This window comes from Prionailurus bengalensis, chromosome B4 (genome assembly GCF_016509475.1).
Source record: "Prionailurus bengalensis isolate Pbe53 chromosome B4, Fcat_Pben_1.1_paternal_pri, whole genome shotgun sequence".
Lineage (NCBI taxonomy): Eukaryota > Metazoa > Chordata > Mammalia > Carnivora > Felidae > Prionailurus > Prionailurus bengalensis.
Window position 1 is genome coordinate 27,178,222 of NC_057358.1, and position 72,089 is coordinate 27,250,310.

Below are 72,089 nucleotides of genomic sequence, written 5' to 3' on the forward strand. Positions count from 1 at the left end.
AAATAAAACATTACCATATCTTTGACATGTCCTATATGGAATTTTTTAGTGGTAAAGTTAATATATAGAGACATGCTTACTGTAAAATATTGTATATAATTAGAATTCTATGATGTAAAAATCTGAAGTCTTCTCATGCCAAAAGTACTCTCTAGGCAAAGTAACTCACTCTTTGTAATAAAGGAAGAGAGTTTCATGGTATGTCTGTACCCTAGCTGATATAACCAACAACTGATACTGAAGTTATTTCCATTTTTCTGCTTTTACATTTAATGCTGCGGTGAACCTGATTGTATACATAATATTGCTCACTTGTGCAAGTCTATCTATAGGGTAAATTCCCAGAAATGGAAATGGTGGGTAAAAGTCATGAATGTGTATTTTAAATTTACATAATTTGAGTTGGTTTTCTGATATATCACATTAGAGTGCTTCCACGTCAAAGAACTGTTGCAACAGTCTCTAGAAAATGATAACAAGTCAGCCCTTGAACCCAAATTTAATATGGTAGACTATAACCTAGTTGACCATACTACATACAAAGATGACTTCAGTTCACAAAGGAGATCAGGGAAAGCCCCCTGATGCAGGGCCACTCGTTGGAATTTTCTGGGGCAAGTACTTTACTATTTGGATCAACCGTGAGTCATTCGTTTAACAAACATACTGTCTACTTACATCGTTTCCACAGGGTACAGATTTCTAAGCCCAGTCCCTCCACTTGGGAACTAGATTCCATCCTGCTGAGGACATAGCTCAGCAATTTTCTCTTCTGTCTACCATAGCACCTATGTTCTAGCTCTGCTGGATTGCTTTGATCAGCAAACAAACATGCTATTTCTTCATAACCCACTTCTCTACTCACCTACTCACTCACCTTAGTAGTAAAATCCCTAAAACAATTTTCTGTATTATCAGTTTTGTCTCCTCTCATTTGCATTTGAACCCATTTCAATTGGGTTTTCATTATCCATCTTCCACTAAAACTGCTTTTATCGGGGCGCCTGGGTGGCTCAGTCGGTTGGGCGGCCAACTTCGGCTCAGGTCATGATCTCACGGTCAGTGAGTTCAAGCCCCGTGTCAGGCTCTGTGCTGACAGCTCAGAGCCTGGAGCCTGCTTCAGATTCTGTGTCTCCCTCTCTCTGACCCTCCCCCGTTCATGCTCTGTCTCTCTCTGTCTCAAAAATAAATAAACGTTAAAAAAAAATTTAAAAAAAACAAACAAACTGCTTTTATCAACAATATTAGTGACCTCCATATTTTTTGCAAAATCTTTCTCTATTCTACTTATCACCACTGACATACTCTCTATTTTAATTATATTTGTTTATTGAATGTCTCTCCCTGCTAAAAGATAAGCTTCATAAGAGCAAGGATTTTATCTGTTTTTGTTTTTTTTTTTCACTTTATCTCCAGCATCTAGAACATTGCCCATAGTATTAAATCAATAATATTTGTCCAATAGATATGTAAACATATTTAATTGAGCTTATGCTGTACTTGAAGAAAAACAGATAATAAGTAAAACAAGCATATAAATATATATAGAATGTCAGATGGCAAAATATGCTATCAAAAAAGAGCAGGTTAGGAGGATGGGGAATACCAAGCCATATTTGGGGGGTAAAAGCATTGTTATTTTATAAGGTGATCAAAAAAATTCTTCCCTCATGAGGCAATATTTGAAGAGACACGAAGGAAGTAAAGCAGTAAGGCATATGGGAGAAAAACAACCAAGGAAGAGAATACAGCAAATGCTAATGTCCTGAGGTGCAAACTTTCTTGGAATTTTGAGAAATATCAAGGAGACTAGTATTAGAAAGAGCAGAGTAGATGGGGCAGAGAGTGACAGGAAATGTGCTCTAGAAGAAGTGGAAGGCTGGCTTACAACAGATCTTGTAAGTTTTTAGCTTTTACTCTGGAGTGGGAAGAAGTCCCTGGAGGGTTTTGAAAATATCTACACATTCAATGCAATCCCAGTCAAAATTGCACCAGCATTCTTCTCGAAGCTAGAACAAGCAATCCTAAAATTCATATGGGACCACAAAAGACCCTGAATAGCCAAAGTAATTTTGAAGAAGAAGACCAAAGCAGGAGGCATCACAATCCCAGACTTTAGCCTCTACCACAAAGCTGTAATCATCAAGACAGCATGGTATTGGCACAAAAACAGACACATAGACCAATGGAATAGAATAGAAACCCCAGAACTAGACCCATAAAAGTACGGCCAACTCATCTTTGACAAAGCAGGAAAGAATATCCAATGGAAAAAAGACAGTCTCTTTAACAAATGGTGCTGGGAGAACTGGACAGCAACATGCAGAAGGTTGAAACTAGACCACTTTCTCACACCATTCACAAAAATAAACTCAAAATGGATAAAGGACCTGAATGTGAGACAGGAAACCATCAAAACCCTAGAGGAGAAAACAGGAAAAGACCTCTCTGACCTCAGCTGTAGCAATTTCTTACTTGACATATCCCCAAAGGCAAGGGAATTAAAAGCAAAAATGAACTATCGGGACCTCACTAAGGTAAAAAGGTTCTGCACAGCAAAGGAAACAATGAACAAAACTAAAAGGCAACCAACGGAATGGGAAAAGATATTTGCAAATGACATATTGGACAAAGGGCTAGTATCCAAAATCTATAAAGAGCTCACCAAACTCCACACCCGAAAAACAAATAATCCAGTGAAGAAATGGGCAGAAAACATGAATACACACTTCTCTAAAGAAGATATCCAGATGGCCAACAGGCACATGAAAAGATGCTCAGCGTCGCTCCTCATCAGGGAAATACAAATCAAAACCACACTCAGATATCACCTCACGCGAGTCAGAGTGGCCAAAATGAACAAATCAGGAGACTATAGATGCTGGAGAGGATGTGGAGAAATGGGAACCCTCTTGCACTGTTGGTGGGAATGCAAACTGGTGCAGCCGTTCTGGAAAACAGTGTGGAGGTTCCTCAAAAAATTAAAAATAGACCTACCCTATGACCCAGCAGTAGCACTGCTAGGAATTTACCCAAGGGACACTTGTACCCCAATGTTTATGGCAGCACTCTCAACAATAGCCAAATTATGGAAAGAGCCTAAATGTCCATCAACTGATGAATGGATAAAGAAATTGTGGTTTATATACACAATGGAGTACTACGTGGCAATGAGAAAGAATGAAATATGGCCCTTTGTAGCAATGTGGATGGAACTGGAGAGTGTTATGCTAAGTGAAATAAGCCATACAGAGAAAGACAGATGCCATATGTTTTCACTCTTACATGGATCCTGAGAAACTTAACAGGAACCCATGGGGGAGGGGAAGGAAAAAAAAAAAAAAGAGAGAGGTTAGAGTGGGAGAGAGCCAAAGCATAAGAGACTCTTAAAAACTGAGAACATGGGGCGCCTGGGTGGTGCAGTCGGTTAAGCGTCCGACTTCAGCCAGGTCACGATCTCGCGGTCCGTGGGTTCGAGCCCTGCATCAGGCTCTGGGCTGATGGCTCAGAGTCTGGAGCCTGTTTCCGATTCTGTGTCTCCCTCTCTCTCTGCCCCTCCCCCGTGCATGATCTGTCTCTCTCTGTCCCAAAAATAAATAAACGTTGAAAAAAAAAAAACTGAAAACAAACTGAGGGCTGATGGGGGGTGGGAGGGAGGGGAGGGTGAGTGATGGGTATTGAAGAGGGCAACTCTTGGGATGAGCACTGGGTGTTGTATGGATACCAATTTGACAATAAATTTCATATATTTAAATAAATAGATAAATAAAGTGGAAAAAAATGAAAAGAAGAATGGAATGATCACTACACTGTAGCCAACGGGATGAGAACAGACTGTATGGAGCATGAGAGAGAGGCAAACTGGTTAAGAGGTTAGAGCAAAACTACAGGTAAGCTGAATGCAGCAACATGTAAAAAGAATTACACACCATGACCAGTGGGATTATTAGAGAAATGCAAGATTGGTTTAAAGGCTGAATATTAATTAATGTTATATGCCACATTAAAAGAATGCACTTATCATCTCGATAGATGTAGGAAAAAAACAAAACAATCCAATGTCCTTTCATGATAAAAATGCTTAACAAACAGAAAGGGAAGAGAACTTCTTCAACCTGGTAAAGGGTATTTACAAAACACCCACAACTAACATCATAAACTATACAGGAAGACTGGATGCTTTTCCACTAAGAACAGGAAGAATACAGGATGGTCATTCTCACCACTTCAATTCAACATTTCTCTGGAGGTTCTAGCCAGAGTAATTAAGTAAGAAAATTAAATAAAAGCTTCCAAACCATAAAGGAAGAAATAAAACTGTCTCTCTTTGCAGATTATCTTGTATGTAGAAAAATCTAACACAGCTACAAACAAAACAAAACAAAAACAAAAAACAAAAATTATTAAAGCTGAAACTGAGTCATCAATGCTACTGGATACAATATAAACACACAAAAACCATTGTGTTTCTATACCCTTGCAATGAACAATCTAAAGAAAAATAAGAAAATAATTCCATCTATAGTAGCATCACAAAGTATAAAATACTTAGAAATAAGTACATTTAATAAGTACAAGACTTATACACTGAACACTGGAAAACATTGTTGAAAGAAATTAAAGAAGACCTAAGCAAATGGAAGGCCCTCCCATGTTCACATTTTAGATCTAATGTTGTTAAAGATGACGATACATTTTTGTATCGTAGAAAGTTGATCTACAGATTCAGCACAATTATTCTCAAAATCTCAGCTGCCTTTTTGGAAGCAACTGAGAAGCTGATAATAAAATTTATATGGAAATACAGGGGCTCATAACAGTTTCTAAAGTAATTTTGGAAAAAAAGAACAAGGTTGGAAAACTCACTTCTCAATTTTAAAAAACTTTCTGCAAAGCAACATTGATCAAGACAGGGCGGTACTGATGTAAGGATAAACATATAGATCAATGAAATAGAATTGAGAATCCAGAAATAAGCACAGGTATCTGTGATCATCTGACTTCAACAAATATGCCAATGCCATTTAATGGGCAAAGGTAGAGCCTTTTAAACAAATAGTACTGGGACAAATTGAATATCCACATCCAAAACCATGAAATCAGATGCCCACCTCATACCATATACAAAAATTTACTCAAAATTAATCAAAGACCTAAATGTATGAGCTAAAAATGTTAAAATCTTGGAAGCAAACATAGGGATAAATCTTCACAACCTTGGGGTAGGCAATGTTTCTTAGATATAACACTAAAACACAAGCAACAAAAGAAAAAAAATTAGATTTCATCAAAATCAACTTTTATGTTTCAAAGGACACTATCAAGTAAATGAAGTTAAACCCACAGAATAGGATCAAGTGCTTGCAAATCATACATCTGATAAAGACATATCCAGAATATGTAAAGAACTCTTAAAACAGTAGTAAAATAATTCAGTTAAAAATGGGCAAAGGATCTGAATAAACATTTTTCCAAAGAAAATACACAAATGACCAATAATCATATGAAGAGAGCTCAACATTCATCAAATGCAAATCAAAAGTGGGATACCACTCATACCCATTAGCAAGGCTATTAAAACACACACACACACACACACACACACACAAAAAACCCAGAAGGGCTACCTGGGAGGCTCAGTCAGCTAAGCATCTGACTTTGGCTCAGGTCATGATCTCACGGGTTCATGGGTTTGAGCCCCACATCGGGCTCTGTGCAGACAGCTCAGAGCCTGGAGCCTGCTTCAGATTCTGTGTCTCCCTTGCTCTCTGCCCCTCCCCTGCTCATGCTCTGTCTCTGTCTCTCAAAATGAATACACGTTAAAAAAAAAAAAAAAAAAGAAAATAACAAGTATTGGTAAGAACGTGCAGAAATTGGAAACTTCTTACACTACTAGTGGGAATGAAAATCATGCAGCTGCTTTGGAAAATAGCCTGACATTTCCTCGAAAGATTAAACTCAGAATTACCATACAGCCCAGCACTTCTACTCATAGGTATATGGCCAAGAGAAGTGAAAACATATGTTCATACAAAAACTGATAATGGATGTTCATAGCAGCATTATTTATAATATCCAAAAGACAGAAACAACAGAAATGGGCAACCATATGTGGCATATCCATTGTTAAAAATAAGACAACAGGCCCCAGATAGAGTCACTTGTGTAAGCCTCATGTAACCAAAACAAAACCTAATTACAGTTTCAACTCTCCCAGAAATAGAATCTTAAGCCCATCAATCAGAACTCACCTGATTAGAACCAGTTTATTTGACTGATAAACTGGGACATCCCCTAAAGGAAAGTAACTTTATGCAAACCAGTGTGTTTTTTGCTCACTATTACTTCCTTGTTCCTGCTCTCTTCTGCCTGTGAAAATCTTTCATTTATATTTTCAAGTCTTCCCTTCTGCCTATAAACACCCTTTCTGTCTGCTAGATTGGACGTTGCCTGATTTGAATTTATTTTTGTTCAAACAATCTCTTAAAATTTTTAATATGCCCCAGCTTATCTTTTAACACCATGTGATGGAATATTATTTGGCCATAGAAAGGAAATGAAGTGCTGATAGATGCTACAGCATAGAAGAACCTTGAAAGTATTATGCCAAGTGAAGGAGGCCAGTCACAAAAAACACATATTGCATGATTCTATTTCTATGAAATGTCTAGAAAAGGCAAAAGCATGGAGACAAAAAGTAGATAAGTGGTTATTTAGGGCTGGGGGGAATGTGGGGACTGGGGGAGTGATAGCTAATGGGCACAAGGTTTCTTTTGGAGCTGATGAAAGTGTTCTAAAAATGATTATGCCTATTGTTGCACAACTTTGTGGTATACTCACAACCACCGAATGGGACACCTAAAGTGGTGAATTGTGTAGAATATGAACTAAATCTCAGTAAACTTGTTATAAGAAAAAAGACAAACTTTGCACCAGGTAATCTAGGTTTAACTCCCATCTCTGTCCCGGACTGGCTGTGTAACTTTACAAAATGTTACTTAACTTGCATACGCCTCAGTCTCGCCGTAAATAAACGGCGATAATAATAGTTTCCATCTCACAGGGTTATTGTAAGGGTTGAGAGCCAGTACGTGTAAAGGTCTGATAAAGAAAAAGTGTTATCACTTACTCTACTCTTACTGTATAGATTCCCAAATAAGTGCTCCTTCCCTATGACCTTGACGTCCGGTTCTATTTTCATGACTCTATTTGAAAGAGTAGGTGGTGGGCTCGTTCTACGGGGGGCTCTTCTTTTTAGAGAACCGAGGGAGAGCAAAACCGAAACGAATCTGAAAGCAAAGGCATCTTCAGGCCGGCAACTTTCGCCCAGTTTGACCCTCTAGGCTTCCCGTTCCTTACTCCTCAGCACGCACGCGCAGGAGCCAGGTGCCCTTTTCGTCTTCCTGCCTCTGTTACTTTGACAATGGCGGCTCGCGCTGTGGGCTTGTTGGCCAGTTTACCCCTCTGTGCTCAGAGAAGTCAAGTGCTGCGTCCTATCCACAGGCTTCTCAGTTGCCCAAGAACTGTGGCCGCAGAAATTAAAAGAGAAGAGCAGTCGTCGGGGAGCGTGGAGACAGGTGATGGCGCCGTGTCCTCGGTTTGCTCTGTAGCCGCGACCCACCGCGGGCGAGGGAAGGGGGAAGAGACTGGGATCGCGGGCGAGCGCGTGGCCCGTGGACACGGCCGAGGAGCCTTTGGCAATAGGGTGAGGTTGTGTCCCATCCTCCTCTAATGTCACTAGGGGAATTTAGAGCCACCCGTTGCTCATGGTAGTAGTGGGGTGTGATGTTAATTCGGGGAGGCCTGTGCACAAATAAATCTTTGTGAAGTTCAGGCCACGAGCACAGTTTGCTTATATTTTATACTTTGATAAAATACAGGGATAACAGTGATGCCACATATCGGTCAGTTGCTTCATTCACAAATGTATCTGATTTACAAGCTGTTGGAGGACGGGTGTATTGAAGCATTAATGAGTAACAGTATTCCTCGCTTCCGAATGTAGGATTCTGCCTGTGAAAATTATTGAATTTTGCTTTATTCTTTTGGCCGTTTTAGTAACCTGGTAACGGGTTTGCATTCACTGGAACTGAATGCCGACCCGGAGACGTTCTAAATTTATATGCTTCTTTGCGTATTATTGAAGCCCTGTTGTGACCCCCAAGAGCTGTATCTTCTTTACAATTTTTAAAACAATCTAGCAAAAAATGTTTCATTGTCTCCACTTAGCAGGTGTAGAAAGAGGCTAAAAGAACCCAGCAACTTGGGTAAGGTTACATATCGAGTTAATTTAGATCTCGAGTGAAGTTAATAGGCAAAATGTTTATTTCTACCATTTCTTGGAGCTGTAGTTTTAAGAGAGAAAATTACTTCTGGTAGTAGTTTTATAGTAGGCTGAACAAGTAAAATGTTTCCTCCTAAAATAAATGGTAGGATTTTTCTTCTCCTCAGACTGTAAATAAAGGGTCGTATTGACAGGGAGTGGAAGTGTTACTTAATATGACTTTTCATGGAAATACTGATTGGATTGTTTTTGGTAGAAGCTGTTTCTGTTAAAAATTCTTAAGTAACTGAAAATTTGAGTAAGAATTCTGCCAAAGAAGCTGTTTTAATTTAGCATCTGAATAGTTTAAATTTGGGAGTATTTTCATATGCTCTTTGAGAAAATAGAACTCTGTAAAGTTGGTACGGAAGGAGTTATTACTCGTTTATAGATGAGAAAACAGGCTAGTCCAAGTGGCTAGCTCAAACTTATCCATCTATTAAGTAGCAGTGATAAGGAAAAAACCTGATTCCAAGGCTGTACTCTTCATTTAGTACAGCTTTGTTGTTTTTGTTAGAAAATGTGTTTCATTTTGTATCATATAACTGGCTAAATATACAGGGACTCTTGTGGTGTGCAACAAAATCATCATTTGAATTTCTTTTCCATTTTTAAAAAGAGAAGGAAGTAACTGCACCTTATACTCAGAAGCATAAAATTTTATCATTGGAAGGAACTTGGGAAATATCCAGTTGAGGTTTCCATTTAATGTGAGAACTCATTGGAAAACATTCCCAGTAATGTTTTCTAGTAACAAGGAACACACTATTTCATAAATCAGCTAATTCCATCTTTGGGTTCTAATGGTTTGAAAATGTTGTAATGAGCTAAAATCTACTAATTTCCCATTTCCATGTTAGTTTTGACATAGCTTTCATTTGAGTAGTGGAAAAGAACCCCGATTTTAAGAGTAAGAATATACAGTGTATATAGTGTATTATACTCTTTGGGATGCAGGTGACAGAAGCTAAGTCAAATTAGCTTAAGTAGAAAGGGGAGAATGTACCAACCCATGTAGCCAAACTCCAGAAAGAGCCAACTGCTTTAAGGTCAACTGGGTGGATATGGTCAATGTGCGGTAGTGTTTTCTTCAGCTGTTTTTTGGTGGCCTCCTTACCTCAGATTCTTCCGCATGGAGGCATGACCACCAGCAGCTTCAAGTTTACATGCGTATAGCCTTTTCCAAAGGGAAGAATAAGATAATCTTATACCTAAATTTGAAGAATTCTGAGAAGGAGCTTTTGATTGATCACACCCCCACCTCTTGGACCAAGAGGAGCTTTCCAAAATAGTCTGATAATCTTAGTCTCTCCGAGGGGATGAGGGTCAGTATCCTAGGTAGGATAACAATATTGACAGCCCCCCACAACCTCATAGAGTGGTTTCCTGCCAGCAGGGGTGTGCTATCACTTAAACAAGGGGGACAGAGGCTAGGCAATCAGATAACAGATAGCAATCTAGAAGATGCTATCCAGCTTATTAGATATTTTGTGCAAGGTTTTTTTTTTTTTTTTTTTCTTTTTTACCAGTAATGATACCTGCTCCATCACAAAGCTTATTCTGAGATTTGAAATAGAGCGTATTTGTAGAGGCTTGGAAAACTGAAGTGCTACACGAACAGAGGGTTTGCTGTTAAGAGTTGAAGACAGCATTCGGGTTCTCATTAGTTTTCCTCCAGGCTGCAAATCCCGCTTAGTCTACAGTAATTCTCTGTCAGCTTCTAGACCTTTTACCACTCCTCGCCAGGTGGTCTCTGTTTCATCAGTATCCTTCATATCCATTATGGCCACAGTAGAACATATACTTCGTACGTGGCCTGACCAGTAAATAGTAAAGAAATGCTGTTATCCCTTGAATTTGTGTTTTTAAGAACATTTGTTTCCATGAAGTTTGGAATTTTATAGATGTATATATATCTGTTCATTCCCTGTGTACATCCCAGAGGTGAAGACGTTGCTTTGACTCATTTTGAGCTTTCATCAAATCAAACTTTTGGGCCTCTTTTATGCAACTGCTTCTAGGTTAATTTTCTTCCCCATTATGTCATTGTGTCTTTATTATTTTTTTTTTAATGTGTATTTATTTTGAGAGAGAGAGAGCGAGCGAGCAGGGGAGGGGAAGAGAGAGAGGGAAACAGAGAATCTTGAGCAGGCTCCGCACTGTCTGCACGGAGCCTGGTGTGGGGCTGGAACTCATGAACCTGTGAGATCATGACCTGAGCTGAAGTCAGGAGCCAGGCACTTAACCGACTGAACCACCCAGGTGCCCCGATGTTGTTTTCGATTTTAAGTGCAGGACAGTATTTAGTCTTAGTTTTTTTATTAAGTTTATGCTTACCAGATTATGTCATCAAGACCATTGAAATTGAGTCTGTCATAATATATTAGCACTTACTACTTTATTCGTAGGTTTGATAAACCTTTTGAAGGAATAAATTTAAACTTCCTGAACTTTTTGTCCCCCCTTCACAACTTTGTCCTCATCATTTTTACCTACTGTTGTTCAGGCCAGAGCTGTAAATACTTTAGATTGTACTTCTCCCAGCTTTTTAAGCAGATTTCTTCATCTTTTATCAGACTTCTCTATCAATCTTAAATTCAGTCTCTCCTCTTTCTTAGTGATCAGCTGCAGGGATATACTTGCATAAAAATCAAAGACATTGTATGCAGATGATATTGCGGTATTGTTTGTAATAGTGACAGGAGGTAAACCATCTGAATATCAGTAGAGAATTGGCTAAACTGTGATAAATTAACAAGAATACACAGTTACTTTTATTTATTTTTTTTACACAGTTACTTTTAAAATGAGGTAGACATATACTGATACAGATATCCCCAGTGTATTAAATTTTTAAAGGCATATTATAAAACAATGTGAAATATGATTTTGGTAATTTTGTGTAAAAAATGTTTATCTGTGGAGAAATGCAAATATTTGTATATGCCTTAAAAATGTATGAAAACATAGGTACCAAACTTAATAGTTGAGTGTTATTAGGAGCAGAGAACTAGGGAAGGATTTATACTTAAACTTTATAAAATGTAATAATTTGACTTTACTTTTACAATAAGCATTTAGGCAACAGACTGGACTCCGTAAAAATCAGAGACAAGAATGTGTAAGTGGTAGTTACAAAGGGAAAAGTGGGTGAGGTGGTCTAGGCAGAGCCTTTATCAAAAAAAAAAAAAAGAAGAAGAAGAAGAAGAAGAAGAAGGAAATAGGGACTAATTGGAAGGACTGTCAGTGGACTTGAGATCACAGTTAATAGTAATAGTCCCTGTCCTCAATATCTAGAAGACATATATTCTTCCATATTGTTAAGTTTACAACACCGTGAATTACGTTCTTTCACAGATGTTGAAGTAAGGTAATATGGAGGTGGAGGAGATACCTACCATGGGAAGTCAGAAGTCTTCGCAGACCTATGGGAGGATGAATGGGAGTGTTCGGGGCAGAAAATGAGAAGGTGGGCATTCCAGTCAGAGACAAGAAGATAGTCAAAGTTCACAGTGTGTGGGGTACCTTAAGTGAACACTGCAGAAGGAGGAAATGGTAGAAGGAAATGGTAGACGTTGAAGAGGAGAGATGGGGCAAAATGCCAATAACTATCCCCATGCTGTTGGGTTTAGGCTTGATCTTGAATGCAGTAGGGAAGCTATTGAAAGGTTTGAAGCAGGGCAGTCAAAGAATACGACTTTTTTTAAAAGATTGATTTATAAAGATCACTTTGGCACCAGAGAATGGCTTGAAAAGGAAAAGACCAGCGTGAATAAGACCATTTGAGGAATCTGGCTGTTGTGATACAGGCCTTGAAACAAGAGATTGATGTTAAAGAATTGGCATCCGGAATGGAGATGTGGACCACCCCTATTTAAGAGATGTATTTTCAGCATCTCGTACAGTGAAGGCAGGAATCAAACTCAGCATGTGTTTGATCAGTTAGAAACGTGGGGTATGTCAGGGCTAAGAGTTCTGTGGTGTGCCACTGGAGACTGCCTCCAGGCCTTTGCTAACCAACAGGGTTTAGGGTACAGCGAGCTCTTACTGCATTAACACACATTTCTGTCTTGTCCATGAGAATGTCTTGGAGTTTGCTGAGATCACGGTACAGTGTGTTTGCAGTATTCCTTGATCTATCAGTTTTATAACCTTTTGAAAGGAGTCGAAAAGCATCTGCTGATTTCCATGTTATCAGTTATATTTTCTGTACTATTTAATCTCTTTGGAATTTTTTGTGGGTATTGTTACCAGACTTGGTGGTTTATAATCTCTAGAATCTACCATTCCAGATATTTAAAAGAAACACTTTTAGGCCACCCAACTAGAAGTTAAGTATCTTGGAGGAAAAAATATGTTGCTAAAATTCAGCATTTGGCTTTAATACACTCTTAGAACTCAAATGATTTTCTTTCTCCTTATACTTGGTTGTTGATTCTTCATTTGTGGTCAGTTGATTATTAATATCTAATTCTTGACTGTTACAGCTCTTGTCTTCATTTTCTGTGATGGTAAAGCCCCCAGCCCTAGTTTGGTTTTGAATGAAAAAAGAAATTACCCCCTATTTCTTTAGTAAAATTACCATGAATTCTTAAGGACAGCAGCTGAGTTTTAAATTGGTTGATGTACCTGTTGTACACAACACAAGATAGTTGGTAACGCACTGTTAATTGTTTGAGCTAGATCAAGACCCGTGACAAAGAAAAACAACAGTAACTTACTATAATGCATTAAAGTTATTTTTTAAGTTTATTTATTTATTTTGATAGAAAGAGTGGGGGAGGGGCAGAGAAGAAGAGAGAGGGAATTCCAAGCAGGTTCCACAATGTCTATGCAGAGCCTGACACGGGGCTCGAACCCATGAACCCTGAGATCATGACCTGGGCCGAAATCAAGAGTCTGACTAAGCCATCCAGGTGACCCAATACGTTGAAGTTCTAAACTTCATTCTCATTTACACTCAGGTTTATAATAATTTCTTTTAGGCTTTGGTATGTTACAACCTTGTACAGGTTTTATATGTATGTATTTGGGGTAGTGTTAAATGGGTGATTTTACGTTCCTGATTTGGCTTCTAAAACTTTGTGGATATTTCTCTTTTCAGTGCTCTGCATTGAATATAGTAAATCAAAACTGGGAAAGTGGACAGTATTAGTGATCATTACAGGAGAATGGTAAATGAAAATCGAAAGTAGTATAGCTTCATTCTTTTACAGGTGAAGAAGAAAGAAGATGAGATTTGGATAAAGTGGTTTTAGTCAGCTATAAAATCTGTATATGCCTTATCAAAATATGCTTTACATTTTATATTTGTGTGTTTGTGTTTTTGTGTTGGAAATATTTTGTCTCATTCATAGGCCCTGAAGGCAGGACTCCCAAAAAGACATTCTCTGAGGTGCAGAAAGAAAGACGAGAACAGGCACAGCGAACCGTTTTGATACATTGTCCAAATAAAATCAGTATAAAAAAGTTTCTAAAATATTTATCCCAACATGGACCTATTAATAATCATTTCTTCTACGAGAGCTTTGTAAGTATTTGAAAAACAGTCTGACATTCACGCTTTTGAAAGTTAAACGTTCCATTCATTATTTGCAGTGTGGTAAAGTTAGATTCTCTTTTGATATCTTACATCCCTCTTTAAATTTCTTTAATGATCTTTTTATAGGAGAATAAAAATCCTTATGGTATTATTACTATGGGATTATGTAATTTATAACTGACTGATTCCATTATTTGAATCCTTTAAGTAGTCTCTTACTGATAAAGTCCAAGGGGAGGGGATTTTTGTTTTGCCTTTTAATTTTCTCTTTCATCATTGTTTTCAGCTTCTGTTGACTCTTACCAGTTTATAGTGTTCCTTTTCTTAATCTGCTTGTAATGATTAAAACCAGTGCTTGTGTTAGAAGTATATCATTTGTAAATTTAAAAAATCAATATTTTTTTAGTATTACAATAATTGTTTGGAAATTTGAGCAAAAATCCTATTTAAAATATATCAGTCTGAGATGTGTTCTGTTTTTTCTTACATTTTTGGCATAGGGTCTTTATGCTGTTGTAGAATTTTGTCAAAAAGAAAGTGTAACTTCACTGCAGAATGGAACTCGTACTCCAAGTATGGGCACAGAGGCTGCAATTCCATTCAGATCACGTGTCTTCAATTTAAAGACGAAGAATCCGTCAAACCCGACTTCAGAACAGTCACGTGTACAATGTAGTATTCATGCACCTCCTTCTAGCAAGAAGCTTCTTGAGTTACTTTGTTACGCAGAAAGTGTAAGTTTGTAGGTATACTTCTCCAATATCTAAAAATGTGTGTGTGTGTGTGTGTATGACATTATTTTCTTTATTATAGGTTTTTATAAAATATTCAGACTACAGAATATGTTGAGTGAAAAGTGAAAGCAGTCCTTCCCCACTCTCCTCCCCCACACTCCGCTTGTATGCCTGGCAAGTAACCACAGTCTTACAGAGTTTTCAGCCTTTGGACTATTCAGGTTTTCTTTCTTCAGTCAAAATAATGGCATATAGTTGTACCTGGCATTTTTCTATAAATGTAAAAGTATCTTGGGGCACCTGGGTGGCTCGGTCAGTTGAGTTTCCAACTTCGGCTCAGGTCATGATCTCACAGTTCTTGAGTTCGAGCCCATATTGGGCTCACTGCTGTCAGCTTGTTGGATCTTCTGTCCACATGCCCCCCTGCCCCTGTCCCACTTGTGCTCTCTCAAAAATAAGAAGTATCTCAAAAAAAAAAAAACAAACCCAAAACCTCATTTCTGATTTAATCTATTTTTGCTGCCCTAACATTGTTTATATTAGTTTTGGCTTTATCAGTTCATGTTTTTGATCAAAGGGCTATTTTTTGTTTTGATTTTCTAATTTTAAAAATTTTATTTCTAACCTTACACATTTTCTTTACTCTCTGTTACTTGTTTTTCTTGATTTGAACATGTAGTTCAGTTATTTTCAATATTTTTTCCGAATATGGGCATTTGAAGCTATGATTTTTATTTTAAATACTCCAGTGCACAATTTCAAAAGGTGATGTTTTTAACACCAGTTTTCTGGTGAAGATGCAAGATTACTATTCTGAGGAGTTGAGGGATCTTGGGCTTTGGTTACCTGAAGCATTGCTTATTTCTTGTGTTTCCTGCCTTTAACATTGGTTCTTCTTCCTCCCCAACTTTGTTTAAAATGTCTAGCTTTGTGGTTGTTTTGACCTCTTTCTGGAGCATTTTAACTACTTTCATTTTCCTGAAACAATACTTTATACATATTGCATAAGAAATGTAGTGGTTTTGATTTTTGCTGATGTCATCATTCCTCAGTCCTTTTTTTTTTTGAAATTAATTTAACTATTTAAACCAATAAATCTAAAATATGCATTTCAGCATATAATCACTATACAGTTATTAATGAGATATTTTAGGTTTTTGTTTCAAAAAAATCATCAGATCTGGTGTGTATTTTGCACATACAGCACAACTCAGATCATACCAGCTATCTTGTCTCCATAATTCTCAAAGACATTGTGAGGGATATTTTCTCAGGGTGCGTAAGCTGTGGGCATGAGTGTATTCTATTTAAATATTAAATACCCAGATTCCTTGAGTAGGTTAGAGACTTGGACACATGATCCCCAGGTTATATGCAGACTGGTTGACTAACCATACTCTGGTTGACCATTAGCCGTAGAGACTTAGTAACCATTTGCCGAATAAATGGATCATGGTCTGGGCTAGCAATTGACTCCTAAACTTGTTTCATCAGAATTACCTATAAAACATACCAGAATTTTGCTTACTGGCCCCAACCACAGAGATGCTGACAATTTAGTTGTGGATTGAAGTGCCAACATTTGTATTTTTATTTTCATTTACTTATTTTTTTTTATTTTTCTATGGTTTTACACTTTATTATTATTATCATCATCACTCCTCAGTCCTTTTTTTTTTTTTTTTTTTTCAACGTTTATTTATTTTTGGGACAGAGAGAGACAGAGCATGAACGGGGGAGGGGCAGAGAGAGAGGGAGACCCAGAATCGGAAACAGGCTCCAGGCTCTGAGCCATCAGCCCAGAGCCTGACGCGGGGCTCGAACTCACGGACCGCGAGATCGTGACCTGGCTGAAGTCGGACGCTTAACCGACTGCGCCACCCAGGCGCCCCTCTCCTCAGTCCTTTTTAAAGGATATTTTTAAAACATCTGCTTTTAGGGTGGAAGGAAAAAAGTACATGTTTTTCAGCTCGGTCTCCAGAGCCATCGAATCTCTAGAAGTAAAATGGCAACTATCTTATGTGACCTGTACGTTTTCTGTATGTTGCTGCTTTTGTTTTGGCCAGCTAGATAGATGATCAGCTGAACACTCTGCTGAAGGAATTGCAGTTAACAGAGGAGAACACTAAGCTCCGATACCTCACCTGTTCTCTTATTGAAGATATAGCGGCTGCGTATTTCCTGGACTGTACTGTCAGACCCTTTGGCTCTTCAGTGAACAGTTTTGGGAAATTGGGATGTGACTTGGACATGTTTTTGGATCTGGATGAAATTGGAAAATTCAGCGCCAACAAGGTAATTGTATTGCTTTAGGTCACTAAAAGTAATCTTTGGACTTAATAAAATTATAACTTTATTTCTAAACTTTAATAAACATTGTGGTTAAAGAATATGGTCTATTTGATATTAACTCTTTGGAATTGTAAAGTCTTTCTTCGTATTGGTGTAGCGTAGAATCATTTTTTGTGACTATTCTACACATAATAAAATGATTATTTTTTCCTTGGGTTCTGAAGTTTTTCCATTAGGCCAAGGTTATTCATTGTCTTACTCAAATGATCTGTATCTTAACTAATTTTTTTTAATCTGTGTGATCTAGTTATTGAAATATTTTGAAATCTCATGATGTTTGTTTGGTTTTGTTAATTTCTCCTAGGAATTCTTTTGATTTTTGTTTTGTTCAAAGGCTGTGTTAGCAACGTGTAGGTATATAGGTGTATGATTATTATATCTTCTGACTGGGTTCATTTATCATTAAATTCTGTCTTTTATCTCTATACATGCTTTTTCCTTAAGTTCTTTTTTGTTAAGATGACCACTTGTTACTTCCTTCACGTATCTTCTGTATCTTCATTTTCAGCCTTTATACATGCTCCTGTATTTTGAATATCTCTGATGAATAGCAGATCACTGAATTTTGTGCTTTTACTCTGATCTTGAGTCTTTGAAGTCAATGTGTTTATTCATTATTATTGATAATTTTGGGGTTCATTTTTACTGTGTTATTTTTTATTTATGTTTTTCAGTGCTTTATCTTTGCTTTTCATTTCCTTTTCCTTCCTCCTGTTGGAGTCCTGCTTTTTTAAAAAAAAATAAAGGTGAAGTACAGTTGACACAATGTGACATAAGTCTCAGGTGTACAGTACTTAAAAAGATCATATGTTATGCTGTCCTCACCACAAGTGTCTGTCTTGTCACATCTGTCACCATACAATGCTCTTGCAGTACCAGTGACTGTATTCTCTGTCCTCTACCTTTTATTCCTGTGGATTGCTGCTTTATTCCTGCCTCATCCCACTTTCTCCTCTTCGAGTTTGGAAATTATATATTCCATTCAGTTCTTATTAACATGCATATGTAACAAGTAAAGTGAACCAGTATCTCTGCCATTCTCCCACACAATATAAGGGATGCTTTCGTTTAGTTACAACTTGGAAAAGGCTTCTGTGTGTTTATAAAATGTAGATTTTATAAATCTCTGTCTTCTCTTACGTATTTCAAACTAGGAATCTTCTCTACGTGGATGTCCAGTTGACACTTGAACCTACCATTTTGAAAATAAAACTTCTTTCATTCTTTGTAGATACTCTTGGTGAGTTTTTATGAAAGTGCTTAGGTATGTTTCACATGTTAATTAGTGGCATTTTCGTTTTCCTGATATTTGCCATCTTCTTTGATTCTAAGTTATCTCTCGTATCTCCCCCTTTATGTGCATCCTCAAAGCTATAGTGACACAGTTCCTTATAAACTCTCACTTAGATTAATGTCACAGTATGCTGTTTTCTACCTCATTTCTTGTGTCATGTCTTGGTTTTCCAATCTTCGGGCCGTACTGGAGTTATCCTAAAAGACTGATTGGATCTTCTCACAGACATAGAATGGGTCTTCTCGTTAGCATAGTATTGAAATGATCTGTCTCTTAATTAATTTTAGTAACGATTTCTCATTATATGTCTTTGTCTACCCAGTGTTCCAATCACATCATTTAATTACCAAATTATAAGGCACTTTTAGAACATGAATACTGGCTAATCTGTCTCTTCAGTGGGGAGTGCTCTTTCCCACTGTTCCCTGACTGCCGTTCCCTGGTAGTTTTCAAAGGCCAGTTCTTACTTTGTCTTCTTGACACCATCTTGATTTTTTTTCTTCTCAGAATTGATTACTCTTTTTTTTGTAGTATCTTGCTCATATTTCTGTCTGCAGATTCCTCCTATGTTATGTTTAGTTAGAGGCTGATATATTCCTCCCACTATATTGTAAGCTAGGGCAGGGCAGCAACCATGTCTGTTCATTTTCTTATCCCACACAGTGCCTGGCATAACTCAATATGTTCTGCTCAGTATATACTTACTGAATTAAAGTAATACAAAACACATAAAAATGAAATGGATCATTCTTAGTAAGACTAACATGTACTTGAAATTGTATTAAATTCCTGGCAGGGACACTTAAGTTGTGCAGGTTATTTTTATTTTAAGTAAAAGACTTTGCTAAATAATCAAGGAGTGTAATAATATACTGTAATGGCTAAAGCCCGGGCTCTAGAGCCAAATTGCAGAAGAGTAATTCTTCTACTTACTAGCTGGGTGATCCTCGATAAGTTATTTTGGTCTTCTCTGTGCCTAGATTTTTCTAGCTGTGAGATTGGGTTGGTGCTATAGCACCTGGCTTGTGGAGTGCCGGAGGGCTTCATCGAGCTAATACATGTGAAGCACGTAGGACGGTGCTCAGCGTGTAATAAGTGTTCCAATGTTGATCACCATCAGCAGCCATATTACTAGTTATTTCATTTTTATGCAAGTAGGAAACACACAGTTTTTTCCGTTGGAGGCAGAGGTAAGCGTTGGAAACTTTTAGTTGGGTCTTAGATTTCTGAAATATAGAGGTATTCCAAAAAGATGTTTTCAGAGACAGTGCTCCAATCCCACTAAGCAATTTGATGTTATTTGGTATGTAGGTTTAACTAATGAGATGTATTATAAATGTGTACCTTGAAATATGTGCGTGTTTAAGATTATAATAGCTTTGCTACTAGAAATATTAAGAATGAAATGTAATGAAAACCAAAAGCACTTTTAAATTCCCCTACTTCATGAAAGAGTCTCTTGGACAGCTTTGTGCAGTTGTGCACTCTCCTTCCTCTCCTCTTGGTTTGTGTCTCCTTTGGCACACCACCTTGCTTTATAATTCTGGGTGCTTATTTTATTCAGTCCGAGTTGAGGGGAGTTAGGAAGAGTGTGTTAGACTCTTGTATGTCTTTTAGCACTATGTAGAATATTTTGTGCATCACAGGCACCAGAAAGAGATGATTTGCTAATGAGTAAGGGAAAGTTATTTAGCAACTAAATTGTAAACTTTCATGTTTCTTAATGTGTGAACGATGCTCACAAGTGAAATGTGCTGCCTAAGTTATCACGAAGATCATTTTAGTACAAAATTAAAAAAATTTTTTTTTAATGTTTATTTATTTTTGAGAGAGAGACAGAGTGCGAGTAGGGGAGGGGAAGAGAGAGGGAGACACAGAATCCGAAACTCGCTCCAGGCTCTGCCCTGACACCCCCCAGAGCCCGAAGTGGGGCTCAAACTTGCAAACCACGAGACTGTAACTGAGCCAAAGTCCGATGCTTAACCGACTGAGCCACCCAGACAACTCAGTACAAAATTTTAAGCTAAAATCTTGCTCTTTTTCTAATAGGGTTTTTCTTTTTCTGATGGGGTTTTATGTATTACAGGATTTAGGTAACAGAAGTAAAAATTGGTGGCCAAGTCCTATCCTGTTCTCTAAATTATTGCTGTGGGCAAGGCGCTTACCTCGTGTTTTATTTTTATGAGATATTGGCATAATACCAGAGTAACTAGGAAGAACATAAAAATTTTTTAAAAATTTATCTGAAACAAAGAGGTGGCAGAGGAATAGCAAAATTCGTAAGAAATGTTTATTGATTTGGCTATCTGAGAAATTTCTCTTATTTTTATTTGTTTGTTAGAGGAGAGTAATTTAGGGGGGGGGTCTTATTTCTGCTCATTATAGATGTGCTTTTCATCATCTGCGTCTTCCATAATTGCAGTGTTTTATTCCATAATGCAGTGTTTTATTTCTCTGTGGAGTGCATTTATCTAAGTAGAATTACCCCATGTGGTTATTGATCTCTTGCTTCTTATATCAGCCAGATTAGGCCAGGTTATGCTTTGGTGATAAACACCTCCCCAAACTCTGCACCTCGCTGTTAATCTCTTGTTAAGGCTGTGTGGCCAAAGCAGGTCAGCAGGGGCACTCTGCACGGGTCTCTTAAGCACCCAGGCTGAGCAGCTTTCACCGCCCGTGCCCATGCTTCTAGCACCGAAGCAGTGGAAAGGCACAGTGGAGAATGGACCACTAGCTTTTAAAGCTCTGCCTGGAAGTGACTTGTGAAGCCTCTTTTCGTATTTCATTGGCGACAGCAAGTCACGTGACTGTGCTTCACTTTAGAGGGGCAGGAGTGGGACACCCTCCTAAATGTCAGAAAGGCGATGCAGAGTATTTGGCGAATACCTTCTGTAACTTCACATTCCTGCCTATAGTTCACAGCTAGTTCTAGTTTCTAGACTGGAACTCAATTACTGCATTACTCAAATCTATTTTTCTCTGGTGTCATTTTCACTTGTTGCCTCAGCGATTTTATTTTTGTCTCATTTGTAGTGAAAATCTCATTATCTCCTTTCTTCTGAGTACTTCTAACCCTTGCTTTGCATCTGAATCCAACACAGCTGATACTAGTCTGATACTAATCTCCCAATTCCCCCTTTTTTTTTCTATCCTGAGATTATTTCACCTCTAATCTGTCTCTTTCTTCTGGTACTGCTTTATCCTGATAGAAGATGTTTCTTTTTCTTTACTTTTCTGTTGAGTAGCTCTGTGCTCTATTTGTTGGTTATTCTTGTTTGGGTTCCTTCCCATATAAATTGGTATGTGTTTGAATTTTAAAATCGAATAGACCAGGGAACCAGAAGTTATTAAGATCTTTTAACAAAAGGACTAAGCTAGATTTTTGAAATTTTGATGCTCTTAAAGGAAATCCATTTTTTTTCTTCAATATAAAAGTTTCCTAGTTTAATAAAACGCTTGTCTCGATGACAGAAATAGAGAAAATACAACATGTTTATTTCTGGGGATTGTTTGTATACATGTCACACCTGTATATTTTTTAATGTCTTTTTTTCTGATTATAAAGTAATAGTTCCAGAAATGTATAATGTAAATATCTCTGATGGTCTCACCACTTGCAGAGGTAACTACTATGAATAATGTAATGAATTTTGTTCTGAATTTTTTTCCTCTGCAGGTAGAAATCCTTCTTTTTTATAATAAAACCCTTTATTTTTGCAGATTATAACCTGATTTTTTTTTTCCAGTTAATAGTGTCTTGGCAGTTCAGTCTACTGCATCTTTTTCAGTATTCCACTGAATGAATGTACTGTAATTTGCTTAACGAGTCCTTTATTTGTTAAGACAGGGTGCTGTCTTTTATTCCCCTCTTAATTGTCAACCGTATTAGTTAATATTCTTTGCTTATTCACAGATACCAGCTCAGACTAGCTTAAACAAAACTTTTAAAAAAGTAGAGGAAGTGTCATAGAACCCAAGGCAAGGAATGTGAATGAGTCTTAGGAAAGAACCAGAACTAGGAAGTGTAAATTATCAAGAGTACATGAGGTACTCAGTTTCTTTCCACATACTTGCTTTATTTTTCTTTCTTCCTTTCCCTTCCCCCTCTCTGCACCCCCATTGATTTTTTTTTTGAAAACATTTATTCATTTTTGAGAGAGAGTGTGAGCGGGAGACACAGAATCACAGAGAGAGAGGGAGACACAGAATCCGAAGCAGGCTCCAGGCTCTGAGCTGTCAGCACAGAGCCCAACGTGGGTCTTGAACTCATGGACTGAGAGATCACGACCTGTGCTGAAGTCAGATGCTTAACTGACTGAGCCACCCAGCCTCCCTTCTTCTTTTTTATTTTTAAGTTTATTTATTTTGAGAGATAGAGAATGCAAGCAGGGGAGGGGCAGAGAGAGAGCAAGAGAGAGAATCCTGAGCAGGCTCCACACGGTCAGTGCAGAGTCCGACATGGGGCTCGATCTTCCGAACCGTGAGATGATGATCTGAATGGAAGTCAAGAGTCAGACGCTTCACCAACTGAGCCACCCCGGTGCCCCTTGAATGTGTGTTTTTTGTGTTTTGTTTTGTTGAAAATGACTTAGAGCTTTCTTCTAGAGAGTTTATTTAAGAAATTCCTTCTTATTAAAAGCTCCCGTTTACAAATGTTTTTATTGTTCAGACCTCAGGAAATTTTCTGATGGAATTTCAAGTGAAAAATGTACCTTCAGAAAGAATTGCAACTCAGAAGATCCTGTCTGTGATAGGAGAATGCCTTGACCACTTTGGCCCTGGTTGTGTGGGTGTACAAAAAATCTTAAATGCTCGGTGTCCTCTCGTGAGGTTCTCACACCAGGCCTCTGGATTTCAATGTGATTTGACTACTAACAATAGGTACTATATCTTTGTTTTGTCATCTTAAATGTGAATATCATAAGGTGTTAGCATAGTTTTCCTTGTACAGAAACAGTGGCTTTGGACTTTTATACATGCTTTAATAATAACTTCAAAATTTTTTGAATACTTGGATTTAAAAATTGGAAATATTTTCTCTTAGATATATCTGTTGGCTTTTTGGTATTCATAAATAAAATGTTAGGACGCTGTGTTTGAAGTGTTAACATACCTAACGTCATCTGAGGAGAACTGTTTCATTGTTCTTACCTTACATAGCGTGATACCATGAAAACACCTGTAACAGATCTTCTGTATGTAGTCATCTAAGTATACTTAGAAAATAAAGTAGCACATTGGGTTTGACCCTGAACCTCTGGGTATAGACAACTTAGGGTCCTAAACCCAGATGGTGTTTGCTTCGGACGGAAAGTGGGTCGGAGCAGCTTCAGTCTGTATAAGTGTTTTCCTTAGCATATTTTCATTTTATTATCCTAGCAGCCTATTTCCTTAAAAAAATGGGGTGCGAGTGACAAGTTCTTTCCTACTCTGACTCCTTATCGTTTTTGTTCTTAGCAGGGAAAACTTCTCAATGCAGGAGTTGAAGTCAGAACTGTTGTGTTCTCACTACATGCATTAGATTTCACTACATTATCTGTTAGATAATCTGTACTAACAATAGATTCAGAAAATCCATTCAAGAGCAGTTTTGCTTAAACTCCTGCTCACTAACAAGGCAGTGCTAAGTACTTCTGAATTTCTCTCAAGTAGCCCAAGGGAGTAAAAATAAGTATACATACTGCGTTTTCTATCATTATTATATTTTCTGTATAGCATGTGTGATAGAACAAAATGGCATCTGTGTCTGTAGCAGTGTTATTTTTATTGTCTTGTTGGGACAGGTTTTTAAAAATTTGTTCTAAAATCTTTCAGGTTTTTATATTCCTGCATTGTTTCTTTATATCGAATACCTGGCACTATTTGACATTTATTTGCAACTTAATTCAGATTCATTTACATAAAACATGTAATCACCTTGAATTTCTAATTTGCAATTTCTTCTGTTCTCTGTAAACTCAGGAAGGAAATGTTTGATACTTCACAGTTTGAAGTTGATACCCTTAATGGTTTTGTGCCCTCTGTCGGTTCTTTGGGACATTACAAGACATGTTTTGATCAGTAGGAGCTTAACTTTAAAATATTTCTGATTAATAATTTTTTGCATTGTAACTTATGACTAGGAAGCTTTTTGAAAATTGGCTCTAAAGGTCGGTTTCTTTAAAAGACATTTTATCGTCATAGGTTTTGGTTTTTATCAATGTTAGACGTATGTAATTTTGCCTGAGTTTTAAGACATTTATACTCTTGATAAAATTAGTACAGTGTTTTCCTTGCTTGCCAAGAACTAGATAACCAAAGCGTGAAAGTCAGGTGTAGAGCCTCTCACTTACTAATGTGTCTGTCTTTATAGATAGTTACTAAAGAGCACATCTGTAGTGTTTCTCTTAATTAAGTCATGTTTAGGAACTTTGATTTAAAAATTCTAAGTTTTACAACTACATCATGATTGTCAACATTTAAAGAATATTTTAGTGGTAATGAATGTGTTTGATAATCAACCATTCACATTCAGTTTTATGTTGCAAATACATAATGCTTCTGATTATCTGATCATGGTGTTCTGAATACACTCAGAAATGGTAAGATATTTACATATGTTCCCAGGTATATGTTTTATTCTAGTCTGGAGCCATAATTTGGTGGTTTGAAAATTCTTTTTTTTTTTTTTTGAAGGATTGCCTTGAAAAGTTCTGAACTCCTTTATATATATGGTGCTCTTGATTCACGAGTGAGAGCCTTGGTGTTCAGTATTCGATGTTGGGCTCGAGCACACTCATTAACGAGCAGTATTCCTGGCTCTTGGATTACAAATTTCTCTCTTACAATGATGGTCATCTTTTTTCTCCAGAGGAGATCACCCCCTATTCTTCCAACACTAGACTCCCTGAAAACCCTAGCAGGTAAGACTAGAAGCAATCTGTTTTCTCTTTCTGATGTTTTAAATAATATAATTACCATGTGTTATCAAAGACATGTGTGTTTGTTTATTAGTCATATAATTTGTCTTCTGTATTTTTAAAACATTGTGTATCTAAAATTTAAGTGCTTTTTATTTTTTTAATGCCCACCAGGGGTCATGAGAGCAGAGGATTTGCAAAGCTGAGGTCTTTAAAGTTCTGCCTTATTTGTGTCAGTTGGCAAGGTTGTTTACAATTATCATGAGACAGGTGGAGCCTCTCTCTTAGTTGACCAAGCCTGGAATGACCTTGGGAAAAAAAAAACAAAAACCTATGCCAGATACAGCTTCTGAGTGGATCATAGTTTCAGGATGGCTTTCCAAATCTGAACTTCCAGATGAATTTATTTATTTATTTATTAAATATATATGTATATAATTATATTTATATTTATATTTTTATATATATAATATACATAATATATATTTTTGAGAGAGAGAGAGAGAGACAGAGCATGAGCAGGGGAGGGGCAGAGAGAGAGGGAGACACAGAATCTGAAGCAGGCTCCAGGCTCTGAGCCATCGGCACAGAGCCCGACGAAGGGCTGGAACTCACAGACTGTGAAAACATGACCCGAGCCGGAGTTGGACGCCTAAGTGACTGAGCCACCCAGGTGCCCCCAGATTTATTTTTGAGGAAGCTAAAAACTATTCCATGATGTTTTAAAGATCCTAAATGTGGTTTTTAGTTAAAAGTTTACAAGCAGTCTTAGGTGAATTATTTGAAAATTATTATGTTATTTATGTCACAAATTATTTGACATTTTGGTAGACTGCCAGAAGAGATATTAAAGTATTAGAGTTCTAAATTCTAAACGGAAGGTGGGCGCCTGGGTGGCTCAGTCGGTTAAGTGTCCGACTTCAGCTCAGGTCATGATCTTGATGTTTGTGAGTTCGAGCCCCACGTCGGGCTCTGTGCTGACAGCTTGGAGCCTGGAGCTTCTGATTCTGTGTCTCCCCCTCTCTCTGCCTCTCCCATGCTCATGCTCTGTCTCTCTGTCTCTCAGTAATAAATTAATGTTAAAAAAAATTAAAAATTCTAAAAGGAAGGTAAACAAGGGATACACTGAAAATGTATAGATGCTCTATCTTCTGCCCGTCCTGTGTATTGCTGCAGGGTAATACTTCTAAAGTATATCCCTGAATCTTCCGTGTTTAAAATAACCTTAAAAGAGATTTTATTCCCTGTGTAGTAAACCTCGGTTTACTCAGCTTCGTATTTGAGATCTTCACTTATGGAGCCGTCCCTGATTTCCCAGCCCCTTCTCTCATTCCTCCTCTTCATGTGCTCCCACATTCCACTCGCTATGGTGATGACTCCTTGTATTCTGTCTTAGCACTTTGGTTCATGCTGTTTGTTTTTCTGCCTGGATTGTTACTTCTCTAAATTCTCTCATCTATGCCACTTTCTCTTATCCAAATTAGAAGTAATTCCTTCCTGTGAACGCTGTTAAGTACTGCATGGCTTAAAGTTGAGCTTTAAAAAAGCTCAGTATGATGGGTTAATGGAAACTGGGAAGTTTTCAGAAGGTAGGGTAGTGGTCACATATCTCACTGTTGAGGTTGAAATAAATGGGCAGCATCCATGGCTGTGCTCATCTCATTGTTTGGTGTCATTCATTCACTAAATATTTATTGGTGACTTATTCTACATCAGGTGTTATTTTTTGGTGCAGTGACGATATGGACGTTGTTCTAAGGTAACTCAATCTGGTAGACGTAAGACATACGTACACACACGCATTAAATATTAAATGTGGGGAGATCCTCACCAGTAAGCAACCTGTAAATAGTGCTTCCTCTTTAAACTTTGCTGTGTGCATTGATGCTTAAAACTGCTCTCATAGAGACCATTTTGGGAAAAAAATCATGGAACTTTTGGAGTTCAGCAAATAAGGAAAGAGTAGAATCTGTAGAAAGTAGGAAGAACTAAGGCAAGTTTATGCTGGGAGCAAACTATCCCTCACATTTTGATGGCTCTAGTCCAGTCTTACTCGTACTGCTACTCTTCCCAGAGTTGGGCCCTTGACATTCCCTTCCTGGGAACATTTTACTGCCTTTTCTCCTCAGCCCCATTTGTTTCCCACCAATGTAGCTATAACTAGCAGAGTGATATTCACAAATTCATCTCTGATTGTATTATTCTCTCTTGAAATCCTTCAGTAACTTTCTAAAAACTTTCTGTTAATTATTTTAGAAAAAGAATATGATCTATGGACACATTTACAGTATGTTGAGTTTTTATTTCAAATCTATTTTTTAAAACAGTGTAAATTTATTCACATCTAATGGCATCAAAACGGACAAGACTGATTTTGGAATTGTTTAATTTTCTGTTTTAAAATACCACATTGGTGGTTTAAAATTTTTCTGTGTTAGCTTTTAAACACTAAGTTTGAATTTGTTGTTGCCGTTACTACTCTGAAATTGCCAATAAATGAAATGAATTGTCAATAAATGAAAAAGCAAATTTGACAGAATTATTGCTACTTTTTTATCTTTGGTTTTGAAGTTCTAATGATATCTTGAATTTGCTATCAAAGAATTTTTCATAAGTGAATGTATATTAAGGATGTGGTGAAGTATTTTAAGAAGAAGTTATCAAAGTTTCTTCTTCTGTTCATTTAAGTATTTGTCAAATTCCATGTTTTTTTTACCCTTCCTGATTTTAACCAGTGGTTCCACATTGATATGTATTCACCAGTCTCTGGCCATGAATGAAAACAGTGTTAGACCATGAAATAATCAAAATCGTCTTGGGTATTCTATGATTGACGGGCTGAGTGAGTTAAGTCTTGTGTACAGTCATTTTGTTTCTTCTGAGTCGTGCCCCTCACTTGATATCCAAATAGAGGCTCTCAATTCGTATTTCTTAAAAAAGAAAAAATACGTTTGCTTGCCTGTTTGTTTATTAATAAAAGGTGCATAAATTTGTGGAACACCTATGAGCACTTCTAGGACTTGATAAACCACTGTTTGGAGCTTAGAATAAGTCCAAACATTGTAGAGTTGTATTTAGGGGTCTCTTTGATCGTCGTTTTCCTCCTCTCGTCTCACATTCACTTCTTTGTGCAAATTGGGAGCGGCAGCACTCTAAACTCCTCGCTGATCCTCAGATGTTTTGGTCTTTTTTACATCTGTCTTTGCCTGAAATTGCTTTCTCGCTACCTCCTCAGTTTATGTGGAGAACCTCCTCAAGATTAGGCCAGCGAAGAAAGAAGACAAACCGAGTCCCAGATCTCTCGTGTTAGGTCACCCCTGTCTGGCTCCCTCCCGCCTTCCTCGCAGGAGGTGGTGCTCGGGTGGCCTCCAAGTCCTTGGTGCACACCTGCTCGTTGACAGCTGTAACATAGCCGATTTATCTACTCAAGGTGGCCAGGCCTTTCTAGGGCACGCAGTCTCTGATTCATTTCTGCATCTTCTGTTCCTGGCATAGGATTGGGTCCATAGTGGAAGTTCAGTAAATAGATTTCAGATGCTGGGTGAACATTATAAAATTGAAAACTTTTTGTACTGAGCGTGATGGCAACTTTCATGTTTTGGTTATTCTTGAATTTCTGTTTCTCTGTGTTTTTGTATAATCTCCACTTCTCCTCATCCCCCCCATGTCTCTTATCGTGGGTTCTCTCCTTTTTTGGTTTTACTGTTTTTATTTCTGTGCTTAGTGCTTCGTGTGGCATTTTCCTTTTATAAACAGTTGTTTGATTACAGTTTTTTGTTTAGGACTTCTTTCCTGTGGTGAATTAAAGGTTTGAGGAAGAAATGACTGGGTACGGTATTGTTGGCAGTGTTGATGCAGAAACCCCCGAATGGAAGAAAGTTTTCATTGGTAGCTCTGTGACTGACTGCATAACAATTTCTTGAGTGCTAACTCTGTGCCAGGCATTTAGCTAAAAAATCTTACGCACCATCTCATTCAGTCCTCCCAACAAGTCTTATGAGGCAGAATTATATTTTCATTTTATAGGTGAAGAGACTGAGGCGTTGAGAGGTTTTCTAAATTTCTTAAGGTAACTGAAATATAATACAGAAGTATGTGCGCGCGCGCGCGCGCACACACACACACACACACACACACCCCACACACACACACACCAATTTTGACCAACTGAATACACCCAAGTGAACATCACTCAGACTGAATAAATACTGCAGAAGTACTGGTGTGTTCCCACCAAGTCCCTACACATCCCCACACCCCTTCCCAACAATGGACTTGCTTTTACCTGTTTATGTCTCTTAGCTAAAGGGCATCATGTCGTGTGTATTGCTTTGTGTCTGGTTTCTTCCCGCTCAGCATTGTGTTGAGGAGATTCGTTCCTACTGTTAGCATATTTGTGGATCATTCATGCTCTTTGCTGTACAGTATTCTTTTACATGAAGATACCAAAAGATATTTTTAATTCTATTTTTGATGGGTATTGGAATAATTTGTAGTTTGGGACTATTACAAGTAATTGCTCATATCATTCTAGCACATATCTTTTGGTGAGCATAGGTACTCCTGTCTTTCAAGTATAAACTAGGAATAGAATTTCTGAGTCTTAGGATTTGGGTATATTCAGCTTTAATAGACACTGCCAAACAGTTCTCCAGAGTGTAAACTCCCACAGGTGTTATGTACAGGTTCGAATTGCTCTCTGTCTTTGCCAACACGTGATACTATCTTGTTTTATGGTAGCTATTCCAAATGCACGCGTAGTGGCATCATGGTGTGTTTTGATTTTCTTTTCCCTAATGACATTGACCCCCTTTTCATACACATATATGTATCTGTCAGCTATTTGGGTATCTCTTGTGATGTTTCTTTCAGTCTTTTGCCTGTTTTTCTCTTGCACTCTCTCTCTTTTTATTTATTTAAAAACATTTTTTTAAGTGTTTATTTTGAGAGAGAGAGAGAGAGAGAGAGCACAAGTAGGGGGAGGGGCAGAGAAAGAGAAGAGAGAGAATTCCAAGCAGGTTCCATGCCGTCAGCACAGAGCCCGATACAGGGCTCATCAGTCCCAGGAACCCTGAGATTATGATCTGAGCCGAAATCAAGAGTAGGATGCTGACCTAGCCACCCAGGCACCCCTATCTGTCCTTTTTATTTATTTATTAAAAAAATTTTTTTTTAATATTTATTTATTTTTGAGAGACAGGGATAGAGCGTGAGTGGGGGAGGGGTAGAGAGAGAGGGAGACACAGAATCCGAAGCAGGCTCCAGGCTCTGAGCTGTCAGCACAGAGCCCAACACGGGGCGCTTGAACTCAACGAACTGCAAGATTATGACCTGAGCTGAAGTCAGATGCTTAACTGACTGAGCCACCCAGGCGTCCCACCTATCTGTCCTTTTTAAGGGATTCATTTGCAGGAATCCTTTATATGTTCTGCATACGAGTCCTTTGTCACGTGTTATGGATACATGTGTATGTCTTTATGTGTCAAATAAATACATAACTGTGGTTCTCTTTTCACTGTCTTCAACGTTTATTTATTTTTGGGACAGAGAGAGACAGAGCATGAACGGGGGAGGGGCAGAGAGAGAGGGAGACACAGAAACGGAAACAGGCTCCAGGCTCTGAGCCTTCAGCCCAGAGCCTGACGCGGGGCTCGAACTCGCGGACTGCGAGATCGTGACCTGGCTGAAGTCGGACGCTTAACCGACTGCGCCACCCAGACGCCCCTCTCTTTTCACTGTCTTAATGATTGATGTTTGGTGAAAAGAACTATGATTTTTTTTTTTAATGTTTATTTATTTTTGAGAGAGCGAGAGAGCGTGAGCAGAGAAGGGGCAGAGAGAGAAGGAGACACAGAATCTGAAGCAGGCTCCAGGCTCAAAGCTGTCAGCACAGAGTCCGACACAGGGCTCGAACTCACAAACTGTGAGATCATGACCTGATCCGAAGTCGGATGCCCAGCCGACTGAACCACCCAGGAGTCCCAAAAAAGGACTATGATTTTTAAAGTTCAGTTTTATCAAAGTTACAGATACACATAGTTAAATAGTTGAAGAGTAAAAGATTCTACAAATTTCATAACAATAACTTCCACTCTGAGCCTCTGCCTTCGAGTCGTTTTGCCCTTTGTGGGCACCACTTTTAACTCTTAGATGATCTGTTTGCTGTTTTAAACCATATTCTCAAAATAAAATGCTTCAATTTCTTTCTTTAGTTGGGGAGTATAATTGACCTATACAACATTATATTGGTTTTAGGTATACAGTGTGATGATTCAATATTTGTATATATTGCAAAACAATGACCATGTTTCTTGAGTTTTAGTTTTAAGCATCATATATGACTTCCCTTTATGAAAAAAGAGGAATTATCTTCTTCCCCCTGTAGCCCTCACCATACACACGTCTCTTCCACCCCTCATATTCTGAATATGGCTGTAGCATAATTTTACTATGCACTTTTTTTTTTTAATGCTTATTTATTTTTTTTTGAGAGAAAGAATGTGAGTAAGGGACAGGCAGAGAGAGAGAGAGAGATAGAAAGAGAGAGAATCCCAAGCAGGCTCCATGCTGTCAGCACAGAGCCCAAAGCAGGGCTTAATCTCACAAACTGCGAGATCATGACCTGAGCTGAAATCAAGAGTTGGATGCTTAATTAACTGAACCACCCAGGCCCCCCTGCTTTGCATTCTATATATTATGACTATGTAAATGCTATTCCTGTTTAATCCATGGAGTAAACTAAAATTAATTTCCTTTCCTACCCAACTTTTTCTGTTCTTTGGAGTTTATAGTTTGTTTGCTTAGTTTTTTATGTGCTTAACATTACTTGAATCTCCAACTTGCTACCGGTTGTCTAAATCTTTTCCCAGAATAGTCAGAATCATCTATTATTCTGTGAATTAATTCTTTCCTATGTGGCCTCTTTTGTTTCTAAGTAGCTTTTTTCATTTTATTTCATTTTTTAAGTTTCGTGTCCTCTTAGAGGCCTTCTTCAGGTGTCTGATAATCTTTGATTTTCTGCTCATGTTTGAGTTGGAAACTAAAAAGTTAATTTGAATCTCTGAGCTTAGGTGGGGCTTGTTGACCCTGAGCTTCATTGTAGGGCAGTGTAGCTGGACTATTGCATTGGTGGGCACTTTTTATGTCACTTTCGCCAGGTCATTCCTCTTGAGCTATTCAGATTCCCCAGAAAGGACTTAAAAAAAAATTTTTTTTTGCTTTGTTTTTGTTTTGGTCTAGAACAGAAGACCCAGTTACTAACATGCTGTAACTTTGATATTTACTGTGCTTTTCTTCTTGCTTTTAGAACAATTTTCCCAACCACAGCCATGCCTTGTAGCTCCGCGTGTAGATACCCTCCCTTTTACCCTCTCCAAGTACTCCAAAGTACTCTAAAGGTTTTCTGTCAGGGAAGAAGAGATCTGGGGGAGTCTAACTGCTTCTTTAACCAGGAAGCTTCCAGTCATGGTGCTTCCAGTTAGACCTGGTGTTTCTATTTCCTGAGTTGTTGGGAGAGAGCTCTGCCTTGTTTTTTCTTTGCTTTTTTTTTTTTTTCTTAAGTTTATTTATTTTCAGACAGAGAGAGTGGGGAAGGGAGAGAGAGAGAGAGAGAGAGAGAGAGAGAGAGAATCCTAAGCAGGCTGGGCACTGTCAGCACAGAGCCTGACAGGAGGCTTGATCCCACAAACCACGAGATCATGACCTGAACTGAAATCAGGAGTCAGACGCTTAACGGACTGAGCCACCCAAGGCATCCCTTTTTTTGGCTTTCTTTACTACTAGTTTAGGATTTAGTCTTTTCAGAGTTCCTAAGTCTTTGCTACTTGTCCATCTGTTCTTCCACTGAAAAATTTTTGGTTCTTATTTCTTCTGTTCTCTGTCTTCAAGATTTTATGTCATTTTACTGTCAGTTCATAGGTGTTTTGGGAGGGGGTGAAGATAGATGCTTGTGTTCGTTTCATCACCTTCACCCCATAGCGTGTGCTCATAACTGGTGTATAGGCTCCCTCCGAGGGAGGCTGAGTGTCACTGGAGCATATGGCATGGTGGGAGGAGCAGGTAGAACTTCACCTGTCTGTTGATTAGCATAAGCGATTAATAGGGAACAGTCTATATTATAGATGTACATATGTGAAGAATAGTGTCTAAGTATGAGTCGCATTCTGGAGTTGAGTGAGCTACAAGACAATCAGTAAAGCTACTTTGAAACACGGATATAACCATAACACTTACACTCTTCTCAAGGTTACATCCAGGCACTTGAGAGGCAGTTGCTTGGATGTGCATTCTCAAAAAGGGTTCTGGCTGGGTGGGTTAGAAGGAAGCAAACTGCCAGTGTGTCTAATGTCTAAGTGTATAGGACTCCCTGCCCCGTATGCAGCAGCCTGCGTTAATTAGTACAGCAGGGATCACCTTTTTGCTTATCCCATTTAATTACTGCTGACCTCTGGAAGGTTTGGACCTGTTAATAGTTATAATAGAAGCTGAATATAGTTATACGATTTTTAGGTATTCAAGTTTTGCTCCAGCTCCTCGTAAAAAAACAGGACATCATAAAAGATTTGTTATCGAAGAAAAAAATAGTAAGCCTTCATATGAACTTTATGCCTGTTATGTCCCTAATATTCGTGCTTCTCAACTTCAGGTTACTTATTAGAAATGCATGTAGCTGGCACAACGTAGATTTTGCTCATTTGACCAGAAAGATTAACATAAACAATCACACAACCCGTAGACAGGATTATCTGTACTGCAGCCCCTGGGTAAGTGCCAGTAGTGATCTCTGTGACTAATTACGAGTTACTATAGTGTGGATATTAGTACCCTGAAAAAATGTGGGTAAGTTTATCGATCTGGCTGTGGCTGCGAGAACATTATTCAGTGAATTTCATTGGTCATGTGTACTCTGCCGAAAGAGTAATTGACGTACCAATCCGTGAGGCTCTAAGGTTTCCCAAGGAAGCCAGAAAATCAAATTTAGTAAATGCATAACCTTACTTTTTCATAGTTTTTAAGTTCACTTAAGGTGAAGTTGAAGGAATGTGTCATCAAGCTCCTAATATGAGTTAAGTTGCTTATTACATGGCTATTTTCCTTACAACTGAGAGAGCTTGTATTTACTTATTAATTTTTGCCAGTGTTTCATATAATACTTTTAAGAAAAAAGTGCCACAGGTTTAAACTAATAGTGATAGGGCTTCCTGTGTCAGAATAGGTTGAGAATAATTTTTTCCTTTTTTTTAACGTTTATTTTTGAGAGCCAGAGTGCATAAGTGGGGGAAGGGCTGAGAGAAGGAGACAGAGGCTCTGAAGCGGGCTCTGCACTGACAACAGAGAGCGCGATGTGGGGCTCGAACTTGCAACCCGTGAGGTCATGATCTAAGTTGAAGTCGGACGCTTAACTGAATGAGCCACCCAGGCACCCTGAGAATCATTTTTCTAAGGCAGCACTATCCAATAGAACTTTCTATGATGATAGAAGTGTTCTGTATCCATGTTGTACATAGGGTTGGTGCTGGTCACTTGTGGCTCTTAGGCCTTTGGAATATGGTTAGTGTGGTCCAGGGACTGAATATTTTATTTTAATAGCCACCCGTGGCTGGTGACTGTTATATTGGACTGCGTAGATGTTGTCTGGGTGTTACAGTAAACAATGGGGGACAGACAAAGGAGGAGAGAGCCTTGGCCGCCAGGCTGCTAGGTTTGAATGCCTTAGGGATTTTGAAAAAACAAAGATGGTCCTCTCTTAAATCAGAAGATACTTTTTTTCCCTTCAAATTTTAATGCATTCTGTTAAAAAACCCTTTTAGTGAAGAGCAGTGGTCACAGAGACACCTTAGCCCTAGAAATATTTTGACATGGAGCTCATTTTTCTATGGTAGGAATGCTTTAATTGGACATACATTCCTGAGAAACTAAAAGAACATCGACATATGTGACTGGCACTGTTGTCACAAGAAATATAACCTATTGATAGTGTAAAAGAATAAAACATGTGTCTGGGTCCCATAAAAAACCTAAGTGTAACTAAGTGTAACAAGTTCTTCAGGGTACTATAAATTATTAAAATTAACATGTTAGGATCTAGAATAATTTTTGAGAAATTACATTCGTAACCCAGGTCTACCCAAAAAATGCCAACACCACACACACATAAAAAGACAAAAATTTGAAGGACCCTTATTTATCTCTTTCTATTTTCTATATTTAATCCCCCTGCTGGGGATCATAGGCATTCATTGGTCATTCACATTACTGGTTATGTGCCTGCTGTATGCTAGACACTTGTTGTAGCTGGACTGGATGTGGGGAGGGGGAATAATGAATAGGACCATGACATTTGTCATCCCAGAGTGGGGTAGGGGAGTGGAAAGCGTGCCTGCAGTCACAGTGCAGTCAGACAAGTGCTCATGGGGCACAGGACAAGGATGGCCCACTTGGAATTAGGAAATGCTTTCAGATGAGGCGGCTGTTAATTAGATTTTTGAAGAGTGGGCATTTGCCTGCTGATTGTACAGTGGAATGTAGATTAGAATGGCTGAGGGATTTCATGGTGGCTGTATATTTATCATGAGGGAAGGGATTACTTCTGTAGGTACATATACTATTAGAAAAGGTGAATGCTAGCGTCCAGTATGCCATTTACCATGTCGTGGTGAATTCTGGTTGCTAGATCACTGCATTTTAGAACTTGCCAGAGGTTGTTCAAAACTCTCAGAGCATTCAGTTTGTGTCACGGATGAATTGTTGAAAATAATATGCATGAAAGCGTGGTAAGGACGGAAATGGAGAGGAGATTAAATATTATTGATAAAAAAATAGAGCCAAGATTAGAGCTGGTGAAAGATGGGAACTGTCTGCATTTTCATGTATAACTGAGAAGCTGATTTCCCGAAAAGATAGATTAAGAGTCATTGGGTTGTTGATAGACAGTTCTAGTATGATAAAAAAAAAAAAAAAAAAAATGTAATGCTAATTTCGTTGTACTATAATTAGTCTCAAATCTTTTTTTAATGGAGTTTTAAGACCTATTAACTGTAAACGTACATAGCATTGACTAATGATAGGACACATTCATCTGTAACTTTGATTTAGTTAATTCTGAATTTCTCTTCTGAAGTAGGCCAGTATCTTTGAAATAGAGTGTGAAATATTTTCCATTTCTGTTTATTTAAGATGCAGAAGATAAATGTGTAATAGAAGGCCACAACTGTACCTTTGTTCGTGACTTGAATAAAATTAAACCTTCGGGAAACACAGAAACACTAGGTAGGTGTTTTCTTTCTCTGTTTGCGGTTTTTTTGAATTGAAATAGACCTTCCTCTTATTCTCCTTGTTTTATTTTCTTGCAGAATTACTACTGAAAGAATTTTTTGAATATTTTGGAAATTTCGCTTTCAATAAAAATTCCATAAATATCCGACAGGTAAATAATATTTTAATAATTGGTGATTAAGTATCTGGTCTTCTGCTGTACTAATACTGAATTAGTTTAGTTTACAAAGTACTCTAATGTGTTACTGTATTTCAACTCTGCAATAATAGATACTAATAAGGAAATTGAAGCCTGTAGGAGCTGCCTAACTTGAATAAGATCAGTCACCTAATTATTTGGAAGAGCAAAAGCCAGCTCTTTCAGCACCTAATACTACATCCTTCAAAATACGCAATATATTCTAAAAATGTGTCTGGAAAACATAATTTTATATACAGTTCTTTTTTTTTTTTTTTTCTGAGAGAGAGAGCAAGCACAAGCAGGGGAGGGGCAGAGAGCAGGAGAGACAGAATCTCGAGGAGGCTCCACACAATCAACACAGAGCCCGAGGTGGGGCTCGAACTCCAGAACGGTGCGCGGTCATAACCTGAACCAAGATCGAGAGTCCGACTGAGCCACCCAGCACCGCTACAGTTTTTTTTTTTTTTTTAATTTTTATTTGAGAGAGAGAGAACGAGAGAGAGAACGAGAACAAGTGGGGGAGGGGCAGAGCGAGAAGGAGAGAGAACCTTAAGCAGGCTCCAGGCTCAGCTCAGAATCCGATATGCAGCTTGATCCCAGGATCCTGGGATCATGACCTGAGCAGAAATTGAGAGTCAGACCCTCAACCAACCGAGCCACCCAGGTGCCCTTATACAGTTCTTTCTAAACTGCTTTTGTGTTCGTGGAAGAAGTAGGATACACAGCCATGGAGGTTTTAGTGATTCTGTCAGTTTGAGCCCTAAATTTATTTAGGGAAATGAATTTGTGATTTTGGTTCATCTGAGTAGCTGGAATGATAGACATTTTTCTAAAACAAGAAAATCTAGAGCAGAACCCTAGGCAAACTTTGTTCATGGTGCGGGATACTTGAGGTAGCTCTCTGGGTTTGTGTTTAGCATTTGGGTACTTAATTATAACCATTGTAAGACTGGCTACATAAAACACATCCTCAGGTATTTTTTTCTGTTGTTTCTTTAGCTCGCCTTTGTTCATTCTCGCCTAACTCTTATCCTGCTCATGGAGATTTTGTTTAACAGCAACAAAAAAAGTGTGGGGAAGGGCAGGGGAGGAGACACAGAGCTCTGAAATGCAAGCTAGTATGGAGTTAGATTCCATATGAGAAAAAGGTCGCTGATCATACGAAGTTCTTTATCCTTTTTGTACTTTACCCTTAGGGCTCAAAGATGATGGATAGGCAGGACCACTGCTGCTGGCTAGGTCTCATGCTGGCTAGGGCATGAGAGAAGTTAGGGAATCACTAGATGCTGCTCACATTGGGGAATCTTGGCCATTTGCTTTGTAATAGTTGAGTAATACACGTGATAGCCTTTGAAAGAGGAAAAGCTTGTAGAGACTACTGCACCTGCTGGTCGTGTGATCACAGCTTTAGCATTTCTTTTACTTCTGTGAGATGTTGTCGTACCTGTTAGAGCCTCACAGAATAGAAGTTGGATCTTTAGGAATATAATAAGAAACTTCCAGTGTTTTAAAATGAATAATGAATAATCCTTTGTTCCTTCTCTTCCTTTCTGATTTTATACTTGGGAAACATTAATTACCGTATTTAATTTAAGGATTCTAATTTTGTGTGCTTCTATTATGTTTTTAGCAAGTCTTAAAAATAAGTGTCTTCGGGGCACCTGGGTGGCGCAGTCGGTTAAGCGTCCGACTTCAGCCAGGTCACGATCTCGCGGTCTGTGAGTTCGAGCCCCGCGTCGGGCTCTGGGCTGATGGCTCAGAGCCTGGAGCCTGCTTCCGATTCTGTGTCTCCCTCTCTCTCTGCCCCTCCCTGTTCATGCTCTGTCTCTCTCTGTCTCAAAAATAAATAAAGCGTTAAAAAAAAAAACATTAAAAAAAAAAATAAGTGTCTTCATCTTATTTTCTGCTATTTTTCTTTGTCATTTTTTTTACCCTTCCTAGCTTTATCCTGTTAGGTAAAAATTGTGTTATTTTAAGAATACTTCTATTGGTTGACTTAGTTGAGGTGCCTCTCATCTGAGCATCATCATCCATAGCTCATAAACCTAATTTATTTTTCTCTAAAGAATAGTCACAGAACTACAGTGGTAAAAAAAAAAAAATCAGAAGTACATGTTCACATGACATGCACACATACCTGGATCCCTTAGGAAAGAAATCCTTTACTCTGTAAAGTTCATGCTGGGATTTTACATGTTTTTTAACATTTTATTAAACCAAATGGTTGTTCTGTCTGAGCTTTTCGTGTATTTATGCATTTCTCTTCCTTATAACAATCTATAGGGAAGGGAACAAAACAAACCTGAATCTTCTCCGTTACACATTCAGAATCCTTTTGAAACTTCTCTCAACATCAGCAAAAATGTAAGTCAAAGCCAGCTACAAAAATTTGTTGATCTGGCCAGAGAAAGTGCCTGGATTTTAAATCAGGAAGATAAAGATCGGCTTTCCTCATCGAGGAGTCAGCCCTGGGGGCTGGCGGCCCTGCTGTTGCCGTCTGTCGTGAACAGCGCGTCTCTTGCCAAGGGGGTAAGGAAGAAGCCCGCAAGTGAAAGAATTAAAAGCCTGCTGGAATCCATAAAAAGTAGCGGTCCAGAAAATGCCACCAGCACCAATGGGAAAAGAACAGTTAGTACTCAGGCATGATGGCTCCTCCTCCAAGAACTGGTTTTCCCCGGTAACATGCTCCTTGGACTACCTGGAACCACTTTCCCCTGATCTTCTCATGGGGCCCCTTTCCGGTCTGAAGTTCTGGGATGGTTTCAGTCTGATAAGCCTCCTTTCCACCGGCACTTTGAGCTGTCAGCCACGGGGAACAGGTGGAAGGAGATCGGAATGTTCTTTAAATAAACTGTACAAAGAAAGCGGTAAAAATCCGGTTCCAGATCAAACCATTGTTGATCTCTACATCCGTCTCTGGGTGGAAATCATTTAAAAGGACTTCTAGATATGTACGTATGTAGTCAGTGTATACAATAAAACTTCCGAATTTGATAGTACTCTTTAGTATGTATTTTTTTATTCTTCAAGCAAAGTACTGTACTCTTATTCACATATACATTAAAACAGGTTGGTAGTGATTTCCAAAAATGGTCATGTTTTTAAGATATGAATGCGGACACTTCATTCACTGCATTCGAGCTATTCCAAGCCAGATCTGTAAAAATATTGGTACATTGTATTTTAAAAATATTAGTCACTTTTGTTTTCAAAAATAAAACCCTGTTTCTACTACATATTTCCAATATTCTTTTACTTTTGAAACCTTCTTTCTTCCTGTTCGAAATAGAGGCATATTGAAATAGAACTTCCATGACGTTTTCTGTGGAATAATTTTCAGTTTTAGAAGCAAATAGTGCGGTGCTAGAAAACAGGGGACTGGAGCCAGCCTGGCTTCCTGGTAGACTGCTCAGCCTGTCCGGGGCCCCGTTGTTTCATCTGTCACGCGGGGGACGACAGTAGTGCCTACTTCACACATTGTTTTGAGTGAGGTACGTAGGAAAGTGCTAGGTCAAGAGCCTGGCACATCATACCTGTCACTTTTCTTTAGCTATTACTTTTTCGTGTTTGTGGTGTGTAATTCTTGCTATTCAGAAATCAGATTTACAGTTTGTGGTGCTTTTCAAAATGGTTGCCCATCTAAATTTTAGGTCAGAAACTCTAACCTGTTTGGGGAACTCACTAATAGAATTGTTACGGAGCAAGTAAGTTCTGCACCCTCATGGCTCTGCTGTTTTGATCTCACATCTAAAACCAACAAACAGGTGTCAGTGTTCTTGTATACAGTTCTTTTAAAAGCTAGTTTTCATTTGTTCTTCAGTTAGGTTTACTCTGTTGGGCAAGAAATCTGTACTAAGAATTAAAAAGAGGTTTAAAAAGCATATTTGGTTTCGAGTTTCCAAATGAAGTGATTTTCTGTTCACAGATATTTGGACATTTTCTTTGTAAGGTTGGACATTGGACATTTTTTTAAGTCTAAAATGATCATTGAGGCACATAAAATACGTGTTAGCATTTTCTTTTTTTTTTTTGTGTAATCTATAGAACAACTCTGACACTGTAAGTTTGTATTACTTTTCAGGAGCAGATTTAATTATGTGGGAAATTTTAATCTACAAAGATCTTCTTTTTTTTTTTTTTTTTTTTTTTTTTAATTTTTTTTTCAACGTTTATTTATTTTTGGGACAGAAGGAGACAAAGCATGAACAGGGGAGGGGCAGAGAGAGAGGGAGACACAGAATCGGAAACAGGCTCCAGGCTCTGAGCCATCAGCCCAGAGCCCGACGTGGGGCTCGAACTCACGGACCGCGAGATCGTGACCTGGCTGAAGTCGGACGCTTAACCGACTGCGCCACCCAGGCGCCCCTACAAAGATCTTCTAATACAAAGTTTTAATTCTAGTTACCTGAATATAGACTACAAACAAATTTAATGTTTTCTCATAACTTCTCTGTATCGCCTCCCAAATTTTTAAAAAATAGTTTTATTAGATTGTAGAGATAATCTTCAGTTGCTTACCATTGCCATTGCTTAATTAAAACTGATTGCAGCAATAAGGTAAGGAAAAAGTTTTGTTCAATATGTGAAAGACTTGATATGAGCCCACCTAGCTCAGATTAATTTCAGTTCTACATTTTTCTGGATTTTATGGCCCACTGGTATCCATCTGTAATCTTAGAGGCACAAAGCCTCTAAGTGATCATAGAAGAGAAGAGAAAATACAGTTGAAGTCAGTAGGACTTCCTTCCTGCTGTCAGTTACTCCTTGCCTCTCTCTTCTTTGGCTCAAGGTCTGTTGTCCGGTGAGAACAGAATTAGATGGTTTCAAGCTATGTCGTGTTCCTGGCAATTCCTCAGCCTTTAAAATACAGCTCTATTCAATTCCTTGCAGCCTGTCGGTGCCACAGTAGGAAAGGCTACATTTGCATGTGTAGTTTAATCCAACACGGTGAACATCTGCAGCAAAGCCAGCAGAAAGAGCAGTCAAGCGGTCACAGCTTGTCCACGTAGCAACTTTCCACTCTCCAGAGTTTGGCATTCAGTTGGTGAGTAGCTGTCATTGCGTCTCCGTCCAGTCCCTTCAGGAAACGGGGTAGGAGTGGAACATTCAAAATGCCATAGAAGCGAATAAATCGTTTTTGCCTGAGGTGATCAGAAAAGGCTTTATTGATGAATAGCGTAGGCAGACCTTGAAAGAAAGATAGGTAGACTGAGAGAGGGACACAGGGCTTATTGTCCTGAAAAAAGATGACAGTTAAATAAGAGTCAGAAAGTGGGAAGTGTATTGGAGAACCGGTTTGGACCGGCTGGGTTACAGTTTTTACCCTGATACTCAGAAGAGTTAAGGTTGCGTGAGATTGTGAAGGACTGTGAAAGGCAAAGTTATGGAAGTTCAGTGTATTTTCAGTGGTAAGCTGTTGAAGGTTTCTGTGTAAGAGAATAATAGAAAGGCAGTGCATTTCGACAAGTAATCTGGTGATAAGTGGTTTTGGATCACCACTCCTTTTTGCAAATTTGAGTTTCCATGGGTCTCATCCTTAAGTTAGATAAAATTTGGCTGTTAAATTTTCCACAAAGGTCCAGAAGCTGACTCCCCTATACCTCAGAGGAGTTTTTCTTCTTAATATTCAATAAGGAAGTAAGGTTTAAGTAGTTTAAAGTTATCATCAGGAAATAATCAGGCCATGACACCCAATTTCACATAAAGCCCTATTGAGAAATACTTTACAATACATACTTGGAATGACAGCATGACCAAAAATCACTTTTCAGCTTGGGGTGATGTTGGAAAATTTATCTTAGATACTTGAAAAGCTTATTTTGGTTTCATGCAGAATTCAATTATGTGTGGATACGTATTCCAAAGAATATAAACATTACAATGTTCTTCTGGAATTCCCATGGAGCAACTCCCAGAAAATGTCTATTTTAGATAGACTCTTGAATCTGTAATATGTATAATACAGGATATATAAAGTCACCACAAATTATTTAAAAATATACTGTTCATATTTTAAATATGATTCTTACGTTATCTGTAGCATGTGGATCCCACCCGCCTTTAAGAACTCTGTGGAGTCAAAGCTAGATTAAAGGTGTTACTCACTTTTTCTGTCTACTCTTAGATATACGCATTTAAACTTTTTCCCCCCTGTGGTAGAGTTTCTTACTAAGCTGTTAGAATGTAGTGCTGAAACATCTTAAAAGAGAGTATCGGAAAGATTCAACTTGAACAGTGAATATTCTATGAAGACAATAGAGTATGGTAAAATACCTAATTTAGAATAGGTATAAATATAAGTTACAGATGGTTATTTTTTCTGGGTTTATTTTACATTATGGCACATTGAAAACTTCAATGGATGCTGTCAAATAAAAGGGCTCAAATTAACAGAAAGATTACAGATCAGGTCTGTATTATGTTCTGTGTTACCAAAGTTCTTTAATTTGTTAAATTGTTAGGTACAATGAACGTCATGTTTTTGAAGCTTTTCCTGTTACAAAGTTACTGGTACTTGGCTTAGATTAATGCAGCCTAATGATTAGGGTTTTAAATAATCCTTGCTGAGGTTACACATGGACTTGGAGAGTGGTGTAAAGTAGCATATTGACATATTCTCTTCCCAAAAACTAACAGTAAAAAAGGTGCATTATGAAGCTGGCTGATGTCGTGAGATAGAATTTGAAACTCAAAGCCTGTTTTATTTATTTATTTTATTCCATCTAAAACGTGTATTTGTGATTCTGTAAATACACCTATGAATATAAAACTAGCACAAGCTTCTCCTTGTTATTCTTCATTATTAACAATTAATTTTGGTGATGTAGAGGGGCTGTTTGTTAATGATTTACATGGTAAAGTTCCTTCATGCTCCAGTCTTTCCGATTCTCTAATAGTCCCAACAGTAAATGTCTTTGGAGTTTCCCTGCTTGATTTCTTGGTGTTAGTGGTTATAAAATTCACTTGTCAGTATTGACTGGTTTCCTTCAACTTTATGTAATTGAGTTTTTTAAAAAGCGAACGAAAGCACTTTTTGCATATTTTTATATTTGATTGATCAACCTTTTTTTTTTTCTTTTGTTAAGAAGTAACTACACTTAGAATAATGGTGAGCAGTGGCACTTAGTTTTATCTTTTGTGAACTAGTAAGATGGATTCAAATAAACAGTTTTCAGATAACGTTGATTTCCATAGCTTTGTCATCACTTCTGGGCATATGACCCTCAAATCATTTCTCTTTTAACACTTCGTCCCACCCTCTGGAACCTCATCTTTATTGTGCACTGGACTTTGTGCCCTATCATTCTTCACCTCCAAGTCAGCCTGCGTTGTTAAAGTATCTTCTTCCTTAAAATTGGCTTACCTCATAATTTGCCCATTTCTGTTGTTGGTGCCATTATTTTGTCTGCCACTGAAGCTCAAACTTTGGGATCCTTGTAGACTCCTTCTTTTCCCCTTCCCCTTTGTTTGCCTGATCTTTTTCTATTTCCATTGCCATTAGTTTAGTTCATCTGTATTTCTTCTCTCCTAATTTAATGCAATAATCTGTTAGCTTGTTTTTTAACCTAATGAATTCCTTCTTCTGTGTACCCACCGAAACCATTAATTTTCAAATGATTAGGATTTAAAACCGTACATGTTATGGTAAATTAATATTAAATTATATGTGTGTGTTTATTTTGACTCTACAGATACTTTGGAATAGTACAGAGGTGGTTTTTTGTTTGTTTGTTTTTTAGTTATTTATTTTGAGAGAGAGAGCAACATCACTTAATGACCTAAAAGTGTACCAGTTTTAGAAAACAGAAAACTTTCAACCATATTTTCTTTTCTCTATTTTTTTATCCTTTTTCCCCCTCTTCATTTGTTTTTTTATTTGTTTTCTGGTTCTAGAATTTCTTCTTGGTACTTAAAAAATTGTTTTTGTTAACTTTTGGACAAAATTCTCAAGTTTGTCTGATTTTCTTGTATTAAACAGTTGCTTTAAAGTCTGTGTGTGGTAACTGGATTATCTGCTCCCCTGTGGGCCTCTCTGTTTTTCATGATGTTGATCGATCTCCTGGTACATGGAGTTGTTATTTTGTGGGTTGACACGGTATGTGAAAGAGAGCAGAGATTATCTCTGGGAGGATGATGTTAATCTTCCTTCAGAACTGATTTAGTGTTGCTTTCAGAAGGCAGGTAGGGGTACTTCGGATCCTGAATCCCCTTAATCAAGAAAGGGCTTGAGATTTTGAAGTCGGATTCAGTTCCTGATTCTAGTTACTCTTTATTCTCGGAGTGTGTCTCCATCCAAAGCCACAAACCTTTAGGAGAGTCCTTTCTCCTTGGAAAACCCTGAACTTCAGTTTTTGTCCCCTTTCCTGTGAGATTTTTGAAAGCTCTGCTCAGCTCTGAGTTACCTCATCAGCAGCTGTCCCTGTGGGAACAGCAGCCCCAAATGCTAGGCTTCCCTTGTGAAAGTTTACTTCTCCACTGACCTGTGATTTTTCATTGCCTTGTTGGCATTTGGATGCTTTCAAGTAACTGCTGTTGGTTTTGCCCGCCTTTTCTAATGTTCAGAGAGTTGGTGTTTATTACCTAGTCTGCCATTACTGGAACCCATTGAGTTCTTTGTGATTCCAGCTTCTCATTCCCATATAGTGTGTGTGTGTGTGTGTGTGTGTGTGTGTGTGTGTGTGTGTGTGTCTATTTTTAACCTTATACAAATGATGTATACTATTCATTTCATGTGCTTCCTTATAAGGAGCTTTCAGATGCAGTCTCTCACCAACATCTGTTGAGTGGGTCTGTAGGTAACTGAATACCTGGCTGGAATGAATGCCTAATTCACTACTGAGGAAACAGGGCCCTGCCAATGTTGTTTCGTGTTCTGTCCCAAAAATCAGAAATTGCTTTTATTTCTAGACTGTGATTTCCTCATAGAGGGTTTTGTGCATGCCAGTTCAAAGTTTAAATTTATGCCATGTGTGAATGCGTGCAAAATGCCCAAATAAGAATGGGGAAAATATCTTCTTTTTCCAACCATATTGAGACACCTCGAACAACTATGAAATACAATTTTTCTTCCAGTTTTCCAGAATATTTCTCTGGGTTGAGACCAAGAATGAAGTATTTTTGGCCAAAATGCTTCTTAAAATTTTTATGATTTTATAAGAAATTTTGTTTTGAACTTTAAGCATATGTTATTATCATGATCTCTTATTCATGAACACAAAAACTTCAGTGCATTTTTACATCAGTGAAATAATTTAGGTTTTCTGTATTTTGAGTCAGTTATTTCTCTGATGTTTGGCCATTTCATATTTGTAGTATTTCAGCCATGTTATCAGCCTGGATTTGCTTAGGTGACAGAGAAATAGTTAAAAATAACTGTCATTGGGGCGCCTGGGTGGCTCAGTCAGTTGAGCATCCAACTTTGGCTCAGGTCATGATCTCTCAGTTCAAGGGTTTGAGCCCTGTGTCCGGGTCTGTGCTGACAGCTCAGAGCCTGGAGCCTGCTTCGGATTCCGTGTCTCTCTCTCTCTCTCTCTCTCTCTCGCTCTCGCTCTCGCTCTCGCTCTCGCTCTCTCTCAAAAATAAACATTAAAAGAAATTTTTTAAAATTTTGAGTTCGTTTTCAACTTGTGTTATAATTTGCTCCATATATTCTAACATTGCTATATTGCCAGAAACTTTCAGGTCTTTAAATATATAATAAAACTGTTTTGAAAAGTGAAATTATTTGATGTTTTTACCTTGATTGCTCTGAACAAAGACAGTACTTCAGACTTCTCCTTGATGCTTCAGGATGAAAGTTGTGTTTAGCAATATTTGAATTTAAATGTGGTTTAAAATGTTTCTTAATTCTAAAGTCCTTTGTAGTTTTTATTTTCTAAGCAATATTAGCTGTATTTGATCTTCTAGATGAAGAAAGATTTGACTATGATTAAATATGTACAGTGCCATCCTGGAATAAATTCTGTTCACAGATTAATAAAATATGTCCAGCGTGATTTAGGAGAAAATATTTTAGGCCATTAAATTTAGTTACATAAGCTGCCGTCTGTTTTAAATTCTATGCAACTAAAATCTGTTTTGCTTTGTAAAAAAAAGTCCATTACACTGGGAAATGTAGAGTATTTGTTTTCCAAAACCATTAAAAGCATTCTCATTCACTCGTTTAGGAAAATTAGGAAATACTAGTTTAGCCTTTCAACTCAATGATGGTTACGATCGTTGTCCAGTTTTCTTATCTGTACTTAAAAGCCTAAAGAACACACTGATAATTGATCTGGCTACATGCTTTTTTTTAGTACCTCTGTGGTTCAAATGCTGTTCCTTTCTCTGATATGGGGTAACTATAAAGTAAAGGAATCTTCACTTAAAAGTAAAGGCACGGTACCTGGCATATATTGGTTAATCAATTAATTAATTTCTCCCCCAAGTGCCACCACACACACATCTTAGCCCATGATTTTAAATGTATTAAGATACACAAATAGTATCAAGAAAAATATGAGCTCAGCTTCCATTTATATCTTTAAACTTCTTTCTCTAAAAGCTGCAAATTAGACAAGGTAGGCAGAATTCTGTTACAGTTCCAGGATTCCCACCCCTGGAATACACACCCCGTGTAACCTCCTGCCCTTGAGTGGAATCGGACCAATAGTCGCTCTCTTGATGGGGTTCCATTAAATGGCAAAGGTGATGGTTGAACCATTCCTGTGATTGTAGTATGTGATCTGAGTTTCCTCGGCCTACCGGAGATACAGACGCCTGCTGGCTTTGAAGGAGTAGGCTGCTGTGTTGTGGGGGACCACGTGGCTGGCACCTAAGAGTGACTTCGTAGAGCTGAAAGCTATCGCTGCCAACAGCCAGCAAGAAATCAGGACCTCCGTTCAGCCGAAAAGAATAAGCTTTTAAGAGGATCCGAAGGCTCAGGTAAGATTGCATCCTGGCCAGGGCCTTAATTTTATTGAATCTTCTGAGACCCTGAGCAGAAGACCCGTTAAATCTGCCTCCGACCCCCTAGCCACAGAAACCGTGAAAATAAATATATGGTTTTAAACCATTCAATTGGTGCTTGTTTGTTATGCAGTAGCAGAAGATGAGTATATTTGGGAAAACCTCTTCTTTGTGCAAGTTTAGGCACTATCTATCTTAATACTGTAAGTATCTAAGTTCAGGACTGGCTGTGAAAGGGTGAAGGTTACCAGATGTGGCAGGCTGAGTAATGGCCCCAACTGTGTCTGCATTCTAGCCTCCAGAGACTGATAATGTTCCTTTACGTGCCAAAGGGACTTTGCAGATGCGGTTAAAGGTCTTGAGATGGGAAGATTACCCTGGATTATCTGGGTAGGCCCATTATAATCACAAGGGTGCTTGCTTGAGGGAGACAAAAGGGTCAGACGAGGGAAGAAGATGCGTTGATGGAATCAGAGCTATTGAAGATAATACTCTGCTGGCTTTGAAGATGGAGGAAGAGGCCATGAGCCATGGGCTGTGAGTAGCCTCTAGAAGCTGGAAAGGACAAGGAAACAGATTGTCTTTCAGAGCCTCCACAAGGAATGCAGCACTGCTGACACCCCGATGTTAGGATTTCTGACCTCCAGAATGGCACTGTTTTAAGCCAGTAAGTTTGCAGTAATCCGAGCAGCAATAGAAAAATATTACACAAGGTATGTGAGAAGCACTTAACAGGGAGAAACCAAAACAGTGATTACAGAACACACTATCCAGGAGAAGGAAGAAATACCTTAAAGATAGAAACTCTCCCTAATATGCTTGGAGAAGCAAGTGAATGAAAGAACAGAATGATACATATACATACAAACACTCAAAAAATCTTAAAAATTGACATATAATAGAAATTTAAAACTCAATATAAGGGTTGGTAGATAAAGGTAAGGAAATTGCTCAGAAAGATAAAAATAGGATAGATATAATGGAAAGATATAATAGGAGGTAGAAAGCAAGAAAGAAAGAGAAAAAAAGGAACAAAGCAGTAGGTTTGAAATGTGAACATTAGGACTTCCATTGAGAGAAAAGGAAAAGAAAAGAAAAGAAAAGAAAAGAAAAGAAAAGAAAAGAGGGAAAAAGTCATTACGAAAATTTGCCAAAGTTGAAGGATATGAGTTTTCAGGTTGAAGTGAGTGACCAGAACAGGGGATAAATAAACTCATACTAAAGCACATTATAAACTTTGCTGGAAACGATTAGAAAATCCCACAGCCCCCCAGAGACATGGAGGGAGTGAATAAAAAGAAAGATCATGTACAAAAAACAATGTCAACATACAAAGGAATATTAATAACTTTGATCTTTTTAACAGCAACAAGGAAAACAAGGTAATGGCCAGTGACTTCCAAGTTCTGATGGAAAAGGAATTCTGACCTGAAATTCTATGCCTAGCCAAACTGTCATAGGAATACTCCTCAGGTAATTTTACAGAAATTCCCCCTTTAAAAAAAAAATGTTTATTATTTTTGAGAGACAGAGACAGCATGAGCAGGGGAGGGGCAGAGAGAGAGGGAGACATAGAACATGAAGCAGGCTCCAGGCTCCAAGCTGTCAGCACAGAGCCCAATGTGGGGGTCGAACTCACGGGCCGTCAGGTCATGACTTGAACCGAAGTCAGACGCTTAACCGACTGAGCCACCCAGGCGCCCCCAGAAATGCCCTTTTTTGGGGGTGGGGAGAGGGGAAGAGGGAGAGAGAATCTTATGCAGGCTCCATGCCTCAATACAGAGCCCAACTTGGGGCTCAGTCTCACAACCTTGAGATCATGACCTGAAGCAAACTCAAGACTGAAGACTCAAGATGCTTAACTGATGGAGCCACTCAGGTGCCCCAGAAATGCCCTTTCTCACAGTATCACTGAAGGGTGTCTTCTGTAACATGAGGGGGCAAACCAAAAAAGAGGAACACAGGACTCAGGAAAAGAACAAAAACAGATAATCGAAGAGCATACCCAGAATGATGGTTAGGAGGAGATCTGAGAAATGCCCCAAGCACAATCCTTAGGACTCTTTTCTGTCAACAAGTACTCAAGGTGAAATTTTCCAGTCTTTAAAAAAAAACCCCAAAACACCCAAGTTCAATTTCCATATAAAGTCACTGCACATACCTAGGTGTAAAACTTTATAAGTTTTGACTTAGGTGTGCACTCATCACCGAAATCAAGATACTGGATATATTTGTCATCTCTGAAAGTTCCATGTTGCATCCTTGTAATCCCTTCCTCCTGTGTCTCCACGCCGCCCCCCCCCCCCCCCCCCCCAGCACCTTTGTTCCATTCCCAACCTGGGCTCCCCGGCAACTACTTACTGCTTTCTATCACTGTTGATACTTGCAAATAGAAATTATATAAATGGGACAATACAGTTTGTATTCTTGTCTTCTTTTAATCTGCATAATTATTTTGAGATTCAGCCATATTATTACATTTATTACCAGTTCAGTTTTTTTTTTTTAATTACTGAATAGTATTTTATGAACTATTTGGGCCATTTCTAGTTTTTTGTTATAAATAAAGTTGCTATGAACATTCCATGTACTAATCTTTATTAGAGCATATGCTTTCTTTTCTCTTGGACAAATACCTAAGAGTAGAATTGCTGGGTCATATGGTCAATGTCTGTTTGGCTTTTTAAGAAACTGACAAATTATTTTCCAAAGCAGTTGTATATTACTTTCTCATATGTGTATTGTTTCCACTTCCTCCTCATCCTTACCAACATTGAATATAGTCGGGCTTTCTAATTTTAGCCATTCTAATGGTGTGGTGGTCACCTGGTATAGGTAGGATGGAACCTCCCTACCCCCGTTAAAATTTGGCTTGGATTTCAAGACTGATGCCACACACAGACACACCAAGGTGGCATGAAAAGGTTTATCATATAATAAGACCTTCTGAGGAGACCAAGGCAGGCTTCCCAAACTGCTCTGAAATTGGCTTGAGAGAGCAAGGAAAGGAGAGTGGCTTGGGGTTTTAGTGGAGATTAAGGGGTGGGATTGGGTTGAAGGTTCCTTTGCATGGGCTGTGGTTGTGTGGTTTAAACTTCCTGCTGGCATTAAAGCTAGGAGCACCCCTGTGTGTGTGTGTGTGTGTGTGTGTGTGTGTGTGTGTGTGTGTATTTTTAAGTCCACTTTCCCATTTGGGGTCAGAAAGGGAAGAGGAAAAGATGGACTTGAAAGCTGTTAGCAATCAAACATCAAAACTGGAGTCAGATATTTTATTACAAATGATCAGATCCTATTTTTATGTTAGTTTGTATTTTCTTATTAACTAATATTTAACATCTTTCCATGAGTTTACATGCCATATTTGTATTTAAAAAAATTTTGGTGAGGAATTTGTACAATCCGGTTTTATGCTTGGAAGTTGCACCCATAATTCCTGGTGAAGTCCCTTTAGTATAACCTTTTCATTTTCTTTTCTTTTTAAACAGTTTTTTTCTTTACAACTCAGCTTTATTGAGATATAATTGACAAATAGAAGTCATATATATAATTAAGGTGTACAATTTGATGTTTTGATATGCATATACATTGTGAAATAATTACCAAAATCAAGGTAATCAACATATCACCTCATTAAATTACCCTTCCTTCCTTCCTCCCTCCCTCTCTCCCTCTCTTCCTTCCTTCCTTCCTTCCTTCCTTCCTTCCTTCCTTCCTTCCTTCTTTTTCTGTGGTGAGGACATTTAAGATCTACTCTTCCAGCAAATTTCAAGTATGTAGCTCAGTATTAATTATAGTCACATCAATATACGCTGTATCTTCATAATTTATTGATCCTGTATAACTGAAATTTTGTACCCTTTGAACATCTCCCCATTTTCCACTCCATCCAGCTCTTGAGAACTACCATTCTATTCTCTGCTTCTATGAAGTGGAATATTTTAGATTTCATACATACATGAGATCGTGCAGTATTTGTCTTTCTCTCTGGCTTATTTCACTTAGTGAAGTATCCTCCACATTAATCCATGCTATCACAAATGGCAGGATTTCCTTTTATTAAGGTTGAATAATATCACTTTGTGTGTGTGTGTGTGTGCGTGTGTGTGTGTGTGTGTGTGTGTGTGTGTGTGTGTGTGTTGTACTTTATCCATTAATCTGTCGATGGACATTTAGGTTGTTTCTGTATCTAGGCTATTGTGAATAGTGCTGCAGTGAATGTGAGAGCACAGTTATCTCTCTGAGATACTGATTTCATTTCTTTTAGATATATACCCAGAAGTGGGATTGCTGGATCATATGGTAGTTTTACTTAATTTTTGAGGAGGCGCCATACTGTTTTACATAATGGCTGTACCAGTTTATATTCCCATCAGTGTACAAGGGATCTCCTTTCTCCACATCATCTCCAACACTGATTATGTTTTGTTTTTGCTAAAAGCCATTCTAACAGGTGTGAGATGATATTTCATTGTGGTTTTGAGCTGCATTTCTCTGATGGTTAGTGATGAGCATCTTTTCATATACCTGTTGACTCTGTATGTCTTCTTTTGAGAAGTGTCTATTCAGGTCCTTTGCCCATTTTTAATTTTGCTATCGAATTTTATGAGTTCCCATAAACTTTGGATATTAACTCTGTATTGGATATGGTTTGCAAATTTTGTCTTCTATTCCATAGGCTGCTGTTCCACTTCACTGATTGTTTCCTTTTCTGTGCAGACATATTTAGTTTGATGTAATCCCACTTGTCTCTTTTTGCTCTTATTGCCTGTGGAACATTTACAAAAAACCATTGCCCAGATCAATGTCAAGAAGATTTTTCCCTGTTTTTTCTAGTTTCATGGTTTCAGGACTTACATTTAAATCTTTAATCTACTTTGAGTTGATTTTTGTGTATGGTGTGATATAAGGGTCCACTTTCATCCTTCTGGATGTGGATATCCAGTTTTCCCAGCACTGTTTATTAAAGAAGCTATCCTTTCCACATTGTATGTTCTTGGCACACGTATTTTTATTGTTTACTTATTTATTTTGAGAGAGAGAGAGAGCGTGAATAGGGAAGGGATGGGGGGGGGGAGCGGAGAGAATCCCAAGCAGGCTCTGTGCATTCTGTGCAGAGCCTGACATGGGGCTCAATCCCACAAACTTTGAGGTCATGACCTGAGCTGAAATCAAGAGTCAGACACTTAACGAACTGAGCCCCCCAACTGTCCCTTCTTAGCACATTTATTTATTGAAGATCAGTTGATCATATGTGTGTATTTATTTCTAGGCTCTGTATTCTGTTACATTGGTCTGTTTTTTTGTTTTCATGACAGTGCAATACTGTTTTGATTACCATAGCTTCATAATGTATTTTGAAATCTGGAACTGTGCCCCCCTCTTTGTGTTGTTGTTGTTGTTATTGTTTTGTTTTCCTCAAAGATTGCATTGGCTATACAGGGTCTTTTGTGGTTTAATATGAATTGGATTTTTTTTTCTATTTCTGGAAAGAATGGAACTGGCATTTCGATAGGAACTACATTGATTCTTTAGAGCACATTGGGTACTATGGACATTTTAATAATATTAATTTTTTCAATCCATGAATATAGGATGTCTTTCCATTTATCTGTGTCTTTAATTTCCTTCATTAATGTTTTATAATTTTCAGTGTACAAGTCTTCATCTCTTTGTTAAGTTTACTTGTAAGTATTTTATTCTTTTTGTTGTTATTGTAATGATATTGTTTTCTTGATTTTCTTGTCAGACAGTTCATTATTTATATAGAGAAATGTGACTGAATTTGGTATGTTGATTTTGTAGCCCACAACTTTACTGAATTGCTTTATTCATTCTCACAGTTTTTGTTGTTGATATTATTGAGTCTTTGGGGTCTCCTACATCTATGATCGTGTCATCTGCAAACATAATTTTACTTCTTTTCAGATTCAGATACCTTTCCTTTCTTTTTCTTGTCTAATTGGTCTAATTAGCACTGCTAGGACTTGCAGTGCTATGAAGTAGTGAGAGGGGGCATCCTTGCCTTGTACGAGGTCTTAGAGGAAGAACTTCCAGCTTTTCCACATTGATTATGATGTTTCCTGCAAGATTTTCATATATGGCTTTATTGTGTTGAGGTAAATTTCTCTATACGTATTTTGGTGAGAGTTTTTATCATGAATGGATATTGACTTTTGTCAAATGATTTTTCTTTGTCTGTTGGGATGATCATGTGGTCTTTTTCTTTTATTCTATTAATATGGTATATCTCATTGATTGATTTTCATATGTTGAATCAATCTTGAATGTGAGGCATAAGTCCCACTTGGTCATTGTATATGATCCATTTAATATACTATTGAATTTGGTTTGCTATTATTTTATTAAGGAGTTTTGCATCTGTGTTCATCAGGGATATTGGCCCATATTTTTCTTGTGATTTTTTGGTTTGGTTTGACTTTAGTGTCAGGATGATGCTGGCTTTATAAAATAAGTTAGGTATTCCCTCCTTCTATATTTTGGAAGAATTTAACAAGGATTGGTATTAATCTTCTTTGAATATTTGGTAGAATTCACATATGAAACCATCTGGTCCTAGGCTTTGATTTCTTGGGAGGCTTTTTGATTACTGATTCAATCTCCTTGTTTGTTTTTTTTTTTAATGATTATTTATTTACTTTGAGAGAGAGAGAGAGCACATGCAAGCAGGGAAGGGGCAGAGAGAGAGGGAGAGAGAGAATCCCAAGCAGGCTCCATGCTGTCAGCATAGAGCCGGACTCAGGGTTTGATCTCACCAACGTTGAGATCATGACTTGAGCTGAAATCAAGAGTTGGACACTTAACCAACTGAGCCACCTGGGTGCTCCTCAAGTCTTAATTTTTATTGGTCTTTTCAGGCTTTCTTGTTTCTTCTTGGCTCAGTTTTGATAGGCCTTATGTTTCTAGGAATTTACCCATTTCTTGTAGATTATCTAATTGGTTGGCATATAATTGTTTATAATAGTTTTCTATGATCATATTTTTTCCTGAGGCATCCATTGTAATGTCTCCTCTTTCATTTGTGATTTTATTTGAGTCTTCTCTCTTTTTTTACTTACCTAGCTAAAGGATCATTGATTTCATTCTTTTCAAAAAATAAACTCTTATTTATTTATTTTTTTAATGAAATTTATTGACAAATTGGTTTCCATACAACACCCAGTGCTCATCCCAAAAGGTGCCCTCCTCAATACCCATCACCCACCCTCTCCTCCCTCCCACCCCCCATCAACCCTCAGTTTGTTCTCAGTTTTTAACAGTCTCTTATGCTTTGGCTCTCTCCCATTCTAACCTCTTTTTTTTTTTTTTCCTTCCCCTCCCCCGTGGGTTCCTGTTAAGTTTCTCAGGATCCACATAAGAGTGAAACCATATGGTATCTGTCTTTCTCTGTATGGCTTATTTCACTTAGCATCACACTCTCCAGTTCTATCCACGTTGCTACAAAAGGCCATATTTCATTTTTTCTCATTGCCACGTAATATTCCATTGTGTATATAAACCACAATTTCTTTATCCATTCATCAGTTGATGGACATTTAGGCTCTTTCCATAATTTGGCTATTGTTGAGAGTGCTGCTATGAACATTGGGGTACAAGTGGCCCTATGCATCAGTGCTCCTGTATCCCTTGGATAAATTCCTAGCAGTGCTATTGCTGGGTCATAGGGTAGGTCTATTTTTAATTTTCTGAGGAACCTCCACACTGCTTTCCAGAGCGGCTGCACCAGTTTGCATTCCCACCAACAGTGCAAGAGGGTTCCCGTTTCTCCACATCCTCTCCAGCATCTATAGTCTCCTGATTTGTTCATTTTGGCCACTCTGACTGGCGTGAGGTGATACCTGAGTGTGGTTTTGATTTGTATTTCCCTGATAAGGAGCGACGCTGAACATCTTTTCATGTGCCTGTTGGCCATCCGGATGTCTTCTTTAGAGAAGTGTCTATTCATGTTTTCTGCCCATTTCTTCACTGGGTTATTTGTTTTTCGGGTGTGGAGTTTGGTGAGCTCTTTATAGATTTTGGATACTAGCCCTTTGTCCGATATGTCATTTGCGAATATCTTTTCCCATTCCGTTGGTTGCCTTTTAGTTTTGTTGGTTGTTTCCTTTGCTGTGCAGAAGCTTTTTATCTTCATAAGGTCCCAGTAATTCACTTTTGCTTTTAATTCCCTTGCCTTTGGGGATGTGTCGAGGAAGAGATTGCTACGGCTGAGGTCAGAGAGGTCTTTTCCTGCTTTCTCCTCTAAGGTTTTGATGGTTTCCTGTCTCACATTTAGGTCCTTTATCCATTTTGAGTTTATTTTTGTGAATGGTGTGAGAAAGTGGTCTAGTTTCAACCTTCTGCATGTTGCTGTCCAGTTCTCCCAGCACCATTTGTTAAAGAGGCTGTCTTTTTTCCATTGGATGTTCTTTCCTGCTTTGTCAAAGATGAGTTGGCCATACGTTTGTGGGTCTAGTTCTGGGGTTTCTATTCTATTCCATTGGTCTATGTGTCTGTTTTTGTGCCAATTAAACTCTTATTTTTGTTAATTTTTTCCTATTGTCTTTCCATTCTCTTTTGATTTACTTCTGCTTTCATGTTTATTATTCCTTCTTGTAATTTTGGGTTTAGTATGTTGTTCTTTTTCTAGTTCCTTGAGGTGTAGAATTAGATTGTTTATTTGAGATCTTTCTTTTTTAATGTGGGCATTTATTGCTATACAATTTCTTCTTAGTACTTTTTGGTGTACACCCTATACTTTCATATGTTATGCTTTCATTTTCTTTGGTCTTGAGATACAGTTTAAATTCCTTTTTTATTTCCTCTCTGACCTAATGGTTGTTCAGGAGTATATTATTTAGTTTCCATGTATTTTCAACTTTTCCTATTTTCTTATTTCTAGTTTTATTAAATTGTGGTGAGAAAATATACTTGGAATGATTTTGATGTTCTTAAATTTGTTAAAACTTGTTTTGTGACCTAACCTGTGATCTATCCTCGAGAATGTTCTGTGTGCACTTGAGAAGAATGTGTGTTCTGCTGCTTTTAAGTAGGAAGTTCTGTCCCTTGGGTCTATTTGGTCTATAATGTTATTCAAGTCAACTGTCTTATAATTGATTTTCTGTATGGAAGTTTGCTTCATTGTTCAAAGTAGGGGATTGGAGTTTCCTATTGTTAACTGTATGGCTGCTCATTTCTCTCTTAAGATCTGTCAATATTTGCTGTATGCATTTAGGAGCTCTGATGTTGGGTGTGTATATATTATATTTAGGAGCTCTGATGTTGGGTGTGTATATATTGTATTTAGGAGCTCTGATGTTGGGTGTGTATATATTTATAATTGTTATACCTTCTTGTTGAATGGACCCTTTTTGTCCCTAGAGACAGTTTTTGACCAAGTCTGATGTAAATATAGCAACTTCTGCTTTCTTTTGATTGCCATTTGCATAGGATATCTTAAACCTCTTCATTTTTAGCTTCTATGTGTCCTTAAATCTGAAGTTAGTCTCTGATAGATTGCATAGCACTGGATCTTTTTTGTTTGTTTTTTTTATCCATTCAGCTACTCTAAATGCCTTTTGGTTGAGGAGTTTTATCCATTTACATTTAAAGTGATTCTTGATAAGTGGAAACTTACTGTTGCCATTTGATTAATTGTTTTCTGTCTGTTTTAGAGATATTTTGTTCCTCTCTTCCTCTCTTGGTAGCTTCCTGTGTTGTTTGATGATGATGATGATGATGATGATGATGATGATGATGGGTGTGGTGACTTGCTTTGATTCTTTTCTCTTTATCTTTTGTGTATATATTATAGGTAATTTTTTTCTTAGTGGCTACCTCAAGGCTTGCATAAAATATCTTGTCATTATAATCATCTGTTTTAAGTTTTATACAAAAACTCTATACTCTCCTCTCACCACATTCTGTGTTCTACTCAGAGGTTGCTTATTTTTATATTGCATATTTGCTAACATATTATTATCTTTAAACTTTTATATTTGGGTCAAATGTAATTTATATACTATCATTTCAGAGTTACAATACTCTGTATTTGTTCACATAATTACCTTTACCAGTGAGATTTATGCTTTCATATGTTTTCACGTTGCTGTTTAGTGTGTTTTCACTTCAATTTGAAGAACTCTCTTAAGCATTTCTTGTAAGGCAGGTCTAATGGTGACAGACTTCCTCAGTTTTGTTGGCTTGGGAAGAACATCTCTTCTTTATTTCTTTATATTTTTTAAACAATGTTTCTTTTTTTTTAATATTTATTTTTGAGAGAGAGAGACAGAACATGAGCAGGGGAGGGGCAGAGAGAGAGTAAGACACAGAATCTGAAGCAGAAATGGGGCTTGAACCCACAGACCATGAGATCATGACCTGAGCCAAAGTCGGCCACTTAACTGACTGAGCCCCTCTCTTCTTTATTTTTATTTAAAAAAAAGTATTTTTTAACATTTATTTATTATTGAGAGACAGAGAGAGACAGAGCATGAGCATGGGAGGGGCAGAGAGAGGGGGAGACACAGAACCCAAAGCAGGCTTCAGGCTCTGAGCTGTCAGCACAGAGCCTGACATGAGGCTCGAACTCACAAACTGCAAAATCATGACCTGAGCCGAAGTCGAATGCTTAACCGACTCTGCCGCCTAGGTGCCCCTCTCTTTTTTATTTTTAAAAGATAGCTTTGCTGGGAGACTTGGGTGACTCAGTCACTTAAGCGTCCAACTTTTGCTTTCAGCTCAGGTCATGATCATACAGCCGTGGGATCGAGGCCTGTGTTGGGCTCTGCACTCAGAGTATGGAGCCTGCTTGGGACTCTCTCTTCCTCTTTGTCTGTCCCTCCCCCACTCATGCTCTCTCATTCTCTCTTTCAAAATAAATAAACTTAAAAAAATTTTTTTTAATAAAAGATAGCTTTGCCAAGTACTCTGAATATCTTCGTCCTCTCTCCCGGCCTACAAGATTTCTATTGATAGACCTGCTGATAGTCTCATGGAGACAGGGGTCCCTTGTATGTGATGAGCCATTTCTTTTCTTGCTGCTTTTAACATTTTCTCTTTGTCTTTGACTTTTGACAATTTAATTATGATGTGTTTCAATGTAGAGCTCTTTGTGTCCCACCTGTTTGGCAGCTTTTGGACTTATTGAATCTAGATGTCTGTTTTCTTCCCCAGATTGGGGCTTTTTTTTTCATTATTTCTATAATAAGCTGCTGCCCCTTTTCTCCCTTCTCATTGTGGGACTCCTATAATTTCTTTGTTGATTTTCTTACTAATAAATCCTATAGTCTTTCTTCCCCCTTTTAAGTTTTTTTTTTCTTCTCCTCTGACTGGATAATTTCAAATATGTCCTTGAGTTCACTGATTCTCTCTTCTGTTTGCTTCACTCTGCTGTTGAAGAGCTGTACTACATTTTTGTTTCATTCATCTCTAGAATTTTTGCTTAGTTCTTTTTTAGGACTTCTCTCTCTTTGAAGAACTTATTTTGTTCATGTATTGTTTTCCTGATTTCATTCAGTTGTCTTTCCCTGCACCCTTGTATCCATGGACCCTTGTAGCTTACTGAGCTTCTTTAAATCAATTATTTTGAATTCTTTCTTAGGCAATCTATTTCTTTGGGATCAGTTATTGGAAATTAGATGTTCTTGGCTCCCTTATCAATATTAGTTGGCTGTATATGTAGAGGTTTCATTATGGTCCCTCTGTTTGGTTCCATTGGTCTAAGTGTCTGTTTTTATGCCAGTACCATGCTGTTTCAATTATTATAGTTTTGTAGTACAGTTTGAAATCAGGAAGTGTGATGTTTGCAGTTTTTTTTTTCTTATGATTCTTTGGGGTCTTTTGTGGTTCCGTATGAATTTTAGGATTTTTTTTTTCTGTGGAAATTACCATTGAGATTTTTATAGGGATTGTATTGAATCTACAGATGTTTTTGGCTGGCATGGACATTTTAACAGTATTAACTTTTCCAGCATGAACACAGGATGTCCTTGCATTTCTTTTGCTTTCTTCAGTTTCTTTCAGTAAAGTGTTCCTGTTTTCATTGTATAGATCTTTTACTTCTTTGGTTAAATTTATTACTAGGTATTTTATTGTTTTTGTTCTATTGTTCATGGAGTATCTTTATCCATTTTTTCACTTGAGTCTAAATGCCTCTTTAATTCTGAAGTGGGTCTCTTATAGTTAGGTCTTCATATTTTTAAATCCATCCAGCCACTTTGTGCCTTTTGATAAGCGAATTCAACCTATTTACTTTTAGAGTAATTATTGATGTGTAAGGACTTGGTAATGTCATTTTATTAACTGCTTTCTGGGTATTTCATATTTCCATTGTTTCTTTTTCTCTGTTTCTGCCCACATTTGTTAATTGGTTTTCCATGGTGGTATGTATGCTCTTTCCCCTTTCTATGTCTATTGTGGATCTACTCTAAGTTTTTGCTTTGTGGTTACCATGGAATTTACATAAAACATTGTATAGATAAGACAGTCCATTTTAGGTCGATAGGAACTTATCTTCAATTGCCTATAAAGGCTTCAACTTTTTACTCCTCCCTTTTGTATTAATAATGTCATGATTTACCTCTTTTCATGTTGTGTTTTGTTAACAATTTGTAGTAGCTATATTTAATTTTACTACAATTTTCCTTTAGTATTTGTAACTACAGTTCAGTGGTAATACACTATCTAATATAGAGTTACATTTTTCTCAGTCTTACTGTATGTTTTTCACCTTTACCAGTGTGTTGAATACTTTTCATATGTTTTCATGTCACTGAAAAATGTTGAAGGGAACTCTTTGAGTGGAAAGGAAAGACCATAAGTAGGAGTAAGCAAAGTAGAAAGCACAAAAGCAGTAAAAATAAGTGTATCCATAAAAATCAGTCAAAGGATCCACAAAATAAAAGGATGTAAATTGTGAAACCATATACCTAAAATGTGGGGGGAAAGGAGTAAAGAATGGGCTCAAACTTAAGCAACTATCAACTTAACATAGATTGTTAAATGTATAAGGTGTCATATATAAACCTAATGATAACCACAAATCAAAAACCAGTGATAGATATGCAAAAAATCAATAAAAAGTAATCCAAGTATATCACTGAAGAGAGCCAGCAAACACTGACAAGAGAGAGCAAGAGAATAAAGTAATAGAGAAGAAATACAAAAACAACTATAAAACAAGTAAAAAATTGCAATAAGTACACACCTACATGTATTTTGAATGTTAATGGACTCAGTGTTCCCATCGAGATATAAGGTGACTGGGAGTGCCTGGGTGGCTCAATCAGTTAAGTATCCGACGCTTGATTTCAGCTCAGGTTGTGATCTCAGGGTTGTGAGATCAAGCCCTGCATCAGGCAACACAATGAACATGGAGCCTGCTTAAGATTCTCTCTCCCTCTCCCCGTGCCCTCCCCAACTTGCACGCTCTCTCTCTCACTCTCTAAAAAAAAAAAAAAAAAAAAAAAAAAAAAAAAAAAAAGATATAAAGTGATTGGATGGATACAAAAGCAAGACCCATCTATATGCTGCCTACAAGAGACTCATTTCAGATCTAAAGACACATGCAGATTGAAAGTGAAGGGATAGAAAAGCACTTACCATGCAAATGGAAGTGAAAAGAAAGCCAGGGTAGCAATACTTGTATCAGACAAAATAGACATTCATTTAAACAAAGACTGTAACAAGAGACAAAGAAGGACAGTATATATTCATAAAGGGAGCAACCCAACAAAAAGATACAAAAACTGTAAATATTTATGCACCTGACATGGAAGCACCCAAATACATAAAGCAGCTAATAACAAACATAAAGGAAGTGATCAGTAGTAATATAATAGTAGCAGGGGACTGTAACACTTACTTACATCAATAGATAGATCATCCAAACAAGATCAACAAAGAAACTGTGGCTTTGAACAACACATTACACCAGATGGATTGAATAGACGTGTTCAGAACATTCCATCCTAAAACAGCAGAATACAAACTCTTTTCAAGGACACATGGAACATTCTCCAGAATAGATCACATATTAGGCCACCAAACAAGTCTCAACAAATTCAAAAAGTTCTTAGTCATACCGCACATCTTTTCTGACCACAACACTATGAAACTAGAAATCAACCACAAGAGAAAATCTGGAAAGAATACAAATATATGAAGGTGAAATAACATGCTATTAAACAACGAATGAGTCAGCCAAAAATCAAACGGAAAGTACAAAAATACATGCAGAAAATGTAAAAAGGAAACACAACAGTCCAAAATCTTTGGGATGCAACAAAAGCTGTTCTAAGTGGGAATTTTATAGTAATACAGGCCCACCTCAAGAAGCAAGAAAAATCTCGGATAAACAACCTAAACTTACACCCAAGGGAGCTGGAAAAAGAAAAACAAACAAAACCCAGAACCAGTAGAAGGAAGAAAATGATAAAGATTAGCGTAGAAATAGATGAAATAAAAACTAAAGAAACAATAGATCAATGGAACCAGGAGGAGCTGGTTCTTTAAAAAGATCAACAACATAGATAAACTCATAAAAAAGAAGCAGTGGCGTTATGGAGAAGAGTTCCTGTAGTGCCTATAATGTAATGTCCCCTTCACCAGAACCTGGTGCTTCAGGGGCGTCTCCTGTGTGTGTCCTGTGTGCCCAGTGTTGTGACTGAGCTGCATTTGCCTTCAGTTCAGTTAGCTGCAATGTCTCTCTTTGCCTATTGTGGGCAGTGTTTGGTCCCTCTGTCATTAGTGGACCAGTCTGGGGCCACTTCAGGCTTTTGTTGAGTTAGACCAGGTGTTTGCCACTGATTCAGTAGCACTGAACTGCACAGTGCTTTCCCTGTGCTGTCCCTCGAGAAGCTTTTGTTGGTGGGCAGGTCCTGCAGTCAGACCTGATGTCTGCCCCCAAACCCATTGCTGGGGCCAAAGTTGGACTGATGTGTATGGTTATCTTCTCCTCTCCCCAGGGTAGGAGTCACTTTGGAGTCGTGCTGGCCCCTATTTAAGGCTGCTTGCACACTGCCAGTCTTGTGGCATTGCTTTGGATGGGCTCCGGCCAAAGGCATATTGGAGGGGGTAGGTCTGCAAGAGAATGCAGGGGTGGGATGTGCTGTGCCAGCAAGGTGAGCACTGGTGCATTGTGAGACTGGACCTGTAGCCACCTGGAAAACTCCTGCTGAGACAGTCAGAGTTGGAGGGGGAAGATATGCAGAAACAAGTGGGGGTGGGCTGCACTGTTGGCAAGCTAGGTGGAAAGTGTTCCATGTATCTAGGCCAGGGTTGGGTAGGGGAGGAAAATGGCACCCACCAACTCTTTTGTTCTCAAAGAGGTCTCCCAAAGATCCTTGCCCCTCCAGCACACACTCTGAGATTAGTAAATAAATCTCCTTCCCATATACCCCAGGTGCTTTTCAAACTGCTGGTTCTACTGCTGTATCTTAGTGAAGTTGTTTGTTATGCTGTCTCTTCAAGGGCAGGGACTCTGACTTCCCAGTTTTCCTGGAGCTAAGCCTGCTGATTTTTAAAGTTCCAGGTGTTGAGCCCCACTGCTAATTAGGACCCTCTGGTTTTCAAAGGCAAATGTTATGGGGATTCATCTTCCCCGAGCCGGTCCCCTGTGCCTGAGGTGCCTGGTGTGGGGTTGCTCCTCTCCCCTTTCTGAGCCTGCAGCATCCCTCCCTCCTGCGGACACTCTCATAGGACCATTTAGCTGGTCACCACATCTCCACCCTTCCTGCCCTGTAAGATGTGGCCTCTTCCCTACATTTAGCTGTGGAGAATCTGTTCTATGAATCTTTAGGTTGTTTTCTGGGTTATTTACACTGATGTGGGTGTTATATAGTTGTATTTGTGGGAGGAGGTGAGCTTAGAATCCTCCTAGTCTGCTATCTTCCCCGGAAGTCCCCTCAGCTGTTATTTCTTTAAATAGGCTCTCTGCCCACCTCCTTCCTCTTCTCCTTCTGGAATCCATATTATTATTATATTTGTCTTTCTGATGTAATCCCATAGCATTTGTAGGCTTTCTTTACTCTTTTAAAATCTTAGTTCCTTTTTTCCCCTTCTATTTGTGTTATTTCAAAATTCCTATTCTCCAAGTCATTTCTTCTTTCTTCTTTCTGGTCTGCCCTGCTACAGGCACTCTATATTATGTTCTTCATTCCATTCATGGAATTCTTCAGCTCCAGAATTGTTATTTGGTTCTTTTAAATAATTTTACTATCTTTGTTAAAGAAATCACTTTGTTAATATACTTTATTCCTTATTTCATAGAATTGTTTTTCTGAGTTTCCTTGTAGCTTGCTGAGATTCTTCATAACAACCTTCAAAAATAATTCAGATGATTTACTATTTTCTAATTTATTTTTTATTCTAATTCAAGCGTAGTTAACACACAGTGTTATAGTAGTTTCAGGTGTAGAATATAGTGATTCACCACTTCCATACATCATCCTTTGCTCATCACAAGTGTACTCCTTAATCCCCATCGCTTATTTTACTCGTCCCCCCCATCTACTTCCCCTTAATATTTTCTAATAGCCACATTAAAAAGATAAGAGAAAAAAGGAAATTAGTTTTAATTATATATCCATATATAATAAAGATAATTTCAGTTTTTTATTTCATTTTTACATAGCTATGCATCACATACTGTTGTAGGTACTGGGGATATAATGGTGACAAAAGCAACACGACTCCTGCTGTCATAGAACTTAACATGTTTTGGGCGGGGTGGGGGGGGAGAAGATAGACATTATTTGAAGGTTTACAACAGAAAAAAGTCCAAATACCTAAGTGGGAGTGTTTGTTTGTTTGAGAATTCTCCTTTTCTTTTTGTAATGCCATGTTACCTTGATTTTTCATATTCTTTGCAGGTATGTGCTTATGCTTCTGAATTTGAAGTCATAGACACCTTTAACTCCTTTCTTTCAGCAGATGGAGTGTTATGTTCTATGGTGTTGTTATTAAATGAGGATTTTTTTTTCTTTCTTCTTCTCGGTCTTCATGAAAGTGTCTCTGCTTCATTTTTCTTGTTCCCTCTTGTGGATGAATTTTTAAGCTCTTATATCTACTCTGGTTCTTTTAATTCTACCTTGCTAAATATTGGAAACCTGCCTTCTTTTCCATCAGGTGGCAGTATAGTTCAAGTTTGCGGTCTGTCCCTAGTCCACCAATCTTGGCCTGTTTTCTTAGCCAGTTCCCTATTTACTGGATCTTGTTCTCCCAGGCACACTCCTGATCATTCATAAAGAGCTTGTAGCGGAGTGGGGGGACGTGTGGGTTTAGCACTTTGTGCATTGGGGCACCCCTGGACTAGGAGGGAGATCTTCAGGGGTGGTACTCCCAGAGGCTTATGGGTGGATTTCTGCTAAGTATAGTCTAACCCTTTGAAATTCATATCTGCCTCTTTCTCAGTATGCTCCCTCCCCCTGCTGTAGAGCTCCCACCTTAGTACTGTGGGTGTTGATGGGGAGAAATGGGTGTCTTCAGCTGGGTCTCATTCAACTGGATAGTTTGGCTGTCCCACTTCCCTATCCCCCTGTGGGAGATTGTTCTATTTTTAAAGTGTTACTTTTAAACTCCAGGATAACCACTGAGAAAATAACTAAAAGGTATACGGAAAAGTAAGTAAGAATTCAATAAAAATTGTATCCTAGAACAAAAAAACCAAAAGAATGCAGTAATGGAAGAATTGAACAAAAGGTATGACATATAAACACACAGAGACACACAGACACAGACAGAAAGACAGACAGACAGACAGACACACACACACACACACACACACACAAATGCCAAAATGACAGAAGTAAGTACTTTGTCAGTAATTGCTTTAAATGAACATTAAAAGGCAGAGATAGCAGAATCGATTAAGAAACAAGATCTAACTGTATTTATTTATCTATGTACCACCATCCTAAGTATTCTGCATTACAAACTGTAATGCTTTGATTCATGAAGTCTTCTTGTTTCTGCCCGGCTTCCCCTTCCTAGAACTTTCACTGGTAAGTCTCAAGGCAGTAAGCTGGGAAAAATTTAAGGATCATTTCATTTCTTTCCTGTCTCTCAGGGCTCACTTCTTTTTGCCTTTAGATTCAAAGTCATGAAAACTGGTTTTCTGTTGTTGTTTGTCTGATATTTTAGTTATTTTAAGTGGCACTACAAGTCCAATCCCTGCTATTCCATCTTGGCTGGAGGCAGATGCCATTATTAATTAAGATTTATTCATTTATAAAAGTCACATAATAGGTTAGGGTTATAATTTTTTCACCCATTAAATTTGGATTTTATTAGTAAACTTTAGTTTTTACCAGTTACCGTATAAGCTGGCCTAATATTAATAACCTTACAATTGTTCAAGACAAAAGTATTTCTTTGGCTCTAAAAAAAAATCACTTTAATGATGAGAAATATGTTAATTGAAAAGGCATTCCAGTTGGTTTTTTTTAGTATAGTATAAAATAACAGTGCTTTGACTGATCTTAATGAATAAAGTAATCGTCTTTTTTTATTTAAGAGGAAAAAAATTAATTTTGAATGTCTTGATGAGTATTCATTGCCAGTAGGCTATTTTTCATGTCTCAAGAAAACACCTATTGTGTGTACTAGGCCACACATGTTATAAGTTCATCACATGAACTTATATTGACTTATAACATTTTAACTTATAACATATTAAAACTTATGTTAACCACAGCAGTTACAGTGGGAAGGAAAGAAAACTTCATCAGGCATCTACTTACTGACCTGGAAACAGAACAGCTGGAAATGTGATTCTAAGTTTACTTTAAAAAATAAGACACTTTGATCTAAAAGCATTAATTTAAGTAGCAGGAGACTCCCAAATTTGGACATTTCATATATATTTTTGGTTTAATCAAAATGATTTTGTGCATCTATGCTTATGCTTGATCTCTTCCTCTAAAAGTTGCTTTTGATTAGAGTAGTCTACTCATTTAAATGTCAGGAGGCTTTAGCCTTCAGTGATGGAAAAGTAGAAATTTGATGGCTCACTAACATTTATATGAAAAAAGAATACAAGAACAATACTGGATATTGTTTTAATTTTGCCCATATAAGTTGCCGTTAGGATGAATACACTCTAGATGTGACACCAGTGTTAGATTTCATACACTCTAGATGTGACACCAGAAAAAATAATGCTTCACACATCATGAAGTAATAATATTAGGTTCTGTATCAATAGGCCATAATACATTTTTGACATAATATTTATTAATGTCTATTTCTTGGAATACATATTAACCAATATAGAGTTTATGGGTGTGATTAAGAAAAAAAAATTACAGAATTAGTCTTGGATGGGAAAACATTAGAAATGAATTTAATAGAATATTTGCTAATAAGAGTTGTAATGTAGTATATCCCTACAGAATGGTATTTTGTGCTTTTTGACAGCTTAACTTTGTGGCAGAGAGTAAGGCTGGATATTGGTCAATAGGTCAGAATCCATGGCAGTATATGGATAAATGGAAGCTATTATTCCAATTTTCATTGGGTGATTTTAGAATGGTGCATGGATGGATGGGTGAATGAATTCTGAGCCAAATCAGACATATAACCGAAGAATGGCAGATTGCTTCATTTAAGAGTATCCTAGTACATCTCTTCCCCCAGCCTCGATACTCTTCTGTTTTAGCTTTATTCCTCCTAGCCAGGAGGAAAGAGAATTATACTTAAAAGAACACATATTCTTATTCTGGGCAGAGAAGGCCAGTCAGTTACAGAATGCATAAATGCATATGGAGGGTTAATTGTGTAGTGTCACATTACAAAAGTTATTAAACATGCCCAAAACAAAAGCAAACTTTTGATAATAATAAAAAAAATTTTCTGTATAAAAACTAAGAACTTCTGTTTTCCTCTGCTGTTAAAGCAGGCTGTGCTGCTTTGGTGAACTAGAAATTTTATTCTTTTTTTTTTTTAATTTTTCTTAACGTTTATTTATTTTTGAGACAGAGAGAGACAGAGCATGAATGGGGGAGGGTCAGAGAGAGGGAGACACAGAATTTGAAACAGGCTCCAGGCTCTGAGCGGTCAGGACAGAGCCCGACGTGGGGCTCGAACTCACAGACCGCGAGATCATGACCTGAGCCGAAGTCAGACGCTTAACCAACTGAGCCACCCAGGCGCCCCAGAAATTTTATTCTTAAAAGGGCTGGTATTCTCTGAAAATTTATGGCAAAATTAAGGCTGTCATTTAGGCTCCCAAGTAACAGCTTCACAGAGATTTCTGCAAGTTCTTTGAAATGATAATCATTCTCGTATGTGCCCAAATGACTTAAGAGCAATATAGACCTGTGTCAGAATGTGCATTCTAAGGGAATAAGTCACTGGTGACTCTGTGGAGGAAACGTAGGTGAGACCTTGTTTGGGAGTTAGGGGGAGATGGCTTCTATCTCTTTCAGGTGCTGTTGCCTTAATGTACTCTGAGATTGTAGGATCCTGTTATATCGTAAAAACACACATTAGAAAATATCACAAAATGATAAACTAATATATAACATCTCTGTCCTTTATCTCAAAGTATCTTCTAATTCCTCTTCAAGCTATTTCTGTTTTTCAGTCAAGTGATTTTGCTTCAAGTCCAGACTAAAAATGGAAAGTTGGCCTGAGTTATTTACCTGCATATATATATATATATATATATATATATATATATATATATATATATATATACAGAATTTGATTCCTTTATTTTTCTCATCCTCCACCTCCAATCCATTGGCATGCCCTGTGGGCTGCTCTATGGAGGAGACTTCAGATGTGTGTGCTTCCCATTGTCCCTACTGCTTATGCCCTAGCTCAAGCTGCGCTCATCTTCTTTTATTTCTTAAGTTTATTCATTTTTGAGAGAGAAAGCATGACCAGGGAGGGGCAGAGAGAGGGGGACAGAGGATCTGAAGCAGGCTCTGAGCTGACAGCAACGAGCCCGATGCAGGACTCAAACTCACAAACTATGACATCATGACCTGAGGTGAAGTCAGACACTCAACTGACTGAGCCACCCAGGTACCCGACTGCCATCATCTTATTCCTCTCCTCACTTCCAATATTGATTTCCCCCTTTCTGCTTACCACCTTTCTGCTTAATAGTTTGTTAGTATATTAGTCTGCTAGGACTGCTATAACAAAATATCACAGCCTGGAAAGCTTCAACAACAGAAATTTAATTTAATTTAATACTAATTTTGTAAAGGTCATATCTCCAAATACTGTCACCTTGAGGGGTAGGGCTTCAATATGAATTTGGGGTGGTGGGAGGACACAACCTAGTCCATAGCAGTTGGATGGATCTTTAAAAAGTTAAAAATCAGATCAGGTTTCTTCCCTGTGTAAAACTCTCCAATGGTGGGGCATGTGAGTGGCTCAGTTGGTTGAGCATCCAACTCTTGATTTCAGCTTGGGTCATGATGACAGGTCATGGGATTGAGCCCTGTGTTGGGCTCTATGCTGAGTGTGGAGCCTGCTTAAGATTCTCTCTCTCCCTCTGCTCCTCTGCCCACCACTCATGCGTGCTCTCTCTCTCTCAAAATAAAATAATAATAATAATAATAATAATAATAATAAACCCCTCCCAAATGGCTTCTCATCACTCTGAAGATAAAACCCAAACTCCTTACCTTGACTTTCAAAACTCTATGTAATCAGGTCCCTGTCTACCCATATTACCCAGGGCCACATCACACAACCTCAGGAGTCATGGTTCCCACACAACAGAATCATTTGTGCAGAAACCCTCATCTGTGCTACGTTCAGTACATCTTGATATATCATCAGGCATCCTCGCTGTTTGGTCATCTGCAGAGGCGGATGGACTCTGCTCACCCAAAGTTAGGTTCAGATGTCCAGCCACATGATGCACCCACACATCCTCAGAAGGTAGAACAAGATTTGTTACTTACCTTATATGAGATCTTTGAGGAGAGCAGGGCAGGTTCCCGCCCCCCCCCCCCCCCCCAACCCCAAGCAGGTCTGCAGTGGCTTTCAAGACCAAGGAAATGAGATTGGCCTGGGTTTTTTTTTTATGGTGGATTGGGGGTAGGGCTGCAGTGGCTAAGAAAGGGGCATGACTTGTTTGAGTCTCCTTCCAGAATTAAAGGAGGAAGTGCTGAACTTTTCTCATCAGCTTGTCCAGATATGGAACACAAAGTGAAGAAGAGGGCATGAGGCTTAACAGCAATCAAATATCAAATATCAAATATCAAAAATCCATCAGAACTATACTCCTCCAGCTTTTTGTTCCTCGAGAGGTCTTGACTCTTTTTGGCCTTTTGCTCTTGCATATAATTTCAAGGATCATCTCAAATCCCATAATAAACCCTGTGACGATTTTTATCAGAATTGCACTGAATCTGTATATAAGTTGGGAGAATCACTGACATCTTTAGGATATTGAGCCCTTGCATCAAAGAACAGTGTGTATCTATTTAAGTGTTCTTTAATATTTCAATAAAAATAAATGATTTTCTCTGTTCAAGGTTTTTATGACATTTAGTCATATATATGTTACATTTTTTGCTGCTTTTATAAAATTGTTTTATATGAGGGCACCTAGGTGGCTCAGTTGGTTAAGTGTCTGCCTTTGGCTCTGGTCATGATCTCGCTGTTTGTGGGTTCGAGCCCCATGTTGGGTTCTGTGGTGACAGCTCAGAGCCTAAAGCCTGCTTCAGATTCTGTCTCTCTCTCTGTCCTTCCCCTGCTCATACTGTCTCTCTCTGCCTCTCAAAAAAATGAATAAATTAAAAAAAATTTTAAAAACATTGTTTTATATGAAATTGTGTTCCCAACTGAATCATACCTTATCAAGTAAGATAATGCTCCTTATCAGGTGAAGGAAGTTCCATTGTATTCCTAGTTTGCCAAGAATTTTTATCAAGGATAGGTATGAACTTAATCAAAACTGTTTTTTAAGTTTGTTTATTTTGAGGGAGGAGTAGGGGTGGGAAGAGAGATAGGGAGAGAAAGAATCCCAAGCAGGCTCTATGCTGACAGCACAGATGCAAGGGAGCACCGATGTAAGGCTCAGCCTCAAGAACCATGAGATCATGACCTGAGCCAAGATCAAGAGTTGGATGTTTAACCGACTGAGCCACGCAGGTGCCCCTCAAAACAGTTTTTTGGCTGTTAGTATGCCTTGTACTTTTTTGTCAAAAGCCAGACATGATGTACTGAATGAAAGGAACTCTGGTAAATAGTCCTTTAGTAGTGTAGTGATAAAGTATAGAAGGAGGGAAAGTGTTGGAGAGTGTTATGATTAAGTCTCTTTTAGTAAACCTGTGGCCCTGGTCTGTGAACTTCAAAAGTGCTTCTCAGATTTCCCTTCCCACTTTAGATGAGACAAGATGGCTTGGGAAGGCTAGAGTTGTGTATTTCCCATCTTTACATGGAATGCTATAGGAGGGTTCAATTTGTATATTTCTCTTGTCTCACATAGAAGGTTAGGGCCAGGTGGAGTTGGCTATTTCCCTTCCCTTAGGTCGGTTATGTTCAGATAAAATCTCCAACAGGTTAGCCTTTGTTAAAATAGTTTCTTTTGAGGGCAGGGCTTATTATGAAAAACAGAATGCTCTGGTGTATTTCAAAATGATTACTTTTCCCTTATCCCTGTCAGAAACAGGAGGGTTTTTTCCTTTGATATTCCCTACAAGAACCTGTAGAGGCTCCTGGAGGTTAAAAAATCACCAAGATGTGGGGGGCTTCTTCGATGACTGGATTCCTATGAAGTTTTAAATTCTGTTTTATCCACATTGAGGCTCCAGCAATTTATCAATTATAGTTTAGATTTTTAATGCAGAATGGATCATAGACCTAAATGTAAAACATAAAAGTATAAAACTTCTAGAAGAAAGCATATAAGAAAATCTTTGTGACCTTGAGTAAGGAAAAGAGTTCTTAGGCATGACAACAAAAACATTATCCATAGGAAAATGGGATAAGTCAGACTTTATCAAAATTGAAAACTATTCTATTAAGAGGAAGAAAAGACAAGACATGGACTGGGAGAAAATATTTGTAAATCACGTATCTGACAGATAAATAGTATCCAGAATATGTATACTCTCAAAACTCAGCAATAAGAAAACAATTCAAAAAACAAGTTGGCAAAAGATTTGAATGGACATTTCATCAAAGAAAGTATATAGTTAGCAAATAAGATGTTCAGCATCCTTAGTCATTAGGAAAATGCAGTTAAAAACACACTGGATATCACTACTCATTAATTAGAATGGTTTATTTTTTAGGCTGACATGTGGGCAGTTCTTTGGTGGCTGGGTAAGTAGGGAAAGGACACCTGTGGTGGTTGGCAGCTGACTTCCAGTGGGCACAGCTCACCACAGTTATGCAGAGGTTGTCAGAGTGGAACTGCATTGAGATTGTGAATAAATTGATTGCTCAGAAAGAGCTGGAAGTAGTTTACACACTCGATGGGAAGGAATATATTATTCCAGCTCAAATTAGCAAAGAAATGAGAGATGAGCTATGTGTCTGAGGCTGTTGAGTAAACGTTGATCTGCAACAGGTAATCAA

The 72,089-nt window shown here is 38.0% G+C and overlaps 1 protein-coding gene and 1 pseudogene across 1 annotated transcript; both read left to right on the top strand.

Annotated features, from left to right (window-relative positions):
- Positions 1-7,341: 7,341 nt before the first annotated feature.
- Positions 7,342-39,833, top strand: LOC122473704 (mitochondrial poly(A) polymerase). The gene is made up of 9 exons (XM_043564319.1): positions 7,342-7,577; positions 13,681-13,853; positions 14,366-14,599; positions 16,670-16,894; positions 22,915-23,126; positions 24,921-25,147; positions 36,320-36,412; positions 36,496-36,569; positions 38,883-39,833. Exons 1-9 carry the CDS (start codon positions 7,424-7,426, stop codon positions 39,243-39,245), a joined length of 1,755 nt encoding a protein of 584 aa, XP_043420254.1. The 5' UTR covers positions 7,342-7,423; the 3' UTR covers positions 39,246-39,833.
- Positions 39,834-44,643: 4,810 nt separating this feature from the next.
- LOC122473556 overlaps positions 44,644-72,089 on the top strand; it is a 28,613-nt pseudogene continuing 1,167 nt past the window's right edge.

Excerpts from the sequence above, each read along its gene's own strand:
- LOC122473704 (XM_043564319.1), top strand. The coding sequence starts at position 7,424 with ATGGCGGCTCGCGCTGTGGGCTTGTTGGCCAGTTTACCCCTCTGTGCT. Across the intron at positions 36,413-36,495 it reads GGGAAACACAGAAACACTAG|AATTACTACTGAAAGAATTT; the intron begins GTAGGTGTTTTC and ends ATTTTCTTGCAG. Across the intron at positions 36,570-38,882 it reads ATTCCATAAATATCCGACAG|GGAAGGGAACAAAACAAACC; the intron begins GTAAATAATATT and ends AACAATCTATAG.